Below are 61,371 nucleotides of genomic sequence, written 5' to 3'. Positions count from 1 at the left end.
GAAATGATATAATATTTTTTCATCTCCACAGAAGCTACTATTAACAAATCCCTGTGTTTAAACAGACTCGTGACTATTTTTTAATTTTCATAAAGTCTGTATATGGTCGACTGGGAAAACCGCATTTGTCTGCAGCGGTGACCGAGATGACACAATTGCAACTATTATTTTCAAAAGCAGCTATTTCTGTACCAGAGAAACTAAATCCAGAGAAAGAATAACCGAAAACTGAGAAGAATTAAAGGAAATTAAACCACACAATTAAAATGACTGAATGTCTTATTGCGAAAAATTGTATTTTGTGTTTTTGGACACAATAAAACGGCCTCATGAAAGCCTCTGAAACCCTTTGTTCCTCAGATTGACTTTCCATGAAAGTGCTTTAACATTTTGTACTTCAACCTGAGCAATGGTTGTGTAATTCATCTAGGCCTAAGTGACACAAACACAGTTCTGTTTAGAACAGAACTAGCACCCAAACGTTACATTTTTACCGTAGCTCTTGAAGGCCTTCTGCGACTGTAGCATCCATCATAGAAATCTGTCCTGTGTGTTATTTTGAGGCATCATTCGGTTTCATTTACCTGAAAACCAACCCTGTGCCCGAACAAACCCGTTCAACCACCCAGTGAAAGTTCCCAGAAAGCAGGGTGAGAGACTTGACTGTTTATTTGGTTCGGAGCCCTCAAAATTGGCCAGAGAGATTGAAAGAGAGAGAAGAAAGGGATTACCTTTATTGCCGATATATTAAAGTCCAAACTACTGTAAGTGCTTCAAAGCATTGATAGGATTCTTTTATACAGCATTTATATACAGCGTCTATACAAGAGACATTCATGACTCTCATGAAAGCAGGAGGTGTCCATGTCTGCCGTGTCCCTCACGGTCCTTCCAGACTGAAACACAGACGACCAATAAACACGAAAACAGAGGAAAGAAACACATGTACAAGCTCGCATTTAACACGGCAGTCACCAGAGTAGAAAAAGCATGCGCAGCCTATAGGTTCGGGAGTTGCGTTCATGGTAAAGACAACATAGTTTATTCTACATCTCGAAGCGCTATGTTCACCTGGCTAGAGCTGACGGCATCTGAGGAAACTAATGAACACAAATGCCACCGAAGCATCTGAACTGAGACGGAGGGAATCTTGAACAGTTTTCTCCCATTTCAATTGATTACGAGAGAAACGGCATAACTCTTTTTTATTCTTTCTTTTTTTTTTACTTTTAACAGCACAATCTGAACTAGCGCTACACGGAAAGTAATAACTGAATACATTCTAGCATACAAGCTCTTGTTAATGGCACTGGCTGACGTGTGTTAACCCCTTGCTGCCCGCTCTGCAGGCCAGCGAAGAACATAGAAGAACATGGCTTAGGTCCAGAAGATCCAAAGTGACCTAGATCATTTCATTATCTGGGTGATGTGCGCTATTGTTGGATATTCTAAGTGGTCTTGGCTTGTCTTTCTTTATTTTTCAAAATCATACATTTTCTGTTCTCCTCTGCACTTAATATACAATACTGTACGTTCCATACAATACTGATATGCATTTGGTTATTTGAATATCTGTCCAGTAATCTGCATGTTGAAGATGGGATTGTAGTTTATTTGGGGGTTAACTAAGATATGAGATTTAGACTAAATTATGTGCTTGAAAGGATTAGGTCAGACAGGAAGGGGCGGGATGAAAACAGTGACTGAGCTGTCTGATTGGACGCTCTATTTCTTTCTGTAGTTGCCCAGTTGAATGGCCGAGCGGTCAAAGACGCAGCGGAAGGTGATGGGCTGGACCTCCCAATAGGGCACTGGATTACTGAACAGGCTGATGCCTGAGTACATGGCCTTCTTTGTATTATAGCCGGGTGGGCAGAAGTCCTCTGTTCCCACAGCAGCGATCTTGTTGGCGTGAAGGTAGATCACCTGGAATTGATTGAACGAGAGTGTGACCAAGCGTGACTTAAAGATGTGTGGAACTGGCGTGCCAACTTGTGTGAGATCTCTCACCTGAATATATTTGTGTTCTGGCAGGCCGGACGGGACTGAAGTCAGCATGTTATTGTCCAGGTGAAGTTCCCTCAGGTGAGGCATGTTGGCCAGAGAGCCGTTCTCCACCACGCTGATCTCATTGTGGCTCAGACCCAGCCTGAAAACGCACACCGTGGTATTAGATTTAACAAAAACAACATAAAAATGTGAAGTAAAACAAAAAACCAAAACAGAACTGTTTCTATTTGAATATGTTTTCAAATGCAATTTATTACTGATGATAAAGCTGAATTATCAGCAGTCATTACTCTAGTCTCCAGTGTCACATGAGCAGATCATTGTAATATTCTGATTTGGAGATCAAGAAAAATTTCTATTTTTATTGCATTGGTGCAATTTTCAAAAGCAATTGGTACAAGAACTCTTAGTAGTAATATACAACAGATCATCAAAAGTGCACTTTTAACAAACATTTCAGCATATTTTCAATTGTGTTGAATGCACACAATCACAAGATATCCTTTTCACTACACAAAATATGTTTTTCATCTATATAAATGTTTCATTCACAGTAACTGCCTTTCATAAAGCTTTTACTATGAAACTTTTCATTCATTCAGTTTAATACACTTGTGTATTATTTAATCTAACTCATCTTAATGGTTAATCAGTGAAACATTTGATTCATCTGTAGATATAAATATAGTAAATATTTAGTTTCTATAGAATGTGATTGCAATTTAAGGATAACTAAATGCACCAAATTATTCTTACACTAAAAGTGATTTCGGTGATAAAAGTGGTATCAATGTTGAAAACAGTTGTTCTGCTTATTATTTTTGTAAATACATTTCATTGATGACATTGAAAAGAACGGGATTTATTTGGATCAGAAATTTTTTGTGACAATATTTGAATCATTTATTTAACTTTTGATCAATTAAATGCATCCTTGCTGAATAAAAGTATTAATTTCTTGAAATAAATAAAAGTATTTTAAGACTGCCAATGTTGTTTATTTATAAACAAATAAAAACATAGGCAGCCTTGAAATACTAAAACAAAACTGTGACAACGGACCACAAAACCAGTCATAAGGGTCAATTTTGTATGATTTATACATCAACTGTAAGCTGAATAAATAAGCTTTCTTTGATATATGGTTTGTTAGGATCGGACAATATTTGGATATAATTTTGAGAAAATTACCTTTAAAGCTGTCCAAATGAAGTCCTTAGTAATGCATATTACTAATCAAAATTAAGTTTTGATATATTTACAGGAGGAAATGAACAAAATATCTTAATGGAACATGATTTTTTATTTAATGTCCTGATGATTTTAGGTTTAAAGAAAAAATATTTTGACCCATACAATGTTTTGTTGGCTTTTGCTACAAATATACCTGTGCTATATATGTATACATATAATAAACCTACATTCTCAGTGCTGTTTCACTAAATAAAGAAACATTTCTACATATATTATACATTTCCCTCATCAAATATAATCAGAATGATGAGCCCAACAGCAAAACAATCTTCCAGTGTTCTCATAAAGCAGTCTGTATTCGAGTCAATTCTCGGCTGTGATTCAGTCTCGGCATGTACGCTGGAAAATCTCTGTAATATGAATGTTCTAATTTCTCTGTGCGATCCAAAGCAAACTGATCCATGCAATGATGTCATGGTGTTTGAGTCTCACATGGTCGTTCTCATGCAAATTCAAAACAAACCTAATGAAATCTGAATTATTACTTCCTTTGTAACAAACTCTTTCCCCTCTGAGTCAGATTTTGCTGAGGTTTTCAGCTATACAGAGACATATTTAGATGTTTCTGTTCAGACTCAAGTTTGGCATGAAAGAAAAAGGACTTTTTGTTTGCATAACAAATTCCAAATATATTAACAAGAAAGGTGCATTTACTTGGACAGGTTCTTGAGGCCCTTCAGACTGTCTGCAGTCACTTTGGTGATCTTGTTTCCATCCAAGTGAAGTTCAAAAAGAGAGCTGGGCAGGCCTGAACATTGTTGGAGACATTAATGAAAAAAACTGATATTGTATTGATACAATTCACTGAAGTGAAATTGCCTCGGGGATGATTCTCTGTACCTTTGGGAATGGAAGTGATGTTAGTGTCAGCAATTCGGATGTAAGAAACCCTCTTCAGATCAGCAAAGGCACCATTATCAACTCCGGAGCTACTCAGAGGGTTAGAGCCCAGCTCTGGAATGGGACAGAGTCAAAATATGCACTGGTTCATTTTGCAATATTGTTTCTCTGTTGATTTATTATTTATTATTAATGTACAATTTTCTTTGAGTGCAGAATAAAAATAAGATAAAATAAAAAATAATTGTGACTCAAACCAAAAAAATGTATCAATAACAAATACTACAGTGTTACCACAAAAACTAAAACAAATGCTAAAAACAAAAACATTTTTCATTTAACTGAAAAAAAAAACAAGCAAATGTAAACTTGGAAAACCTGAAACAGTATAAACAAAAACTTCAAAACTAACTAAAATAAAACAACCACATTTTTGTTTAACTTTTTGGTACAATATATAATAAACACATGATTAATTACATTTATAAATGTTTATACATTTGAGTGCAGGTTTAAATAAATAAATAAATATTTAATAACGCAGCTAACCGAAAGTGCGCCAACCCAAAAAAGTCACTTTCACCTATCGTCTTCTAATAAGCACTGAAAAAAATTCCTACCCATGACGATGACATTGGCCATGCCGGCAAAGGAGGACTTCTTTATCTTGTTAATCTGGTTCTCGTGAATGCGCAGCTCCTGCAGGCTTTTCGGTATGTTAGCAGGAACATCCTTCAGGAGATTCTTGGACAGGTAGAGTCTCTCCAAATTGATCAGAGAAGAAAAGGCCTTGGCATGAATGATGGTGATCTTATTGTTGACCAGGATGAGTGTCTGAACAACAACAACAAAAAAGACATTCCTTTAGGAACTTTATGGCAGATGCAAGCTATTGGTATAATTCTTTAGTTATTAAATGCACAAATTAAATGTTTCAGTGATTGTGTTCACCTCTGACACTTGCTACAATCTATACCACATTCCAGTGCATACAAATCTTCATTTTTATGTTCTGATTGCATTTAGATCCAGGCGCTGTGTGGATGTTGGGCTTGGAAAGCGAGAAACAGCAAAGGGGCCTCGACGGGAGGCTGCATATTTATTAAAGTTCAGGAGGCTGGACAATGGATCCGCTCCAAAAGTGAATCATTACACTTGTGCACCTGGGAATGACACATTTCTCACACTGAGAGCTGTTTTCTGGAGATGATGGATTGTTAACACGGAGGATTTCACATGAGTTTGCCTGAAGCTCTGTTTTGCAAAGTTTTTCTGACGATCTCAAGAGACTTTTTTGTAGTGCTTTTGAAAAAATTATAGCAGATATTTGCCTTCAAAGATCGCTGTGGTAGCAACGCATATTTCTAGCACCCAATTCCACATTTGGCAGACAAACAGCGTTGGAGTGTTTTCTCTGGAGAGTTTTGCTGTGCTGCTCAAGCATTTGTTTTTGGGAAAAGAATGACTTTTCTTTTATGTGGAATGAGGTTCACAAATGGTTTTGATTTGGACTTTATGTTCTCTGCATTGAATTGACGCTTTCAAGGTCATAGCAAAAACAAAACGCTGTCACTTCCAGTTATCAGCAGCAAGCAGCCAATTGATCCCAAAACTTATATATCAAAGAGAAATAGGATTTGTCTCATGAGGGCTTCTTGGATTTAAAGGGGGACTGAGAAATGTCATTGCTTCTATGATCCAATTTAGACAATTAAAGAAAAAGCGAGAGAGAGAAAAAAAGAGAGCGAAAGGGACAGAGTGAGTAATTGAATATCTCACTTGGAGACTCTTCAGGCCTTTGAAGTCGTTTTCTTTGATCTCTGAGATCTTGTTGTTCTGCAAATCCAGGAGAGTGGTCTGAAGTGAAATTTTTTCTGGAACGTTCTTCAAACCTGAGAGGCACAAAACCACAAGTAGTAAGAAAAATGACATAGAAGAAATGGGATATGAGCTGATCTGGGCTTTTATGGCTAGAATCTACTTTAAAATCAAATCAGCTTTAGACATATGGATTCTGGTCCAACACCAACACAACACACCCTGATATGAACAAAACAAACAACAAAACAAACAAACAAAAAAAATCCTTGAAGAGTGTATATTGTGGTACTAAATACAGCAGCCACATTCCTAAAAAAAAAAAAAAAAAAAAGTTCAATTGCAGAAAGATTGTGAACTCTTGGTTTTTGATGAGCTCCATCCATCATTGTATAGACAAAACTTTTTATAGAAACATATCTATTAACTTTTATGAGCTACAATTCTACATGCGTAACTAAAAGAATCTCTTTAAAAAAAAAAGAAGGCCAGGGCTAAACAGGGATATAAACAGTTTTTACTGTCAATATCTTATTATAAATCATATCATCGCTTAAGAATTAATTTCTCTTCATCTTTATTCATCTTAAGTACAACTATAAGGCACTTAAAACACTGAAAACAACATCAAAATGAATAGTGAATCAACTCCTTACAAAACCAAGAGGGTTTTATAAGAACTCCATAGACTGAAAAAAAGTCTGAATGTACAGTTGGACACCGGACCAATCCATATCCAAAGTACAACACAGTGAAGAGTTATGATGATGGTTCACGAAAGTTTTAGTGTTTGGAAACAGTTCTGAAAACTAATCATAGACCACTCTTATGCAAGATATCTCACAGTTTTTCTTGGAAGGATTCTAAAAGCTGCACGTCGCTGTCAATTGAAAAAGCTGACATAAGATTTCCACACAAAGGGAATTTGATTTTGCCAACATTGGATGACAATTTAATGTGCTACAGACCAGGTTACATGAATGGAACATATAGTGAAATCAAAAACGTATGGTAACACTTGATTTTAAGGACCAATTCTCACTATTAACTAGTTGCTTATTAGCATGCATGTTACAAGCATATTTATTAGTACTTATAAAGCAATTATTTATGCTTTATACTGAATGACCATATTTTTAGACCTCATACCTAAACTTAACAACTACCTTAACTAGAGAATTGCTCCTCCCATTTGTATGAATGTCTTTGCATATAACAAAAATATACAACCAAGTTGCACACTTTGAATAAAAACAGCACAAACACACTTTGTTTTTTCCATGCGAAACATTTCACAAAGTTTGCTTAGAAGATGTGCATCCTTAACAATGTAATTGTATATATTTTTAAGTGTCCAAAAGCTTTTTGGGGCCACTGTATATCATAGTGCTTGGTTCAAACATAAGAAAAACGTCGGAACAATGAGGTAAACACACATGCACATATATACACATAAATATATCTGCTCTAGCAACTCTAAAAGCTTTTTAGGCAGAACCTTACACAGACATTGTTTGGTTTGGCTTTGCGGTGAGTTTCCTCATCACTGCATTTGTGTAAACAGTTTAAGCATATGTCCCTGTCAATTATATAACCACAGGACAGAGAACACGGAGATCACAGTTGGACGTATCACTGCTGCTGAGATATCTCTCATATGTTCCTTTGGTTTGGCTGTTTAGACTCATTTTCTAGTGGCTACACATCTCGGCCAAAATCACGACAATCAATTTAGGTCAAAATTAGTTTATTATGGAATATATTATCAGCATGTAACCCAAAAAGCACTAACAACATACTCAAAACTATAGTTGTTTGAGTAAATAAGTTGGAATATCAACCCAAATGGTGATCAGATAATCATAAAGTGCAGTCCATTGACAACCAAGTGGAACGAACATTGAACTATTCAAAAAATAAACTGTCCTCTATGGTTAGAAATACTATTTAGCCACTGAAATCAGCAACTGAATCAAAATCAAGAGCGGAGACAAACAAAAAACATTATTAACAGGCTTCTTATACTGGTAAAAACATGGGACGCTGTTTAATTCAAAAGATATTCATTACAGAAATCACACTACACTGTGGTCCATAACTCTCCAAAATGAATATTTTACACTTATCTCACTTGTAACACAAAAAATGCTAACCTCATATCAACTGGTACCTAAAAGAGGGAGTATCTCACACTTACAGCCCATTTGTTAGGAAGTAAAAACACAAGCGGGCCCTTAATCAAACTTTCTTAGACAAACCAATTCATATTTGCCATTAGTTGTTCTTGGGTTGTGGTGCTATTTCCAGACGGTTTTCCCTCCAGCTGCAGAGCTGTATAAACTGGGTCGCATATTTCACTGAAAAGAGGTGAAGTTAGACGGAGAACAGGCCTGTCGGCACACCTATCCCCCCTCCCTCCATTCTTTCCCAGGTCTGCTTCATGCCAAAAGACCTGCGGAGCAGATGAGCACTGGAGGCCTCAAATATTCGCTCTTCTCTTATTTGTCCTCGTTCTCGCTCATTCCCTGGCCACTTTCACTGGGGATGAGTGTTAACATTGCGAAAGAATTACTGTTTTGTCATGTCAACAGTATTTCTTTCCAAACAGACATTCTGTCTATCAAACAGATCTCTAAGTAATTTCCTGTTTATAAAAAGACTAGGCTAACTGAGAAAACATGTAACATCAACTTTACATTACAGGATAAAGCATGCTGGGATATGCTTTAATAACCTTTGTTCACTCTATGTTCTGTAAATTTATAATGCCTGTTAATATTACATAATCATTTCCAATTTTAATATGACCCTCTGACTTAATCAAAAACCTGTAGTCAATTATAATTGAAGAATTAATCTATCTGTAAATTCCATATAATGTTTCTGGTTAGTTTCCAAATACAATATTGTACTGCATTGTTGTTGCTAATTTAAACATAATGGTCACACTTTATTTTAATGTCCAATTCTTACCATTAACAAACTATTAACTACAACTTTTTGCCTCAATAAACTCCTAATTTGCTGCTTATTAATAGTTAGTCAAGTTATTGGGTATTGGGTAGGATTAAGGGATCTAAAATATGGTCATGAAAAATATGTGCTTCATAAGTAAATATAAAAAGCCAATATGTTAATAATAGTCATGCTAATAAGCAACTAGTTAATGTTGAGAATTCGTCCCTTAACTAAAGTGTTACCAACAGAACCACATTCACAGATTTGATGCTAAACATGTTTTGAAAAGATAAAAAGGGATCTTATGTAAGAGAAAGTAAACTTAGTGAAACATCAGGGTTAATGGCAGAACAATTAAGAAGGACTATGTTTTGTTTATGATGTTCTGTGTAGATCACAATGACCCAGCAGACAGGGCAGTTTTAGAGGAAAAGAAGCTGTAATCTTTTGGAAGTAACCCTATAAAAGAACAGACTTCACTTTTTCACTTATTAACAAACACACGCCTGGGGATTCAATTAGGAAAATGAGGCAGCCGTCTGGAGGTTAGTGCCTAGTCGTCTACGGAAGTAAGGGCATTCAACACCATATGAAAGCATTTAAAGTGGTTTTGAAACAGTGACATTGGTAATTCAATGATTACTCAACAATGGGCAGATCAAACAAAGAGAGAGGTTTTGTTCATGGCCGATTGGCCTTGGACAGTTGTATGTCATGAAATAATTGACATCAGGTGTAAACAATGGAAATGCAAAGGAGAACTATGAATCATATTTACCAGCATGAAAAAAACTGGTAACAACAAACTTTGATGTTGGCTTGACAAAGCCTTTTCTGAAAGTTTTACATTTATTTTACAAACTCAATGTCTGAAGGTTTTACAGTCAACAAATAGGATTATTGCAAGGGAGTTCTGGGTGCCGTACTGCAGCCACGGAAGCCAGCAAACCAACTGGGTCAGAGATTGTAGACTCTACCCGACTTAAAAAGCCACTGCACCCATATAAAACCTTATATAGATATGTTTCCATCACCCAGTTTTTATGCAGATTTTGAAATATCAGACAGATAGCTAACAAAATGTTGTTAGTCTGTGGTTTTTCTTTGGAAATTTGACTTGCAAATGCCATCAAGGTTGTTATTGTAATTGATCAGTGCTCACACCCAGCCAGAAACACTAGCTGCGTTTCCACTGTCGGGCCAAAATCGGGTGTGCTAGTGCATGCCAGGGCCACACATTTCCACTGTTACTACCAGGGCTTGATAGTGCTTCGTCGAGGCTTCCTCAGGGCCAATGGCCTGGGTTTTTAGGCCCAACAAAAACCTTGGGCCAAAGCGGGCCAGCTGGGGATAGAGGAGTGGTTATGAACAAAGGCGGAGTTTCTCTGCATCTGGAGAGTGTCAGCGCCATGGATCATTTCATAAAGCTAACCGTGATAACACCAGCATTAAAGACTTTAAAAAAAAAAAAAGTTTAGCTCAAAACTCACTTTCAGTCAGCAGCCAGTGTTTGAAATTACTTGATCCGATGTGGATTATAATCACTAAACGTCATCAAAATATAGCTAATAATGTTTTTTTGTTCTGGAGTGTGACGAGTGGGGTGGGGCAGAGAGCCGTGAAAACAGAGCAAGGCAGGTGGAGTGATTTGGAAATGAGTGACACCTGCGCCACTCATCGATCACCTCCGTTGGACTTGAGACCGGAGAGTGCCGCAGGTGTCACTCATTTCCAAATCACTCCACCGGCCTCGCTCCGTTCTTTCTTTCTAAATGCATGTATATAGGTTATTGTGACTTCAAATAAACAGACTCGACTGAATAACAGACTATATTCATAACATTTTCAATTAATTAATTATGATGCCCCGCCCGGCCCGTTTAAAGCACTGGCTTGCACTGGCCCGACAGTGGAAACCCAGCTACTGACAGTGATTCTTTAAAAAAAAAGTGTTAAATAGGCCTATAGAGATTTCATCAAGCAGTCTAGTCTAGTGTCATGAAGTCGTTACCTAGATCAGAACACTGGGACACTCGCAGATGACACTGGCACCGGAACGGGCAGATATGTTCATCAGGTATCTCGGGTAGCATTGGAGGAGGCGTCTGAACAGGTGGTTTACGAACTGGAGGCATGGGAGAGCCTGAGCCCGGCTCGTCCTCCATCATGAAGTCCATGAAGCCAGACTGACGGAAGGGCAGAGCCCAGCATACGGACACCAAAAGCAGGGAGAGACAGGCCGATTTCATGTTGCTAATGGAGGCCTGGAGGGTAAAATGGAGAAGAGAAGGGGTTAAAGGTGAGAGGCGATATTCTGGGTGGCATCTCAGGACCTGTGATGTTGAAAGGTTAAAAGTCAAAAGACAGATGTTGAGCACATGAATGTGACTGAGCAATGTGGGGGATAACTAGGCAGAGGTCAAGGGTCAAATTTAGGCGTATATTAGATTTTAGACGTCTCTGGTTACTATTGTTGCAGCTTTCCTTGATCTCAGCTTAATACATTTTACTATATTTAATACAACAAGAAAATTTTTTTTTAATGAGGAACAATACAGTACCTTAGTGGCTGCAATAAATTATTTAAAATGAGCTTTAAAACATAATTCCTAAAAGTGCTTCAAACTTTTTCAAAAGATACAATAGATAGCAAACAATCATTAGAAATAAAAACTAAACATTAATAATATTAAATTCTATAAAATTTCTGAAATTAATCTGGAATATCCATGAGGGCCCCTTGAGGTCCCTGGACCCCAATTTGAAAACCCCTGCCATACAGCATCAAAATGATAACCTTGCACACTACATCTGTGAGAATTGATAGTTGATGTTGGGTTTAAACTCCAAAACCGAACTCATTCATGTCCTCATTCAGAAAAAAAAAAAAAAAAAAAACGTCTTCTCTCAAATAGAGTGCACAAAGCTGTCCATGAGCCCATACATAAACATATCCCTGAAGAGCAGCTGGATGTCTCCGGACGACAAATAAATTGTAAAGGAGGCACAGAAACTCCCAGAGCTCAGTTCAACTTTTCAGGGTCATCTCAGGCCCATGTAATCAACATACAGCATAATTACAGTAGTTCAAATCCTCCGGGCAGCCACGTCACTTGGACAGCGAATAACCACTGTGCCTCTGTTGTTAAAAACCCAGAGCTTGACCTTGACAAACTTCTGCAGAAGAGCTTTTCTTAATTCCTCAAGCAAACGAAAACATTGATACATACATTCAATCTTAATGCAGATCTATATTACATCAACTTTGTGATATACTCCATTGAGGAACCGTAAAAGGTCTTCGCAATTTCCTACAGGAAGTGTAGATACAATCATTTCTCTCAAAAGACTAAGAGGTTTTAGAAGAAAACAGAAAAATAGCAAGTGACCTTCAACATCCAATTTCTCGTCACTGTTGATTTGCATCACAGGAGAGCATGTTGAAACAATTTTCCGAGGTTCCTTTGGCTCAACCAGTATCCATGTTTCAAGAAAAACAATGAGAAATTGTAGTTTTATACAACGGCATTTCAAAACAACAACTTGCCGACCTCAATTTAGACATAGTGTTTAATTTAATACTACGTTTTCGGGCCTAGATACAACATCCATCAAATCAGACACCTTTAATTACCTTTGACCCAGTGGGAAATGAGACACTCTGAGCAAACACACTGCAGTATCACTTTGCCCTTTAACATTGAAGTATTTGGTAGATTTACAGTGCATTCAAGTTAATTTTATGCTTGTGCGTTCCTGGGAATTGAACCCATGACCTTGCGCTCTATGGGTTGAGCTGCACAAACCGTTTTTTTGTCTATATGTATTCCCAGCAGGAATGAAGCCACAGTAGGAGTTTAGAGCCTCAGGAGCTGGTCAGCAGTACGAAAAGCCCTCTGAGCATTACAGGCTGTCACCATGAGCGATTCTGTTTGCAGGGGGATCATGGGAAGCTGTTGCTGCATTTGAGTTGCGTCCTGTCAACAAACCACAGGCTGCTATGAGAGCCAAGCAAACAGACAAGACAGATTGACGGTGTCATGGCTTTGTTGGGAAAAAACAGGCAGGGTACAAAATATACATTCACCAATCACAAAACAGGAGTAAAAATTGGCTTTTGAATAAATAAATTGATAACTTTATAAGGCATATAAAGCATAATACTTGTAGATTTTAGCTAAAACCACTCAAATTAATCACAATGTGTGAACATGCAATATATTATAATGGGAGGTATTGGTTCTGGTCAAGTTTGGTTGTAGCACACATACATACATTTTTTATGTGTTTGCATAGACACGGAGTTATAAATTATTAACATTTTATTATACTGACAGCCTCAAAACATTTTGCGAATGAACAACTTCAGAGACCTACAAATATTTATGAATTCTGTTAGATTCTCTGAATATTAGAATATTGAATATTACTGAATATTAATTTAGCTCAGTCAATATGATACTTAATATGATACTTACAATACTTAATGTCATCTGCATCATTATATAACTGTTTATTCTCTGTAATTTCTAATAATCTCTTTTATTTCAAATGATATATCTATGTATTACAAAATTACATAATTAACATAATTGTTATATATATATATATATATATATATATATATATATATATATATATATATATTAAAATATCATATCAAAGGGGAAAGCAGATGGAAACCAACTCAACAGGAGGGATGATGTGTTCCTCTAAGCAGGAACTAATTGACCAGTGTCATATGTCTCAATGTGACAACGATTATAGAACTGAGTTTAAATACATTTTTCACAGACACAGTTCTGTGCATAACTACTAGCTTCTTCCAGGTTGTTCCAGGCCTTCTTCTTCAATTTCTCTCTGTCTGCAGGTTGAGCACAAATCTGATCCAACTGAAGTGTTTCACAGAACCCAAAATCAGCACTAGCCTGTTCCTGGTCTTATAAATGTGGGCTTGTAATGATTAAGAGGAGACAGGAAAATTTCCACTTTTCCTCTCTTTCTCCAATAATGTCTACCTTTCTTTTCACTCTCCCTTCTTGTCTTTCAGGATCTTGAGGTCTGGGTTGTGTCACAGCAGGTCTGATTTGTCTCTGCAGTGAAAAAGGGAGGGTTGATATTTCTAGTTTTCTCTCCCTCCCTCAAACAACCAAATCTTGTCTTGTTGCAAATGTCCTTAAAACAAGATGAATTTAAATACCAAAATACACTGGGACCTATAAAACATCTTATAAAAATATCTTCAGTAATATAGGTAGTGTAGACTATCAAAACACCTAACATAAATCTTTTATATACTCTACACATACACACACTAATTTTAAAGACTGCTCCACCACAGGTGGCTTATGTTACAGAAGTGTAACATTAGTTTGTTCTGTAATTATGGTGTTGTACTACATTATTCAGACTGCATTAACTGAGAAAGGTTGAAATATACAAAAAAGCACTATGAGTGATTTATAGGATAATGTGACAGAAGATGAGGTCATTTGAGCAATTTTGCTATTTTACTTTTTAAGTAGTAGTAGAAAATGTACATGGATAAACATTCAAATTATCTGCTGCAGTTAATTGTATGCAACGTATGAATATCTAAAAAGTCAAAAATCAAGATATGTGTTTACTCATATTGTTATATTTTTTATATTATTGTTAAGTCTTGCTTTCTGGTAAAAAAAAAAGTATCAAAATTTAGTTTTTTCTTAAACCAAGATTTACTGGCATTTGGAATTAAACATTCATTAAAATAATGTAAATACTGAAAACACAATGCAACTCTACTCATCTTACTTTCTACTCTGTTCACACACACACACACACACACACACACACACACACATTCATTGCTCCTTTCAGCAATGACTCACAGAAAGGTATTTACAGGCTACAGGACATTTAAAACGTGTGCTCCCTTCATTTTAAAACATACACATAGACCAGTCTTACCATTGCACCCTGAAACCTGCCTTTAATTTATAAAAGCCTTATTTCACTGAGCACTGAATTCCCCAAACACTGAGAGAATGTTTCAGAAATGTAATTATTTGCCCATTCCAATGTGTCGTGTATCAAAACAAAAGCACAAAAAGATATAATATCCAAAGAGGACTTAATATTGAGCTTAACAAACTGCACTCCTGGACTACACGAGCACACAAGGGCTTCAATCACTCTGGCTTGTGCGGTCAGGCTGGTTCCAGACCACTAAACCAAACTCCAAAGCCACTGCCAGAGCACAATTAGACTTTCTCACAGAAACTCATCAAACAAGGTTGTCTTCAAAAGGACCTACCCGAAAGCCACAAAAAGTTCTTCAGATGTTGAATAAGCAATTGATTGCTGAAGGCCGGCTGATTATTTTGGCCAAAAAATGAATGAATAAAGGTTTGAGCCCATGATCATGACTATAATGTATCTAAGACAATCCCAGTTGCTCACATTTACATTCAAGCACTCTTACACTCATCCTCTCACTTCATTTTTCCAAGGCAACTGCCCATCTTTCCTCAGCAACTACTTTGACTTTGGTCCAAAGCTCCAGTTTATTTTCCCCAAATGGTTAAATGGCAAAATAAAGAGAGGAAAAAGTAGGCAGTGACCAGCATGGCTACCATTTAATGACTCTCTCTTTCTAGCATCAAATAGTTGGAGCCAAATGGAGGCCTTCAGCTTCCGAAGAATACTTATTGCATGGCCCCAGGACAGTGTCTTTGAAGAGAGGAAGAGAGGGACGAGAGTTTCCTGTCATGGTACAAACTGTGTATGTGAGTTCTGTTTGCAATTATTGAACGCTGCAAATGAGACAAATAAGGACAAAAACCCAACCCCAGATCGAACCTCAACCCCAACCCCCAGAAAAGAGAAATACATGACCCAATTAACCCAACTAAAATACCCTGATGAATGTGTCTTAACCCTCGGCTGCCTCCCCCACCCCTCCACTGAATGTTTTGAGTTAGCTGGGAATTTTGTGGTGGGATTACCAGGAAATGCCTTGTCAGACTTGCCTGCGATTGGAAGGAAGCTATATCATTAAATGATTAATGAGACATCCTTAAGAGTGCTGTCATTCTTCAGCTGATATGGCTCAAGGCACTTTGGCTTCCACGCCATGGGTACAGAGTTTAGGATGCGACTTGGAGCGAGTGGGGTCAAGCAGATGCAAAGTGTGCCCAGAGGACGAAATGTCTCTCCAGACAGGTCTATCCAAGAAGAGAAATCCTCTAGTGTTTTCAGGCCTTACATGAACTCTTTCTAAATGCCAAGTGGTGCACAAAAAAGGAAGAAAAACTGGGATTGAAAAGAATGAGCAGAGAGAATAAGGGCACTCGAAAAGTTAATGGCTTTTTCACAACAGTGAGTTTGTGTAGAGGGGTTTCAAAGAGAAAGGATACTTGTCACAATTTGGAAAAGTTCGGAAAAGGTCTTGTCCTCTCCAAATGAACAACAATGAAAATCAACTCTGCGATTTCTTTTTTTCTTTTCTGGCTTGAAATACAGAGGATAATTTTCTCACAGAATGCAACTTTAATCCACATGCAAATCTATTAAACACAGGAGGCTTTAAAATAAATGCATTTGTATCGTCAACACACTCATGTATTCTCTCTTTTGCATTCAAGTTAATCTTTAAATTCAAGCAAATTCACTTAAACTTCCAATGCAAATTCCGCATTTCTGCTCCAAGCCTTAATGAACTGCAAAAACCACCAAACCACAGAATCCCGAAGGGTTATGGCCACATTTCATTAGTGAAAACCATCCGCCTCTCTTTGAGATGGTCAATCTGTTCTCTCAATCGAAATCCCTGCTCTTCATCACTCAGAAGAGGAAAGTGTAGGGTGAGTTGATCTTACCTGCACGTACAGGAGCTTGTAGAGCTGCAGACGAAGATCCACAAATCCAGAGAGGGGCTGGAGCCGATGTGCAGCGCGGCAGGCCGAGGGCTAATCGCTGTGTGGACGCCTGCAGCCAAGATCAGGCAGGTGTGCTCTGTCACGGGGGAGGGGATGGAGAGAAGGACAGAGAAGGAGAGAGAGAGGACGAGTGGAGGGAGGGAGGGAGAGAAGGAGGGAGGGAGGGAAGAAAAGGAGAGAAGGAGGGGTTGATTTCTTCGTCCTTTTCAAATGAGACAATTGGAGAAGAACTTCCCCCGGTCTGGAGCGGTCCAAATGCAGTTGGAACAAGAAAAACGAGGGGGGAAAAAGTTGGGAGACGAGAGGCTGCGACTATACAGGCATTGGCAAGTTCCCATACAGTGTCATCTGGTAGAGATAGGGAATTCTGGAGAGGACAAAAGCGGCTCGGCTCCCTCCCTTTTGTAATCTTTCGGCGGACTTCATGCTGCTTTTTTTGCGTGGTGGAAACATTCCCCTCCTTTCCACCCACCATGCTTTTGTTTCTTTTGAAACAAGAAACTTATTCGGTGACCCGTAACCTCAACCGCACACACACGTACAGCATTTCCAAATCCGTATTAGGCTTGTTTATTTGTACAGAGTAACAGGCATGGAAGAGTATTGAATGTGCAAATGGAGGTACCCAAAACGGGGAGGGAGGAGATGGCTTGAGTTCAGCTAGTTACTGAAATCAGAACCCAGTTTTTCTTCTCTCTCTATCCTTTTTTTTTATTTCGGTTGTTCTACATTTGCCTGACTTTCTCTTCTTTTCTTTCTAAATTGAAAGACTGGGTTGAATTGGTACGATTCAATCCTCCTAAATCAGATTGGGCTTTTAGGATTTTCTGGCACACTTTTTGGAAATGGAAAAGATAAGCTGTCCATTTGAACAGGGGTGATTAGGATTTCTGTCTCAAGCCTCACTCACACTGATGTTATCACACCGCTGGATGTCCTGCATTACTGGTTATTTGAAAAGCTTTTGAAAATCTCATCGCAAATTAGATTTAATTCAAGTGCAAATAACATGCCATTCAACTGTGACAATGAATTAGATTTTTACTGCTACAAAAGAACATTTTGGAGAGGAATGTGTTATATGAAGCGCATCATGTTACAATAATTCATATAATGATAAATTATCTATTACTATGAATAACTATCGATGCAAAAAAATATCATTCAGAATTCAGAATGTATAAATTCAGCCTAATTCCTTTCATAACAATCCTAATTAATACTTAATTTATTTTACTTTATCTAATATATTATATATAAGTTAGTTGTCAAGTTTATGTGTGGTGTAGGATTAAGGGATAAAAAATATGGTCATGCAGAATAAGGAATTAATATGTGCTTCATAGGTACTAATAAATGATTGAAATGCTAGTAACATGCATGCCAATAAGCAACAAGTTATTAGTGAGAATTGGTCCTTAAAATAACATAACTCAATTTACATATGAATACCTACAATCACTAATGAGATCATGCTGATAAATCATAAACATTAAAATTAGCCACATTATTGCAGTAATACAGGATATGGATCATGTGCGCTCCATTGTTTTATTGGAAGTATCTGGAAGTTTCATCTAAATCCAACTGTTTCAAGTCATTGGACATGCCAGTTGTTTCAAGTCACTGGGTAACTGTTACTCATGTAATAATTAATAACTCATTGCAAAGGATTATTTGGGCGGATACTGCTAGATACTCATCAGGACGCCTGAGTAAGGTCAAAAATCCCCTATGACTCTATCACAGTATCAGTTCTATGGTTTTAACAAATTTCATCCTGAACTCATGGTTTCAGAATAACTTCTCACTGACTCCTGAGCCATCAGTCAGCTGTATAAGGTGACTTGGAGACTGCTTCTTTAGCAGAAAGCTGGAGAGGACGAAATGGCGTCAGATCAGCGGAGGATGTAGACGATGACCTGTTCTTCATCTCCTCCCGCTATCTGCCCTGGGCTGAGTTCAGATTCAGAGGATCTGGCCAGTAAACCTGAGGCCACAGCCAAATGTCCACAATAAAACTCAAATACACTTGTGTGACCCACGCCCTCCTATTTACACTCTTCATATTCCATCTCGCCCTTTTCCTCTCGCTCAAAGCACATGAATATAGTCTGGATTTTATGTTCTTTTTTTACTTTGAGTGGTTTTGTTGAGTGGGTTTTCGAGTATAAAGATGTCACACCACCTGTTCATATTGCATTTGGTGAATTTGAGCAGCTGACACATGAATTTGCACCAAGCTTTTGGTTAGACACACTGTTTTTAATGCCGACAAGTGAAGTTCTGAGTGGCGTTTATCGTTTATGTTGCTATACTAACTATTCATGATTATACAGTTGCTAGTTGCATGTTATTTTTGTTGTTTAGCATCATTTCTTTATTTTTTCCAATCAGAACAAACCTTTTTGATTTGGGTCACAACTCACCAGTTGAGAACCCCAGCTCTTAAACACGTTCACCGATGGGAAGTTTTTGCTGGCAAAACCTGAACGAATGACTGTGAATTTCTATTCCATATGACGACTCTCACTTTATTTTCCTATGTCCCTCTTCAAACCTGATTTCTCTTCCTGATCGGTCATTTCCAAAATGGACGAATGGGATCAAAGCGGGTTCCAGCTGTTGCATGAGTTTGTCTTTGACACCACCAGTGCTCCCTAAAAGATAGTTGACACACAAGGGCCCCTGCTGGTGTCAGTGTCTGTTTAGCTGCATGTGCCTGCATACACAAGCTATAAACGCTAATGTGGAAACTATTACACTGAAAGTCAAAAGGAAGAGAGGAAGTTATTAGCTATGCTAGGAAAAAAACACATGACATAGAAGATGTAGATAATGAATGTCTCCATGTTTATGTAGTATATATGTTGTCATTTATTTATTCATTATGGAAAATGATTCAATATTACTTATCTGAGAGTGGCAAAAATATGTGAATTTCTAAGATTAGTAGCAAATTTAAAGGCGAAACTAGAGTCCATCTGTTCAGAAGAGTTCAGAGTGATGGCTATCAGGTGTCTGTGTCTGTTTTATACAAGGAACAGGGTTTGTGGAAGTGAAAATTGTGGAAATCTTGAGTACCACAGGAAAAAAAAAAGTTGTTGCTGCTCATCGGGCTGGAAAAGGTTACAAAACCAGCTCTCTCCACAAATCCACAGTCAGACAGATTGTGTACAAATGGAGGTAATTGAAGACTACTGTTATCCTCTGCACAAGTGCTCCACCAACAAAGATCACTCTAAAAGCAAGACATGTAATATAGTCTGTGAGCTTGAGAGGTAATGTTAAAGTTCATGAGGCCACCATCAGGAGAACACTGAGAGACCATGGTGTGTAGTTGCAAGAATAAAAGCCACTGCTCTCCAAAAAGAACACTGACGAACAAATGGGTTAATGGAGAAAGGTTTAATGGACAGATGAGACCAAAATAGAACTTTTCAGTTTAAATGAGAAGCTTTATGTTTGGAGAACGGAAAACACTGCATACCAGCATAAGAACTTTATCCCATCTGTCAAAACATGGTGATGATAATATCATGGTTTGGGCCTGTTTTGGTGCATCCGGTCCAGGACGACTTGCTATCATTGAAAGAACAATGCATTTTTAATTATATCAGCAAATCTAAAGGGAATTTTTAGGACGTCTATCCAAGAACTGAATCTCAAGAAAAAGATGGGGGTTTCACACAGACCAAAATCACAGAGTTGACGTGGTTCTGTCCTGAGGAATGGGCTAAAACTTCTGCAAGTCGTTGTGCAGGACTGATCAGCAGTCACAAGAAACATTACCTGCAGGTACAGCTGCAAAAAAGGGTCACTCCAGATATTAAAAAAGCAAAGATTTACATACATTTGCCACTACTTCCAGGACTTATGTTTAAATCTGATGACCTGTGAAGTCATTCACTAAAGGGTTCACAAACATTCAAGCCCTACTGTCTGTGTGTTAGTATTACTGTACATATGAACAATATATATATATTTTAAACCCTTCATGAATATATGTATAGAGGTTATGCCGTGTTTTTATGAATTTGAATGTATAATCTACATTTCCATGATGTCCCAAATACAGAAAAACACCATTAATACTTTTTTTTTTTAAATAATAATATATTATATGTTATATATGGTCCTAATTAGTTTCGAAAATATAATTGGAGAAAGTATAAGTGTATATAAGGTCATTATGCTGTACAAATTTCGATGTATAGCAGTCTATAATAATATGAGGTTGTAAAAATGAAATGCATGATATAATCCTAAAATATTAACGGAACCTTTAAAAACATTTTTAGATGCCATAAAGCATGTCACACTGCAAGACATGATCTTTCCAAAAAAGTAGCCTATATAATGTCAGCTACCCATAAATTGGACATCTGAAAACCATGTACACACATTCAAAATTTCCTGTAGACATCCTGACCTGACAAAGGCTTTGAATCATTGTTATAAAAGTGATCTGTGTGAGATTCCACGCCATTCGGTGGTTAGTTGCACAATGCTAAGTGGAATCGGGAACCGATGGCTCAACTTTTGCAAGCAATCTGGATTTAATCTCAGAACTGGTTCAAAAGAGTGGCAAGAATGAAGCGGCTCTGTCTGCCTTATGCTTGGCATGGATACAGATCTGCAGATCCGCCTCCAGACGAGAGACGTGATGCATGCAGCTGAAGAGGGAGCTCAGAGTCTGTTAGAATCATTAGAACCTGCAGAAAGAGTGCAGACCGAACCACGACAGAGCAGCGCGGAGAAACCTGAACCTCTACTGCCTCTGGAACCGCTGAACAGCTGGGACAGGATGAGGAGAAAAACATCTCAAAGAGACTAAAAGATATCAAACTACTATAGGCTTTGCGAGGCAAAAAATATTTTCGAGGGTGTAGACCTGCAATGAAAATGGTGCAAATGTTATTTACACGTCCCCTGAGTGAGTGTGTGTTTCTCCAGTCCTCAACAATCACACCCAGATATTTCCCAGCAGTGTTAGTCACTGACGCACCACACACCACTGACGTAAATACACCGTACAATGTCATTAGTTAAAAGCACTCAATGAAAAGTTTTGGTTTAGGGTTCAGTTGCACTAATGAGGAACACATAAATTTTGTTAATATTAACTTAAAAATTCACACTGTTTCTCCTAATCATTTTGTTATATTGTATGTAAGAAATTTTGATTGTCAGTTAACTTAATGATTTTCTTTAGAAATATCACTACTGCATCAAGAGCTTACCATAATCTATGATCACTTGAAGAGTGTTCTATATGAATACACACACACACACACACACACACATATATACATATATATATATTAGAGCTGTCAAATGATTAATCATGATTAATCGCATTCAAAATAAAAGTTTTTGTTTACATAATATATTATATTTATTATGCATAAATACACACACTTATGGTTTATATTTAGATTTTTTTTACATGTATTTACATGTATTTTTTATAATCATATAATTTATATTATAGAAAAATATATTTCATATATAAACATATTTTGTGTTTATGTTATATATAATTTATTTTTAATTGAATGATTCAATTATTGTATTCATTACAAAAGATACGTTTAAAAAGTAAAAAGTAATTCATACACAAACAATTAATTATGTTTTTAATAGTTCATTATAAAATAGAAAAAAAATGATAAAAAACAATAACAGTTTAACAGTTTAATAAAATAATACCAATTTATGTGAATTATGTATTGATCAAATTAAGTTACTTTCTTATATTTTAGCCACTATTTGTCATAATTCTTTATTTAATTAATTTATTTTTGTTTAAAAGGAGAAAATTAAAAGTAGTTCATGCACACACGTTTAATAGTTGTTTTCAATAGTTCATTATAAACAAATAATAATAATATAAAAACAATAACTTTAATAAGTTTAATTATGTATAAATATATATGTTTTGATTTTGATTTTGATTTGTAAATAACATATTAAAGTTATTGAAGTAATTGATTGGAGAAATAAAATAAATTCGTAACTGACCAGATTTTGTTCACTGATGGTATTTTAACCAGATCTTAAAGGAAACTGTAACTGTTTTAGAAGTTGGTGATTTTATGTACGAATCTTTACAAACAAAAATTGTGATCCGCCCACATAACAGTCACTGAAGTAAACAGATTGTATAAAGACATACAAATGAGTTCATAGGGATTAGTAACTAATTCACCAAAACGTCAAACGGTTACGAATTGTATTGTGTTAATTCATTTATTTTTTTAAACTGGTCTGGTTTTGTGAAACTGATGAATGCTGCCATTAAAAGCTGCTCTGATCTAATCCCTGCATCACCAACCACAATCACCAAAGAGAACACACAGAGCTCACATCTGAATCAAGGTCTTAAGAGAAAACACAGCTGTGGAAGCGTGGGCGGAGGAGGATGTCCTCTCACCTCCGGTCTACACACGTTCTTTCAGATTTAAGTTGTTATTATTTACATGATTATTACAGATTTAATATCTCCACCTATCCTATCCATTTAACAAGCATTCAAAGCTCTGTACAGTTGGATTTTAATTCCTAAGTAACATTGTGTGTTCCAGGATGTGTGTAATCTCTTTGGCATCTTGATTAGTGTGTGTTGTACTAAAAGGGTCAAGATGTGACAGACTGCCTTGCTATTTCAAATGCAGCTAACCACTAAACTTGATCCTCAGTTATTAAACGACAATTTCATGCAATTAATTTCTTAAAATCTGGCATGTTTGGTGGTTGAGTCAAAGTCAGACTGCTTTCCTTCAAGTGGGCTGATCCAGTGTCAGTTTTTCTGGTTCAGTCTGGTTTTGATTTATAGCTTCCATCAGACACCAAGCAGCTTTTACTGCTGGCAACGCAGTCACAAGACCACCAGAGCCCAAAAGAGCCATAAAATGAGCGTCAAACGGGCCAAACCCCTAAAGAACCCAGCAGAACCCCACACAAACCTGCTAATAAAGTCAACAGTCCCCAACTAAAGGAGACGGCGTACAAGACAGAGGCAGCTACAGACCCTTTATACAGTCATTTAAAAAAGCCGGATTAAAAAGTATAACTATGTTGCTTCAGTGAATAAATGCTAAATGAACTAATTTTTTGTGAAATCTATATTTAGTTTCATAAATAGACTTTTGGTTTAAAAAAATATTTATTTATTTGTTTATTAATTATGGGAATATTAATACAGTACCCCTTGCTCACCTGGATTAACTAAAGTGAACTGGAAATCAATTTTACTTTGCGTTACATTACACAAGCTGTTTGATTTGTCAGAGGCGGATTGAAGAGAAATGCTGGAGGAAATTTTCCAACAAGGGGTGAATTTCGTCTAAATGTTTTGAGAGTGTGAGAAAATCAATTGACTTAAACTAATAAGACTCAACTATGTTATCTGAGGAACACAGACTCGTAGGCGCGAGTTTGCATTCGAGTGCACTTATGAGAAAAGTTGCATGGAAAAATCTTGACAGATGGTAGAAGAAAATGTAATTTCTTTAACAGTCACGTCCAGCTTGCAAGCACAGCCTGGAATGTCTGCGGGTTGTTTGTGTGTGAGACAAGAACATTAATTGTGCAAATAAAATAAAATAAAATAAAATAAAGAAAAAATAGTTTTTGATTTAAAGGCAAAAAAGAAAACATTTCAAAATGAATTAGTGATATATTAAGTTAAAATTTGACATAGTGTTTTAAAAATGAATTGTTTCAAGGATGAACATAAGATTCGATTATTATAAAAAAAAAAATGCAGGTAACTACATAGTGACCATTTTTGAGTGGTTTACCTTGTCAGAATTAATTAGGATAATATTTAGTAAATATCCTACTCTCTGTTGCTTCTTAATTAAACTGATCTTGTTTTAAGGACTTAATAATTTTTTTTTCAGGTATCAACATTATCACAGTTTTAAATGATCAGCATTTTTGGATCAGTAAAATACCGGAAAAACAAGCTTTTTTTCTTCTGCAGCTGAAAGGTGGAAGTTTTTAAGAAACCCCTGAGAGCCAAATGTCTGCAGTGCATCTCCGAAAAAATGTCAGTGATAACAAGATAAACAGATGCTTCCACCCCAAACGCACACAAATGAAACAAAAACACACCAATACCCCGAACAACATTCAATATACACACACTCTAGTCTACGATGCTATGCACACACACCCTGACAAGAAAATGTATTAGGCAATACCAGAGGAATGTACAAATTCAGGGGAGATTTAGAGTCTGGCTGGTCAGGAAAGGGCCAGTGGAGGGGGAAAGATTCAGCCTAGAGTCAACAAAATTGCGAAAAAAGAGAAGAAAACATGATACTCCTCCTGGCTTGACAAAAACTTTATCACGTCTTTAGAAAGCACAAGTAAATATTTCCTTCTTCTAACTACGTTTCTCCAAATACTGTGTTTTAAAGTGATGCTTGTTGTGTTTTTTCTCTTTGTGTCTGCTCTCTTCGTTCCCATTGGCTTATTGTTCCCAGACCTCTGTGATCCTGTTGATTTTATCGAGGCCTTGGCGCAGCCTTTCTGTCTAAAGTTTGAATAAACGGTCAAAACCCCCTCCTCTGTCCCAGACATCTTGAACCATTAATCTTTTTTTTTTTTTATCCTTCCCTGGTCTTTCAAAGACATGCCTTATCACACAGCAACAAACCGCTTTGAAGCTCAGAGAAACTAAAGTAGCAGTTTTACCAAGCAAATATGTTGCACAAGTTACTCCAATATCTAACTTGCACAAAAAAAAAAAAATCCTAACAATATCATGAGAGTATTTATCCACCCACCAACCCACCGTGCTTATAAGCTCACAGTCAGCCAGCTGAATGACTGACAGAGAGTTGGGCTGAATAGAAGGACAGCCATCTTTCTTCATCCCTCTTCTGAATGGAGCAATGTGGAGCTTTCAGCTTTCCTCTGTGAATGCCTAGTAACACTGACTGCCAGACGAAACACTTCCTTTGTATATGTCAGGCCTCGGAGCCTGGCCATCACTGCTCCTGTTTTTATCTCCTTCTGTGTTTGTGCATTTGATAGAAGGAGAATATAAAGAGACATATCTGCTTTTTCTCCATCATGGGTGCCAGTTTCTTTCTAAAATCAGATTTTAGAAAAGACAAAAATATCTATCTAATGTCTAAAAGTCTATGCTACATTGTTCCATAAATCCAAAATTACAGATTAAGTGAGGCTGATTATAATTATTTATAACTCATGCAACGATATAAAATGAAAATACATACAATGAATCCAGTGCTAAATAGAATAATTCAATTAAAACATATGAATTTACCCTAAATGTGTGTGGAAGGTTTTTTTTTTTTTTTAATGTGGCTATGCTATCATGTGGCTAATGCTATCGACAAGCTTTACTCATGAATGTTGCTTAAACTATTTCTATGCATATTACAGTCTGCTTGTTAGCTTAGCAACGTGCTAACATTGAAATGAACTGCAAACTGCATTAATCTCGGAAAAAATTATTTACGTAACGGTAAATGGATTGTAGCATGCATATAAATGCTGCTTTAGATGCAGCTTCTGTGCCACTTTTATATTGTATAAACAGATTTTGTTGATACATTTGACTGGAAACACATTGTCTTAGTTTAAGCACTCACAGAAGAAAAGTTTTTTTCTCCACCTGAACGTTTTTGTCTTTCTAGAAGAAAACTGTCTGGATTTTAATCACAGAAGAACTGTTGAATAAAGTTGTTACTTTTGTTTTCTTTGCGCACAAAAAGTATTCTCATAGCTTAATAAGATTACTGTTGAACCACTGATGTCGCATGGACTATTTTAACTGTCTTTACTATCTAGTCCTTAAACATGTCAGTTGTGTTGTGGTCTATGTAGGGTCAGAAAGCTCATGGATTTCATCAAAAATATCGTTATTTGTGTTCTGAAGAAGAGCAAAGGTCTTACTGGTTTGAAACTAAACGAGGGTGAGCAATTAATGACAGAATTTTCATTATCGGGTGAACTGTCCCTTTAAGAATACTGGCTTTTGCACTCTCTTCATGTGTGTACATAATAAGGCTAGGGGTTTGGGAGTCTGCTAATTATTATTACCATCCATCAAGATATTTTCATGTCAATATCACACACACCAAAATTAGTCACCCATAAGTCTGCTTTCACTGTAAAAAAGTCTGTGTGAGATGAATGAAATCTTGAAATCATTGTGAATCCTCTCACGTGGCTTTCTCGCTGTGCCCAGTGGGGCTGATTTCCCATCATCCTCCAGAGAGTATAATAGCAGCCCAGTTTGTTTCTCTTGGACGTGTGTGTGTTTGCTTTACAGTTCGCATATATTCTGTGCTGAATGCTTCACATTTTCATAACTGAGATCAAGTGCCTGTGGCTGGCTTTCTGCTACCACTAAAACGTTTTATAGAGAAATGAGTTATCCACACTCACACAGAGAATGAGGAAAAACCGAGAGAGTCTGAGAAGCAGGGATCAAACCTAACTGCAATAATAACAGATTTTTACATTTTTGAAGTCGCATTTGCTATATGCAAAACTCACCACAACAATTCAAAAGTCACTGATTGCAATGTTTCTAGGGGTCTGTTCAAATCCCTAACTTAAAGTATCAGCTCAAGTAGCCTTCGTGAGTGCTAATAAAGTAATATATCTGCAACAATAATGACTTTTTTGGCATTGTATGTGTTCTTGATACTTTGGGCACCAATATATTTGGCTGTGCTGCAAAGTTGAAGTTGCTGACCTATGGATCATAGATCTGCTGTTTCTGTTCAGTCCGTGTATACGAGAGCATGTGCTCACATGTGTGTGTTTCAGCTCATTCATGCTGGCAGTGTAGCTCACAACTCGACTGATGAGTGTGTGAACTCTGCCCTGCTTAACCATCATGACTCCAGCATCGTGTCTGATGTGACGGACTGCCTGCTTACCTAAACACGCTCCTGGCTCTCCTCTCATCTCCGCTTGGCTCTGGTTCCCGAGGCTGATCTCATATCGACACACAGCACATCTGCTTCTGTTCATTTCTCCATCTGAAACGAATGACTGTTCTGTGCTGCAAAAAAAAGAAAGAAAGAAAGAAAGAAAAACCTTTAACTTTACAATTTAAAATAACTCCTTTCTATTTGAATATATTGTAAAATTTAATTTATTCCTGTGATGGCAAAGGTAAACTTTCAGCAGCCATGAGTTCAGGGTTCAGTGTCACATGATCCTTCAGAAATCATTCTCATTAATATGCTGATTTGCTGTTTAAGAGACTTATTTATCAATGCTGAAGTGAAGTGAAGTTTTGTGGAAATGTACTAGCATTAAAAAAATTAGATATAACCAATATTTTCTCTGAAAAAAAAAAAAGTTTTATATTATGCAATTGCATGTAAGTTATATATTTGAGAACACAAAAATATTGATTAACAAATAAAAATGTATGTTACAGGCAAATTAAGTATTATATTAACACCCATTTAGTGTAAATAATTAACACAAGCTTCAATTCACTATACTTTAATTCAGACACTAGATCCAATGACTTGATCAACTTGAGCTTTATGAGTTTGCATGTTTATATGATCCTAATGAGTGAAAATGGTAAACAGATGTGGCTTCCTTGGAGCTCAATAATAAGCACTGTTTTCACACTGCATGCATATTTTTTATTTTTTATTTTTTTTTATATATGCATGCAGTGTGAAAACAGTGCTTATTATTGAGCTCCAATATGCAGCACTTAAGCAATATTACGGTTTTACTGTATTATGTATCAACTAAATGCATCTTTGGTGAGCAAAAAGTGATTCTTTCAAATAATGTTAATACAATTTTTCCAGTCCTAAACTTTTGAATGGTATATTGCGTTATTTTACGTTGTGCTTTACTCTGCACCTTAGGCTATAGAACTGTTCATTAGTTGAAAAAACATCAGGGTGAGTCAAAGATTCAAGACTGATCATGCTTAGAGGTTTGAAGGCTTGGTGAAAAATTATGAGTTTGCTAAAAAAAAAATCACCTTTAAATGCCAGATGGTATATCAAAGTCTCCATGCATAACCTGTGTCTACACACACACACACACACACACACAATCATTGAAGAGCCCTCCAGGCGGCCTCGATGTGATGAAGAAAACACATTAAAACAACAATTATCTCCTTGAACACATCCTGCTATCTTCTGAGGGCCTCATACTTGCCCAAACAGACACTCATGCAGCTATTGAAACCTTCATTAGTGGCAGCAATAGACTTTGGGATGCACCATTAGAAAAGTGCTGTAAACTCATCACCGCTGATGAGTCCGTGTTTATGAAGTCTCTGATTTCTTGGCTTCATTTTTGAACGGCACATATTGAAAAGCTGAATGTTGCAAAGAGAGATATTAATACTTGTTACCACGTCAAACCTCCTCGCAAGCAAACAGCACAGTAAAGTTTACAACTGGTCTGTCACAGCTGGAGATCACATTACTGAGCGTCTCCAGGCCTAGAAAAAGCTGCGTCATGAACTGCTTACCCAGCTTCCTGGTGGCAAACCCTAAATCATAAGAGTGTTTTCACAAGCATTTCCCCCTCAGTTAATGAAGCTACCGTCCTAATTCCCGTTGACATGTACAAGAGAGTATTAGAAGGAGAAATGACAGAAAAATTGGAGGCCAAGCAACAGCTTTGGAGTGCTTAGGTAATGTCTGCTCGAGGAGGAAACACTGTGTTCTACAATAGTCTTTTTGTCTAGTCAGGGGCGAATCGAGTAGAGAAGAGGGGGAAAGGAAAAACAGGAATTACGCAAGGCTATTTTATAAGTCGATTTTTAGTGCTTGCCCTTGAAAACCCGCCACGATAATGCTAACCAATTGCTAAAATGTTCAGAGTGGTTGTTAGCACACGTTTTGGGTGATTGCTAGTTCTTTGATTGAAAGTCAAAAAATTACTCTCTGCCAAGCTAAAACTTGAAAAGTAAAAACGCCCCTCAATAAGCCATATCATTGGAGGTATAGTTAATGGTCCATGACACTCATTTGTCAAAGTTTAATACTTAAAGGGATAGTTCACCCAAAAAAGAAAATGACTCACCCTCAACCCATCCTCAGCAAACTTGACTTTCCACTTTAAGATGAATAAAATCAGACTAATATCAAAACATGCCCTGGCTCTTGGTAAATAAAGGCCTTCTGAAGTGAATCGGTACATTTTGTGGGAAAAATATATTTTTTTTAAACTTTAAAACCCGTAATCTATAGCTTCCACTTAATATAGTATGTACGTTCATGAGAGAGTGTTCCAGAGGATGGCATAGCATGTAGGCGAGCACGGTAACAAACACAGAAGCATAGAGGAGAGAACAAAACAAGACACAGGTCACAAAGTAGAAAAACCAAATGAAGAAACTGGTTTTCCTTTGCTTTAAATAAAACCTGGTTCTTGAGAAACTGACATGTTCTCCCCCGAGCTTATGCTACACAAAAATGCATTGCTTCACTTCCGAAGGCTTTTATGAAACCCCCCGAAGATGTGTGGTGTACTTTTTATGATGGATGAACGCAGTTTTTGGCCTTCAAAATGTTAAACCCCATTCACTGTCATTATAAAGCTTGGAAGAGCCAGGACATTAACCAGGACATTTTTTAATACAACTCAAATTGAATTTGTCTGGAAGAGTGTGAGTAAATCATGGGGTAATTTTCACTTTTGGGTGAGCTATCCCTTTAAGATTAAGAATGTGCTCGATTTGTCAAATGTAATGGCTTTAATGATGCTTATACCTTATCAAACACCACTAATAACCTCATGTGGTGCATGTTAAATAGTCTCTGTATGAGTTCTTTGGAAGGTGTTGACAGGGGAGAATATCTAAACAAGGAACTGGGACGAAAAATACAAAAGGGGTGAGACAAAAAAAAAAAAAAAAAAAAAAACTCCAGCTCAGACTGATACAGAAAAGAACCTTTTCTTGGTTTTCTTGCTTTTTTCTTCTTTCAAGTGGCATTTTTAGAAAAACATCCTAATAAATACACTGCAGGACGTGGAACTCCTATAAAGACGCTAAAGAGCACACCTGAATGCTCAGGGGACTCGTAATCCAGATAACATTTAGGGATAAAACCAGGGCTGGTGTAAAACTAGCACACTGACCTTTGACCTTTAGCTATAACACAGGCAGTCATATGACCCAATGAGGGCATTTTGTATGGCTCTTTAACCTTGTGAATGTTCCTCAGGCTGGAAAATATCCTTTTGCTTTATCTAAGGATATATAATAAAACTTTAAGGTACGTGATTACACACTGTCAGCAGCTATTGCTTATTTTCTAAACAACAAAATCTTTAATTGCACTGTTTAAATGCTCAGAATGTCCGCGAATCTTTTCAAATTGTAGAAATAACCTGAGATGAACCAAAACAGGATTCTGTATCCTACACACACCGACACTGTGCAGAAGAAAGAAGGCGTGGCAAGACCACATTTGCTTGCATGGAGCTTTCCAGGATTTATATTCATATGTAAACATTTGTGTATGTGATAATGGAGTGAGATAGCATGTGATTCGCTCATCTGAAAAATAGTAAACACAACAGCACTCTTGTGGAGCCTGCACGTGTGTAAATGAGACTCTGCATCTGCAGGTTTGCAGACACCTTGTGTCCACACCAAAGTGTTTGTCTTATTAAGGGTTAAAGGAAATCGAGGGAACAGAGGGAAAAAGTGATGGTGAGAGAGATCAGGGGCTGTAAATGCAAATGCATACATATGTCCATATATAGAAGTGTGGGTGTGGGTATATAGAGGTCCGTCTGGCTCCCATGGTTCGGTCTTCAACTCTTTCTTGCTCGGTTGCCACCTCCCCCTTTCTCTCTCCTCCTTCTTTTCTGTCTGTCTCTCTCCTTCTCCTCTCCACTGACTCAAGCGCCACCTCACTTCAGTTATAGTAATAGCAGAGTCTCTCAGCTTTGAACACTTGTCAACTGTCCCTTTAACCTCGAGGGTCAGGCTACAAATTTGTTCTTTTATATGAAATATGGAGATTGTGTGTAATTATGTGAGCCATTTTATATAACATGATACAGTTTTCTTTTGTTTTCGAGAGATCAGATCACTTTAAGTATGACATTGGATAAATTAACGATCTAGTTTTTCCAGATTAACTGTGAAAGTAGACCTTTTATTCTTGCTAATTAAAGCAAAACATGATCTGATTCCAACATTGTCATTAAAGATATGTTTGTCCAAAGCGACTTCAAAATGAGGACAACCCCAAGCAATTTATCATCCAAAGGCCAAAGATATTAACAGTGCTGCAGTTTCGCAGAAGTGTCAGTGTGGAAAAATAGAAAAGATAATTGAAGGTTGGAAGCACATTCCACCACAAAATAACAGAAAGAGTGATCAAACCAAGTGTTTTTGCTCATTCAGGTTACCCAGAATCCCCATTTCCATGTGACCCACAGGACACAGGTCCTCCAGACAGTGTTGACTTGACTTTCTGTTTATTGACCTGGGTAGACGCTTTGTCTCTATCCATTTATTCCCTTTCCTTTTTTTTCAGGGTGGGGTTTCATTTCCTGGCTTTGTGTTTGCAGACATTCTTCATTGGTAACTAAGTTCAGGCCTTCTGTTCATTAAAGGCCACAGGCTAGACTGAATCCTAATGGAATCACAGATGTTAGCGTTAGCCTTAGAAGAGCAGGCAGGCTTTTGCGGTTACGCTGCTGCTTACAATTTTCCGTATTGCCTTTACTTTTACTTTAATTTATCAACTATCTGCTTCAAGTAACTAAATGTTAACCTCAGGCAATGCAACAGTCAGTGACCTACTCTGCTTTATGAAATGTCTGCAAGACCAGCATCTAATAATTGACTTGTTGTTTGTTCCCTCGCCTAATAGTTTGTTTCTATGCCTCCTAATTAAGAAATAATAATACGATGCCAGGAATATATATATATATAAATAAAGGAAGTCGTACAAGGGAGTGTACTAATATTGTAAAACTGTTAAAATTACAATATAGCCTTCCGAAAATTATGAATATTTAAATTATATGCAAATTTTGACTTTGGAATGGGACTGTGCATCACATTTTTACTTTTTAAATTATGTGGATCATTTTATTTGAAATATAAATTGCAGGTATTTTTTTAAAAATCATTTCTATAGCACTTTCCTTATGTATCAAATGCTTCTTAATAATTTTTTATTACAGAAGAAATCATGACAAATAATGATATCTATCAGCTTTACTTCTACCTCGTTTCTTCTTGCTTGCTGGACATTTTGTCAAACGTGTCACAGCTTACTCACCCTCTCATTTGTGCAGTGTAAAAAACTTTTACATTGCAGAAAGAGAAATGAAACACGCAAAAGAAAAACAGTTAAAAAAATTATATAAGACAAAAAGATAAATTACAGGGGTCAGGGTCCTGCTGGACTGTAGGGAGTTTCTGGAAGAGTCCTTCACCTTCCTAAAATCCTTCTTTTTTTCTGTCTTCCCCTCCTCTCTCTCTCTCTCTCTCTCTCTCTCTCTCTCTCTCTGCAGCTGTCTCCCAGTGCCACGTAGCTTTCCTGCATTATTAGACAGATGGAATTTACCAACCCTACACAAGAAGCTGCTATTTGCTTTCTTTCCATCTCATTTCTCTCTCACTTTATCACCCCCTTCCCCCTCTTCTGCCCTCTTTCATTGTATTCCCCGACTCACTCTCCGCTTCCACGCACTCATATGGTTTACTTAGTCTCACTTAATTGAATGTAAAGACCTCAAGACTTTGGCAGCACCCGGTCAGATTTGGTCATATCCTAGAGCAGGCACATCATTTGCATCTGCTTTCAACAGGTCAGATGAAATTAAACAAGAGCAGACATTTGAGACAAAAAGCAAATAAGCAAATATTCAAGATTGGGGAGATTTCAAATGACTATTAATGACGTCAGAGTGCCAAAGATAAACAAATCGATTTGTGCGTAATAGTTCATCAGTAGATCATGTTATCTTTGCAATTTATTTTAAAATAACCAGGAGAAATATTTAAAAAGCATGATGTAAAGTTATGTATGGCGAAGCATTTTTCAAATATACTCTTCTGCCATCTAGTGGTGAATACAACCAAGCACAAGAGTCGCTCACAAGGTTGTATTTTACACAATTCTGGACTGAATAAACATGAGCAGGGAGACACTCAATAACTTTCATCCAAACATGTTTGTTTGCAGTGGAAAAAACACACATTGGAATTGCTGTAACTGGCGAAGAGTCCCATGTGTGATAGAAAAAAACAGCCAAGTTCACCTCAGCCAAATTCTGAATAATGTGCTTTTCTTCGCTTCAAATCTGGCAGGAATAACCGCGGCCAAGCAGCAAAAGCCACCAAGCATTTACCAAGAAAAATATAACAAGCAATTTTCAGAAAAACTATGAATAATGAAAAACATACTGACAGTATTTTATATACTTGTCATGATGAATTTCTTGCTGAAATCTGTTATAGCATGAAATGAGCTGAAAGGTCATGATGAACCACTTTGACAAACCAATGCTGATATAACACTGGCTCAAGAAAGAGATAGTAGACTGCCAGGTTATGAAAATGGGTGTTTTATTTCCAAAGTAATACACTTAAACGATGAAATACACTTATGAAACATTAGATAAAGACAATGTAATCTCAAAACAACTTTTGTGGATTTCGTCCAAGCAACAATCCTGTTCTCTCTGGTTTTTAGCAACTAGTCACATTTCAGAGCTATGACTTTCAGTTATAAAACATCAACACATCTTGGGGTCAATTAACCCAGGCCTCAAACAGTTAATATTTTGGCTTTTAATAAAATCAGTTAAGCATCAACCGGAAGGAAGGTATAGGGAAAGGGACATTAAGACTCAAATCTATGTCCTCATGAGCACCACTGCTCTTTAAGTACTTCAAAATCCTATTTTGTAAAGTTTGCAAATCAGGGCAAGGACACATATTTGTCTTATTTTGCAGTCAATGTAGTTTCCTCCTCACTACCTGCAAACTTCAGACTTTCGTTCTTCTGAAAGATCACCAATTTTCTGGAAAAAAAAAAACAAGCTGAGACCTGTAAATTCTACTTTGACCCATATATTGACCATTTACATGGTTTCCTAATTGGCTCAGTTTAGTAAAAATGCACCACCTGAAAGCCTCTGAGGCAACGGAAGGCAAACGTGTCCAGGTGGCCCCGATCTACTAAGTTATATTCCAGGTGAACCCTGACTAGGCGGCTGAGAGGAGACTCATTGCCTCGACCCCAACAGAAAGCATCACGTGAAATTACACGGATCTTGTTGTGCGAAAATGTTGCAGAGTGGAGCCATAGCGGGAGCTGCCTTGGTACCTGTTGTAAGGCGTTGTGACTCATGTCTAGCTGATGCAGAAGTGGAAGAACCCGGAAAGCGCCAAGGGCCACTTTAGTGATCTTGTTTCTTGCTAGGCCTAGGTGCTCCAGCTGAGGCATTGAGATAAAAGCATCCTTGCCAATGCTAGAGATGAAGTTTCCCTCCAAGTTAAGAGTCTTTATGCTGCCGGGTAGATGGAGAGGAACCTGCTTCAGTAAATTGCCCTCTAGATTTAAACTCTCAAGGTGACTGACATTCAGTAGTGCTGCCTTACCAAGACCTTTATCGGTCAGTCTATTCGCACTTAGATCCAGGACCTGTAGCTCCGCCTCACCCCAGAACATGTCGCCTTGGAGGCGTTGAATACGGTTGCCTCTGAGATAGAGTTCTCGAAGGCTGAGGGGCAACTGCAGGGGAACAGAGGCAAGCTGATTGTAGGAAAGTGTAAGCGTCCGAAGTTTGGCCAATGGTAGCAGAACTCCTGGAGGGATAGTGGATGATTTGTTCCCCAGGCTGTTGTTGCTCAGGCTGAGGATCAGCAGGTTTGGGCAGCGTCCGAAGGCTGCATCAGACATCACATTTACCTGGTTCCCATCCAGCCGTAGCTCCTCCAGAGTAACGGGCAGGTCATTTGGGATACTTTGGAGAAGGTTCCGCTCTATGTATAGTCTCTTAAGGCTCTTGATCCCTTCAAAGGAACCCTCGATGGTCTCGTCTGATAAATGGTTGTTGCTTAACACCAAGAACTCCATGGAGTCATACTCGGAGAGCAACTTGAGTTGAATGCTATCGATGTGGTTGTTCATTAAGAGAATGTAACGGGAGTTGTAAGGAATTCCATAAGGCATTCTGTGCAGATGTTTGTCGGAACACTGCACAACCCTGGAAAAGAGGAGATCACGTTAAATTACAGCATGTAAACTGAACGTTTTCCAGTGCAATACTCAGCAGCATCAGGACAGTTCTTAAAGGGATAGTTCACCCAAAAAATTTTATTCTGTCATTATTAGTCACCCTCATGTCCTTCCAATCCCCTAAGACCTTTGTTTTCTCCTGAAACACAAATTAAGATATTTTTTATGAAAACCTGAGAGCTTTCTGTCCCTGTATGAACAGCAACGCAACTGACAACTGTTCAAGGCCCAGAAATGTGTTGTTAAAATAGTCCATGTGACATCAGTGGTCTCTGAACACAATAAAAACAAAGACAACAGCTTTATTCTATTAATGATGTCCTTGCTACCTTTCTGGCCTTTAACGTGTCAGTTGCCTTGCTGTCTATGCAGGGTCAGAAAGTTTTCAGATTTAATAAAAAATATCTTCAATTGTGTTCTGTAGATCTAACGGGTTTGGAATGACAGCATTTTCATTTTTGGGTGAACTATAACTTTAAGCATGGTTTAAGGTTTAGTAGACGCATACCTCCCATAGCAGGAACATTCTGAGGGACAGTAGTGATCTTCAAAATAGGGAAAATATGAAGGTGTTGTCGGTTTCAATTTTCTCCCTCGTTTGAACTTTTTCACTTTCTTCGCTTTTTTCATAACTTTGGCCTTCTTTGCCTTTACTGTGAGGACCTTTGCTTTCTTTGCTTTCAGTGTCATATTGTCTTTAGGTGTGTTTTTTGATTCGGCCATAAAAGTACTAAGAGGGGTCTTTGCAGTGGGTCCTGCCCTTGCTTCCATCACTGTGACATCAGCACTCACGTCCTCCAGTGGGTGGAGTTTAGAGCTGTTCATCACATGCAGCTCCACTCTGAGATCATCATTTGTGCTGCTTTCATTTCTTAGTAAGGTGGCTCCGGTCGCCTCAGCAGTTGAATCCACAATATGAAGTTTCATGGTTATGTTAGGCAAGGTTTCAGAAGTTGCTGCTGGTCCTTGTGAAGTGAAGGGGAATGAGGAAAGTACAGTAACTGATTTTGTATGCAAATTCAGGACAGCTTGGGAGGCGGTGGCCATGGTTGGAGAAGATGCATTCTGATTATCAGTAGGAGGTAGATGTTCCTCACCCACAATTTCTCGTGAAAGGCTGGTATTCTGTGCAGTGAGGATGGGTTTGGTTAAGATTACATCTGTCATGTCATGTTCACCCAGATTCTGTCCTTGCTGCTCCTCTTTTTCTACTACTACTTTGCTTTTTACATTAGTTTCTCTTGATTGTCCCACACTTTTTGTTTTCCTCATACCATGGTCTTCAACTGTGTCTGTTTCTTCTTCCACCTCTTGCATTATGACCTCTTCCTCATTTCTTTTCTCCTCTTCAGTGTCGAGAGCCACCATCAAACGATCAAATCTCTGCTCTGCCCAAAGGTCACCTTCTGCTGAAATCTTCTGCTTGACTGTCACATTTACACCTATAAGTGGTAATAAACCTTTGTGAACTTAATGAACACAAAATCACCCTCATAACTGATGATACATTCGCTTTAGGACATTTGGCAACCTAATGCATAGGTTGCATGATTAAAAGACTGCACTGTGAGTTAGGGACATTAAAGACAAGCCACACTTGCTCCATAATACAAATGCATTTACTTATGAATCTAACAGTTTGTGTTTATTTCTTCATCTGAAACATTCTGCACTTAACGTTTAAAGACAGGCTTAAAAATATTAAGTAAAAACAATAATTTAATCAAAAGTAATTAATAATTTAAAGAATTTAAAGAACACTTACTCGGCTGAAGCACAAAAGTGTGTACAGGCACAGCGAAAATCCAAAACAGCAGCATGAGGGGCTTCATCTTTGGCTAAAATCGCTAAAGATAAGAATGCAAATTTTGAAATAATCTGAAAGCAGAATGTTAAAAGTTTATTTGTCTTCTGTAAAAGTCTGTGGCGATCAACCAAGCTCCCGGAGACTGAAATAAAACACTCATGATTTTCTAAATGGCTGACAACCACAATAAAAGGTGTCAGGAAGCATCTGAACCACTTTCCATTTACAAGCCATTAAATGCAGAGATTTTTTTTTTTATTTTTTTTATGATATCGGCCCGCCAGGCACAGCTTACCTGGAATGTGTTCAAGGTGAGGATGTGGCGTCCTTCAGATGTTTAAGTCCTTGTACTTTGCAGTTATGGAAGACACGCTGGCTTCTTGTGTTGCATAGACTGTCTCTACATACGACTGAGACTGATGCACATACACAAACAAATAGATGCGCATCCGGACTGATGGACCCATTTAAAGACTCTCCTTCTCCCTAATGCAAATTCCACATACACACTCTGAAGAATGATACACTCTTGAGTAATACCTCTCTTCAGAGACACTTATCATTACGGGAATTTTCTCACTCACGCACTAGATCCAGAAAAATCTAACGGATCAATTCAGGGGAATGGAGATAGACATAGTGGATAGAAAGGTCAAAGGTCAGGATTCACTTTAGGATTGACACTATTTGCTTTACTTTCACAAATACTTGTGCCGACTCACTGGCACCACAATGACAAGTGTTTCTCTAAAAGGGTCTGTGGCCTTTAACCTTACAACAGATCCGTATTCAAGAATCTGTCATTGTAAAATCTACTTTGTTCCATCACTAGTCACGAATTTCATTGTAACAGATGTAAAACCTTTTCTCAGAACTTTCTTCACTTTTCTAAAGCATTTTTGCAAGCCGCTGCCTAATTCTGACTCAAACTCAAAGGGATATTAAGAATAACCGTCTTTGATCTATAAGACAAATGCTGTTATTCAGTCTCCCATACTGTTGTGCTGACTATTCAAGTCATTTAGGGCAATGACTTGAATAGTCAGCACAACAGTATGGGAGACTGAATAACAGCATTTGTCTTATAGATCAAAGACGGTTATTCTTAATATCCCTTTGAGTTTGAATAAAAACAGCTGCTAATAATGAGGCTTACTCTTAATGGCTACCTTATTATAAAACTAACTGGAAATACTTTAATATATACATATATACACATCACCTAAAACACAGTGAGTATTTTTTTTTTTTTAAATATACACTATATAATATTATATAGACATATATAAAATAATCTAATAAAAGTTATTTTTTAAATATTAGTATTACATTATACATAAAAATAAGCCATTTTCACACCCAAGTGTAAGCATTTTCTTTTAAACAGTCAAAGTTCTAAAATAAACCACCAGGGGACATTAGAGGACCATTTAACATTTCAAATGTTTACCAAAGATGGCCCACTCCATTGTGTTATGTAAGAATTAAGGGTTAAGTGTCTATAGAAGTGCACAAACTTTTCCAGCTATCTGTTTATAAAGTGCTACTGGCATCCGCGCACGTAAATACAAAATACAACACAGAGACACAGAGAAATGAGATTCTTTATCTTCGGTGTCACTACTATTATTCTGGGATCTAGACGGACAGAAAGAGGGAACGACACCAGACTTCAGAAAAGATAGGATAATGTTAGTCTTACTGTCTGCAGGGATGAGGAAAGAAGCCTGACCACCTGTCTGGAAAATGGCAACAGGATGGGAAGTAGGAAAAAAAGGTTATTATTTCATATACAACTATAAGAAGAGCATAGGGCCTAAATATGATGTAAATATATCTGAAAGCTGCATTTCCAGGCCTTAAACCATTATTGGTCCTTATTTAAGATGGTGTCAATGGTACACCCTTTACATTTGTTGAAAGACACCGATGACACAGCTAGACTCAACACTGAAGCTTTTGTTAGCTCTCTTTTGTACATGTGCTCAAGCTGTAATGACGCACACCTGGTCAGGAGACAGCTGAACGGCCAGCTGTCCAATTACATTTGCTCAAAGGACTGTAATTTCAACACGGCTTGTTGTTTGTGAATGCAAATATCCTAAAATTAAAGCTGACAGTCTGTACTTTAACCGAACAACGATGAAGTCAAAGAGAGATAATAGAAACCTCATGGCTGATTTTCCAATTCCAATTTAGACCTGAAACAAAAGCAAATATTTTAGCCTTCAGATGGACTAATTGATTGCACTTCGTGTGAGTGTGTGCAGACATACACACATATGCATCAATCCACTCGATAACCAAACCAGCATTGCAAGGATGTTTCCACTACAGCTTGTGTACCCTGAGGGTTAACCAATCATTTAGATCCATGTAGGGGAATTCACTATAGCCTAATGTATACTTGTCACGAACACTCAGTGTATGCGTACAGCCAAATGCATAAGCCCAAAGTATACTTCAGTTCTAACACGTAGGTGTAGCATTAGCATACAGCTCACTGCATAAGCCTAATGTATGCTTCATTTTTGATAAAAACTTTGAGTGTATGCATACAGACAAACACTTAAAGGGATAGTTCACCCAAAAGAGATTTTGAAGCTAAATAATGTATATCAAACCTCTGGGGGTGAATAAAGGCCTTATGAAGTGAAATTTTGATGCATTTGTGTAAGATAAGTATCCATATTTAAAAGTTTATACACTGTAATCTCTAGCTTCCGCTAATTGTCGTCCGCACATTCATCAGAGAGTGGCATTCCAGCAGATGACGTAAGTGTGGCATAAGCTCTGGTGATATAACTCAGTCTCCTCTTGGTTTATATCGAAATCCTCATAAACCCAAAATATAATTCAGTTTTGACACTTAACGTTTACACAGAGCCAAATGCATAGGCCCAAAGTCTATGTCAGTTTTGATGTGATCACTTAGCGCATACATATAGCCAATTGCACAAGCAAGAAGTTTACGTCAGTTTTTGTTATTGCTTAGCATATGCATTCAGCCAAATGCATAGTATCAAATTATATGTTTTCATGTAGTCTATTCATGCAACCAAATGCATAGGTCCAAAGCCTATTTCATTTAAGTTTTGAGATGAACACTTAGGGTACAGTCAAATGGTTATCCCAAAGTTTACTCAAATTCTGATGCAAATCCATAAAGTATGTGTAAAGCCAACGTATATTTCAGTTCTGGTGCGAGCATTTATCATACGTGTGCAGCCAAATGCAATCCAATGTATACTTCAGTTTTGATGCAAACACTTAGCATATGCGTACAACCAAATGAAAAAACCCTAAAGTATATTTAAATTTTGATGCAAACATTTGGCATACAGACACAGGTGTCTTTTAAAATAGGACAGCATGAATTAGGGAAAAACTAAATGACTATTTTGCTCATTCAAGGTGCACTGATTCAGTGCATCAGTGCTTTATTAAAAGGGTTTTGTGCTTATAACACCATGAACAAACATATCACAACAGTTTACTGAATATAAAGTGATGGACAAAGTCTGATGTCAGAAAGCCCATAAAGCCACCATGATTCCCATTCCAGATCCAGTCGACCTTGGGTGTATCAAAGCTTAGTGGTATTGACCTTACACTGGGTCTCTCACAGAGTAATTTAACCACCAAGGACGTGCTTTCTGGTTTCATACACAGCTTGAATGGAATGTGGTATTATATTCAATGGAAATAGTCAAGTTACTGCTGAAACTTATGATGTTTACACTCAAAACAAAAAGGAGAACCGAAAACCGAGAACAGAGTGAGAACACAATAACATTGACTGGGAATAGGATATCTCCTCCCCTCGACCACAGACCCATCTGTCTGCTGGGGGGTCAGGGATTTGAAAGGTCAGAGGTCGTAGACAGGGATCAATTTGTGTGTGTCACACTCATACAGTACAGAGCGAATGAACTTTATGCTTGTCTTATCTTTATACACATATAAAACCTTATCAATTTTCCAACCGTCTGTCGCTCTGATGCTACTAACTATGGGACAATCTGTCTGCTGCCCACGTCTCTGATAGAAAAGCCTGTGTAAATGTTTAATCACAGCTCACTGCTAATTCTGGCTCGGTCTCACATCCCATAGCCGGTCATAAAAGATATGTAAAGTAGCAAGCTGGACGACCCGATTTTGAGACTTCAATTTCTCCTTATTCCTGGATTTCTGGAAACCGACCACACGCTACAAGTCACACATGTACAAACAGAGACTTTTTTCACTCGAACATCCAAATATTTTTTTGGATCCATCCCTCTTTCATAGGATCTATGAGGCCTGAAGCGAGGCCCCTGTTCTGTTGTCTTAACCCTGCCTAGAATATCCCAGCTTATTTCTGCCCTCTCCATGTTTTCGTTGGACACGCGGATCGTGTAGAGAGGAGCTGGAAGTCTTTGGAAAAGCACTGAGAGCAATAAAAAAGAAGAGAAACATGTGCTGAAAGGAAAAATGAGATACACGCGTCATGTTGTTGACGAAAGGGAAATTTATAACTCAACCTGTAAAAATATTAAAACTGAAAGATCAGAAAACGTCTCGTTTTTAGAATACCATTCATATAGACGTTCATCTATCATTTGGGAATACGGTCCCACTTTATATTAGGTGGCCTTAACTACTATGTACTTACATAAAAAATAAGTACAATGTACTTACTGTCTTCATATTGTATTGTAAAACACTTTTGCTGCTATTGAGGTGGGATAGGGGTAAGGTTAGGGAGAGGGTTGGAGGTATGGGTAAGTTTAGGGGTGGGTCAACAGTGTAATTATAAATGTGATTACAGAAGTTAAATACAGATGTAATTACATGTCGTTTTTTTATATATAAGTACAATGTAAAAACATGTATGTACACAATAAGTACATTGTACTAAATTATTAATTAAAATGTAACTACATAGTAGTTAAGGCCACTTAATATAAAGTGGGTCCGGGAATACTTGTTCAACATTTAAAAACATGCCTTGTTTTATTTGGCTTAGTGAAATTTATGTTTAAAACGAGTGTGTGTGTTTTATATACACATTTGTGTTATTTTTTTAAATGTGTCTTTATATTGCATTATATGTTTTATTGTATGTATTTCTAAAAAAAGAAACTGATCTTAGTTTAAGGATGTTCAAATGTTTTAACCCTATATATAGTATGAAAATATCTAACATCAAAAATTCTATGATTTTATGTGAATATTTATAGTAAAACAAGACTTTCTGCAGGGTGCATTTTCAGGAGCTTCACAATCTTAAGGATTCAGCTATAGGTTTATGAAATATATCTCACCTAAATGACCTCAAATCAAATCAGATGACCATTAAGGTCAGATTTGGGTAAGTTTGTGTGGATGACGGGAAGTTACGTGCTTGACTCCACTTTAAAATGTAAAAATGGGGCTGATGTGAAAGACAGACCAATCTTTGTAATGGAGCTCTTTATCTGTGAGGATTATTAAAGCACACACACAGACAGACTCATATAGGCATTGTATTGATTTGTGCACATATGTAGGACGCTGGAGACTAAAACACAGCTGGTGATCTTCTGATGATAATGCAAAATAGAAAGATAAAGAGAGGGAGACAGATTTCCAGAGCGCTGTTTAAAAGCCTGTCAAGTTATACAGTGATTTTAGGTTTGGCTGTAACCTACTGCATGAATATTCAGATGACCATATGTACTGAGTGTGTGCTTTTGTGTGTGTTTGTATCTGTGTTTGTGTCTTACTTGGACTCAGCTGACAGCAACACCATATGCTTCATGACGCTTGTATCAATGCTGCATTTCCTGATCAATCAAACACATGCACACGCAGAAAGCCAATCAAACAGAGTGCATTTTTTCATTTAAAAACATGAGATGCAGTAGGATGAGGTTGAATGTTTTTTTTTTTTTTTACTTGCATTAATTTTACATGGCTTTCAAACTTGCGGCTCTTTTGTACGAGATGCGAGTGCGACAGTGATAGATGTCCCTCTATGAAATGTGCGAACAGCTTGGTTTCAGTTTTGATGTAAACAAGATCTTCTCCGCATTGATGTTTTGTTTTTCCGCAATCTTTTTAATGAACAAAGCTGGATGGGCTAAAAAAAACGACACATACATCATCATCACATCTCATGCGTCACTAATAAGGCAGTCTCTTTAACGCACACCTAAAATTGGGATTTTTATTTTAAATTCGAACGAATATTCAAAATTCGATTTTTTTTTTACAGCCCTTGTGTGTATACATGAACAGACACAGTCTATATCCAAGAATTGAGATATAAACTTAAATTTTACACATTTACAATATGTTTTATTTAAAATATATTTTAGGTTGTTTATATTATAGCATTATATCACCATAAAAGGTTTGAAATCTCAACCAGCTATTAACATTATAAAATATAAACTTGTACTAAATCAAAACCTTTTGCACACCCCAAACTCTGAACTGTGTTTTTCTAAGGAACCGGGGTAAAGGGCCACCCATGAGCGCATTAGAGGAAAGACATGTGGCAGACTTTTAGCAACATGCTGATTTGTCTCGTGGTGGGATCTAGGCTTAAACCTAGTGTGTATCAGCAGGGGTGGAGGGGTTGGATAGTTTAGGTTGGCGAGACATGCTATTATGTCATGACAGCACTCATTGGCACACTTGTGTTTGTGTGTGTTTTAAGGAGAGTGGGGGGCAGGAGGTTGGCTGTGGGGGGGCTAATAGGTGACGCCAAAGACGGAAAAGACTGCATGACAACAGACCTCTCATTGGCTGCATAGTGGCTCTTTTAACCAATCATGCAGTCCCTTGAGTAGAGAGAAAAAAAAAACAGACGCTTAACATTGTGTGAAAGTGCACTCTCTCAAACTGAGGGGAGACGCTGAGAGAGAGAGGCTTCGAGTTGTCAGAATGAGTTTCATCTTTCTTAACATGCTGTGATGTGTTTCACAAAAGTAGAGATGCAGAAGTTCAGAGATCCCATTTGCATTTTAATATTGCTTGTAATGCACATTTCCAAAAGCAAACTACCTTCACACTTCCACCCTTAAGATTTCCCTTCCTAAGGGTTCATTTTAGAAGCAAACTATGAAAACATTACGTCTGGGTATGGCTTACAGGAGCATGTCTGCCGTAGACAGATGTTCATTTCATAAGCTTGTGTCTCTCTCGCTCGGATGATGATAATATGTTTTTAGGTCAGGCTGAGTAGACACTGTATAAGAGCAAATAAAACTGAATTCAGACGGTTTGGAAAGATCAATGTTAACCCTTTCAGTGTCAAGTTTATGTGTAAACTACTTCCAATATGATTAGGCCAAAGGTAATATCAGTGCTGTTGTTTACTATTAATTCATGCAGAATTAATGTTGCAATGCATACAAATATATATATATATATATATATATATATATATATATATTTATGTATAAACAGTTTAAACAAAATTATATGTCAGTCATGTGTCAGTTCAAACCATCTTAAAATATTAATAAGGATTTGTACACTCACATGTTTTCAAAGAGTAAGGAAAAGTGTTTTGACTTTTTCCTCGATGGTTAAACCACAAGACATTTTGATTTCTTTATTGGAAATCATTTTATGAGGTGATGAGGTCAGTATATACAGCACAGTATTCAGCAAGTAAACAAAGGGCCTTTTCACACACAGCTTGAAATATACACATATTCTCTCAACCCATCAGATGGCTTTCACCCTGAATACAAACTAATAACTGTCAGATCTGACCTGTTGAGAGAATTTCAATAATAACACTGGCAAATTGGTTCCCCCCTTTAACAAAGGCTGTTTTCTCCCCATCCTGAAGGGTGTTGAAATTAGACGGACAGATAAGTCACTGTGTTTCCATGTCAACCTGTCTCCGATCGAACCACCGGCTGACATGTTGATGATTAATGGTGTAGAGCCTTGGCTTGTTTGCTTGCAGCAACAGAAAATGCAGATATGAAATATATATATATATATATATATATATATATATATATATATATATATATATATATAAAAAGATGTAGCCAAATTATTATGTTAAGTGTTGGGCTGCAGCTGTTGCTGTTCCTGACTCGTGCACAGAGATTCAAACAGGTGAATCATTTTGATCTGGCTCATTTACATTTACATTTAGCAGATGCTTTTATTCAAAGTGACTTACAAATGAGGACAATGGAAGCAATCAAAATCATCAAAAGAGCAATGATATACAAGTGCTATAACAAGTCTCAGAGAGCTCAATGCAGTACACGTAATACAAGTAAATTATATAATAAATGGAAAAAAAAAAACAGAATAGAACAAGAATAGAGCAAGCTAGTGTTTTTTAGCTTTTGTTAATTGTATAATAAAGAAAAAGAAAAAAGAAAACAAATAGAATACAAAAAGATTATTGAGTTAGTTTTCTATGATTATTAATGAAAACAAGCAGTTAATAAATAAATAGAGGGATGGGGCAAGTTTTTTTATATAAAGAATAGAATTAGAATAGAGAGTGCTAGAATTAAGGTTTTTACATTTAAATGAACAATCCAAACAAACCAGTTCATACAAACAAGTCATATGCTATGTAAAATTGCTTCTACATGTGCAGCTGCATTGTTGTTTGTGTACAGAGTCTTGACAGAAACTAAGGGGCCAGTCTGTTCTGCTCCAGGAAGCCCAGACAATCCACTTAAAATGAAGAGAGCGCAAGCTGTCCCTTCTCATCATAGTGTGGTAAAGTGAAGACCATGCCCTCAAATCTCCTGTGAGCTGTGCCAGTTTGGGGGAAATATAAATCCAGTGTAATTTTATAATGCACTGGGTATGCACATGAGTGTCTGTGTTTATGTACAGACACAGTAGTAATCCAGTCTTTTGAGTGGATTAAACTGAATTGTCTGGAAACCTTCTTCCTTCTGTCCTCTCTCTCTCTCTCTCACACACACACACACACACACACACACATACTAAGCTATCCAAATAGAGATGATTAGATGTTTATTGTTTTTATATTAAAAAAAAACTATATATAATTTAGATATACATCATTTATAAAGGATGTGGTGTGTATATAAATAAATACATATAGAATATTGAAAAATATAAATCTAAAAAGAACAAATTATTTAAAAACATTTTCTATAACTATACTATACTATATAATTGACAGACCAACTCATTCAAAGAGTTTTCTTTATTTTCATGACTATGAAAATTGTAGAGTCACACTGAAGGCTCCAAGGGTTATTTGACCAAGAAGGAGAATGATGGGGTGCTGCGCCAGATGACCTGGCCTCCACAGTCACCGGACCTGAACCCAATCCAGATGGTTTAGGGGTGAGCTGGACCGCAGACAGAAGGCAAAAGGGCCAACAAGTGCTAAGCATCTCTCGGGGGGGAATTCATAGTTTTTATATACTCACATATTCGCATTTTTTAAAAATATAAAATGTTAATTGTAATATAACAATAGATTCAGTGTGCAGTGTAGAGAGCTTCATTAATGAAAATGGAAGTTTGTGAGATTGCAGATGAGTGAAGAAGACGAGTGACAATCTTTAATGATTATAAAGGGAGTTTGCAAATGTAAAAAATAAGTTATTCAACAATTTCATATATTTTTGATTTTATACAAAAAGTTAATATTAAGTGATTTACATTTTAGGAACACTGTTGTCTGATTTTGTCAACATCGCAGCTGAGCCACTGCACATCTCCAAGCAAACACAGGGCTGTTTCATTTATGAACGAATCTGTGCTTTTGAACTAATTTAGTGAGTCAATGATTCAATAACACATTTCCTAATTCATAAAGAGAGTCACTTCGTTCATTCCTAAAAGAATCAGCCCTCTGAACGAATCGATTGAATTGATGTGATGATGATTCAGTGACAGTGACTTTCTGCCAGTTACTGGCCGTTTCAGTTTCATTTTTAAAGTATAAATTGAGTCATTTAAATAGTTTAATATTTCTATATTAAAAACTTTATATTTAACAAAAATTTCACATGACTTTGTTATTATGAAATGCATTAATGCCACCTCTGAGTCTCTCAAAAAGTCTTTGTAAAAAGTTTACAAATCTAATTTTTTGAAGTAATATTCTGTCCCCTATCATAAATATTTTTGTTTATCCTATACTACTAAATGTAGCTCACAAACAAAAACTATTTTCCTTATGTGGTCCCCACAGTGCAGGTGATATCAGGTTTTATTATATTTCTGTAGACATTTGGTCCCTTCGATTTAGGCAAGACCAGACCCACACTCAGTCTTCCTGTGAGTGCAAGAGCACGTTTTAGTGTGTAGGTGTCATCCAAAGTTTACACACAACACATCATAACACACACGCTTAACCAGATGCAAGATTGCTCAACCAAAGAAATAAACTACACAAACAGGCTTCTGCTACCCATTAATCTCCATACTGCACATTGTAAAGAAATGAATGTAGCTCATTAGATTAAAGTGTGTGTGTGTGTGTGTGTCGTTGGCATCTGTTTGAAATAGTGTGCTTCCTTTATGTGGCTCCGGCCTCCCACATCCTTCATTAGCTCTTTTATCATCCAGCAACTTAAATAAAGTCCCAGCTACACACAACTTCTGACATAAGGAAAGAATCAACACAAAAAGAAGCAGTCACCATTATAGATCATCCTACAAAATACACTGGCAAGTATCATAAATACTTGCCAGAAATTTCCATGTGCTTAGTCTGTCTATCTCTCTCATCCATACTGACTTACACTTACTGGAAGAAATCTCAAGCAGTTATTCTCCTACTTTCCTGTCATAGCCACTAACTGGAAACACTCATTACAGACCAACGCAGTCTTTTCTAATTCCAAAATACCTGGTTAGTTCAATGAGCAACATGTATTATGTGTTAAGTGAACGACTATTATGTGTGTTTTTGCTTCATGTTCTGAATGGAATACTGAAAAATCTCTAAAAATAGTCATTTTGAAAAACAGTCTTAAATACATATAATCATTATAAAAAATATTATCATGTCAAAAATAAACCATAATTTTTGTTTAAAACATCATTTATTTGCATGAAATTGTCTCATTTGATCTGAAATTTTGCATTACATCACTTGCACACCCATTGATCTTCTGTAGTGAATGGGTGCCGTCGGAATAGGAGTTAAAAAATGAGTTGATTAAAACTCTGGACAATTATCTACAAGTAATCCACATGACTCCCTGCCATCATTTAACATTTTGAGGTAAAAAGCTGCATGTTTGTGAGAAATAAATCCATCAAGGTGTTTTAACTTTAAACCGTCCCTTCTGTCCAAAATACGAGGACAGATCTAGCTATAATAATGCTTCCTCTTTCCAACTTGAAGAATAAAGCAAGAAAACAACATTATTAGATAGAGGTCTGTTTTAGTCTAATGCCACAGTTTGAAGCATCTTGATGCATTTGTTAATTTTGCTTCATAAGCCATTGATCGATTGAAGTTATGTTGTGGATTATTGTTATGTATTTATCCACCATTTAGAATCCGACGGCACCCATTCACTGCAGATGATCCATTGATGAGCAAGTGATGTGATGCAGTCATTTCTCAAAATCTGTTCCAGTGAAGAAACAAACTCATGTACATCTTGGATGTCCTGAAGGTGAGTACATTTTCCACAAATTTTCAGATTTGCATGAAGTATTCTTTTAATTAACCCACCTTTTTGTGCACCACAGAACACACATCCGTATAAACAGTCAATGACCATTATCTGCTTTCCATTATCACTGCACTCCTGTTTGCAGCCTTTTAAGTGATTATTGTCAGAGGTTACAGGTTCAACCATTAGTTTATAGTGTTTAGCACTGGTCATCTACTGTCTTCTGTAATGAGACAAATTCAGTCACGTCAGTCATCTGCTGTGTATTGGGCAACATGCTTTTAGAGGATTTGGGGGGGACAGATTTCTGATATGTGTGGGTTGCTAAATAAAGACATAACACACACAACAAAACATCTCACGAATCAGCATCTCAACACCAGCTGGACTGAGCATTACCAACTGACCTAAATACTCATTACACAAATTTACAGAAAGTTGATAAATATGCAAAAGCATCTGATCACTGCATGAGTTACGAACAGCTGAAACGTGTCAGTGTTATATAAGGATTTATAAAAAAAATAAAATAAAACTGTCAACATTACTCACCCTTATGTCGTTCCAAACCATATATTTCTTTCATCTATGGGACGCAAAAGAAGAAATATAAAATAATGGATGCTGTGGTCACTCCATACATTGAAAGTGGTTGAGAAACCAAATTGATAATTTCCAAAACAACACAAAATGTACAATTAATGCTGTATAAAACTAGTCCATAAAACCTATTTGTTGAATTAAGAGGGTTCTGAAGTTCTACAATAGTTTTGTTTGCTGAATCGACCGACACTCTTGCTTTAATTGATTGTAGCTTTTTCTCTAGCAGTCGCATCTCATGCGGGTTTTTGCATATTTAAACTTGCCGTGTGGAGATAGGTCCATTGATTAAAAGTGAATAAACATTATTAATGGCCAATAATGAAATAGGGTACAAACAATATATATAATTAACAATATATTTAATTAAAGGATATTGCACAAATATGTACTTTGCAAAACTAAATTAAATTTAAAGAGAAGGATACTGTGCTGGTCCTTTAATGTTCCCATTTATAAAACCAAGTATATTTAGGCTAGACCTTGATATAACTTCAAAAAAAAGTGACAGATGCCACAGAGGCAACATGTCACATGCCTCTACATGTACAAACCTTAAGAAGTGATCTGCACCTGATTTTTAACATTTTATGTCATACACTCCCTTGAACATGAAAAAGTAGGTGTACACACACACACACACACACAGTAACACACACACCCATACACACAAAAAGCCTTTAATAAGTTGCAGTTCTGTTGGAGTCCGATTGTGCCTTTAATTAAATGTGTTCTACTTAAGCTTTATTTTTCATTAGCGTCTAAAGTCTGGGAAACATAAGACCCTGAAGTCAATTTTTAGCCAGTGAGTAAATGAAAACCCATGGATTGTTTTACCACAGATTTTGCATATGCGAGTATATTTGCATAAGTATAAACATGTGTCTGTGCATATACATTTCAGCAGGTTTTAGTTTGAGAGTGTGTCCTTGTACATGTCAGTGTGTGTGCGTTTGGCCCCCAAAGCCCTTCATTAATGCAGAATTAACATGGACTTGTTCAGAACATCCTGTCCCTCAGCCCCGAGGTCACAGCGTTTGTCTGAATTATTCAGTTCTAGAAAAAACACAAATAGATTACTGTGTGCTGAATGCATCAAAAATGAGGGGGACCAGAAACGACACTGTCCCTGGGGCATCCATTGTGTAGTGTAGCCTTGAAACTATACAGCGGTTCACCCAAAAATGTCAATTCTGTCATATAACGGTCATATCTTTTCCAACCTGTGGGATTTTATTTCTTTTAATAAGAATATAAATATATATAAAAAAAAATCTAAGTGTTTTTGTACATACAAGTCAGTGGGTTAAAAATGTACTCACCGTGAGGCAATCCCATGTGTAGATGAGTTTGTTTCTTCCTCCAAACATGAAATTTTACGTCACTTGCTCACCAACGGATCCTCTGCAGTGAATGGGTGCCGTCAGAATGTGATTTCAAACAGTTGATAAAAATCACAATAATCCACAAGCAATCAACTTGTGTTAGTAATCAAGCCAAGTAGCGACTCCAGCCAGTGGATTTTAATGTTAAAAGACAACAAGGGGTGGTCTTTTTCTACTGGAGGAAGTGTAAATTATTTTTTTTAAATGTTAATGATGTTAATTTATAAACTGGAGTCATGTAAGTTGTAGATTGTTGTAATGTCTTATCAGCTGTTTGAACTCTTATTCTGACGGCACCCATTCACTGCAGAGGATCCATTGGTAGGCAAGTGATTTTTTAAATTTTTCAAAATGTTCTGATGGAGAGCTGAACTCATCTACACTTGGACGACCTGAAGGTGAGGAAATTTTCAGCAAATTTTCAACTATTCCTTTAAGTATTTTTCATTTATCAATGAAAAAAGCAACAGTTCACATGCATTTATTTTCTCTCTCTCCATCCTATCAATCCATCGGTCATTCTTTGACTCTGTCCAGCTGTCTTTCTACACCCACACAGCCCTCCTGCGTGGTATTTAATAAACGCATTCGCCCCTGTCGCTGGTATAACCAGCTGCCCATCTGTCCTCTATTTGCCTGCCTCCCACATACTAGAATATTGATGCGGTCCTGCTTTAGCTGCGTTTGATGTCAGCGTTTGTGCCATTCTTACATCATTTAAAACCAAAGTCTCCACTGCACTGCAAAGAAGAGATTTTGTTATTTAGTATTTTAGTCTTGTTTTCTGGTTCAAATAACATTCCTAAAGCAAAACCTATTTACCTCAAGTAAAATGTGAATCAAACTCAGGAGGCAGGAGGGTTTATTTATAACAGAACATAACAGAAATAGTAAGAATGTCAATTTAGCAGTGTGCAAAATTGGAAAAGTGCATTATGTTATGTAAGGTGTGCTAAAAACCATGATTATACAATTGGTTTAATCATACAGAAACGTTTCTTTGTTATTGACACAGACGAGTTCCCTTCTCCACCCACATATGCATGTATATTTTCCTTTCATGTCAGTTAAGGGCAACCAGTGCCAGGAATGTTACACAACTCACCCAGGATGTGTATGAGGTGAGGCAGTTACACAAACACACACACACAGCGAACACACACACTTTGCACAACTCCAAATTAGGTCAGTACATGACATACACAGAGCACACGGCATCAGGCTGAATATATTTTGACCTTTAAGTGGTTATGGCAGCACAGAAAACAGAAATAATGGCAAAACTGTATTCAGAATGCCTCGCTCTCTTAAATGGGTCACGTTATCCTGTGATTTAGAAAGGTGACGTAACATTCTGCAGTATAGAGACGCTCTCGCTAAATAAACCCAAGCATCTGACTCTGTCCTTGCTGATGCAATTGCTCTCCCACAGCTGCGCACACAAGCAAAACACTCACACAGGCCCAAAAAACGACTGATTAGATAGCATGTATCTATATGCAATTGTAAACAATGCAAGATTATGGCTTTCAAAAATGTAACTAGTCTGCTTTATTTTTTATTGTTGAATGGTGATGTAACAACAGAAAAGGCAACCTCTAAATGGCAGTAAATTCACAACACGATATCTGCCATCCTACATCCCATCTCTTGCATAACTGCATTGAACCGGTTGCCACAGCAGCCGGACTGCCGTCCATGTTTAATGCATCACTGGGTCAGTGAAGGCCCGATTTTTTTACAGTTGCACAATTACACATCAACGTTCTTGAGAAAGGGATGGTTTAAGCGTGATAAGGATACGTTTATATGTTTTATATGTCATAAATACTGAGATCTGTTGTCTATATTAGAGGTTAGTGAACAGATTTGTGGTAATAAAGCTTGTTTGTGCATGTGCACTTCTGTGGTAGATCCCTGCTGATTCTATTTGTGCCATGTGTTTCACAATCGAGTGTGTTGTGTTATCTGTTTTCCTGAGAAAATTGCAGTTTACAACAGTTTCGCCTTTACAGATAAATTCTTAGTAACTGACTTCTCAACCTAATATATATATTTATATGTATAAAGTTAATCAAAGTTGTCCTAAGACAAGAACACATCATGGTTTTAGGACAACTTTGATGAAAGGTTTTGATCGACTTCAGATGTTAAATATAAATTAAATGTATAAATATATAAACACAGTTGTGCTCATACGTTTACATACCCCTAGCAGAATGTGCAAAATGTTAAAATTTATTTAGTAATATTATTAACTATTTAGTACTGTCCTAACTAAGCTATTTCACACAACAGATCTTTACATATACTCCACAAGACATAATAATAACTGAATTTATAAAAATGTACCCAATTAAAAGTTTGCATACCTTACATATCTTAATATAACATTTATAAAATAATTAATACAATTAGAAAATTAATCTTAATTTTCATATTCATACATATTTATTAAAACAATTCAGCTTCTGGATGTCAAAACAAGGGTTAAGTTAACATTTTTTTTTAGCTGCCTACATTTTGACAAGCAAGGGCATGTTCTGATATGATAAACATTAGATTCAGTTGCCATAATCAACACAAGATAACTTTTCAGGTCACATAGAGTAAGAGATTCGCAATATTACGGCCAAGGTCACTGTGATTGTGCATAAGTATTAAACCTGGTTATTTAACCCCTACTTACTTGAAGGAAAACAGGGCTAATGTGGTTTTAGATGTTTAATTCTCCATTGTAGAAACGTCACTTTGCACTATTGTGTAATCAAAGGCCAAGCATCCAGCTAAGAAGGATTTATCAGCTCCTCGTGACTAGAACCAGGGCTATTAAGGTCAAAACCTGAGTACTGTTTCTTAGAGAGAGCAGCAAAGCTACTTTTCCTTACACAATGTTTTTACACAATTCTGGTTATTATTTGTTTAAATTGTGTCCTGTGGTTAACCAAGGAACAATAATTGCATCAGTTGTATTCCGATTAATCTTTACATAACCCACATTAGTTTCTCGGTCTGAATCCTATTCAGATTGTGTTGACAAGATGTGCCAAAATACTGGCATTAGTACAACAACGAACTTTAAAATAGAACTGGAATAAACACAGCAACTCTGTTTCAAACCCTAGTGATCTGCATCGCCGCCTTACAGCTAACATCCCCTTCATCAAGTTTCTTCATTAGTCACTTATTTGAAACACTTTACATAGGCAGCAACTCACAACTTTCCAATGGAGGTTGAGGTTAGCATGTTGCTAAGCTAACAACATAATATAAACACAAACAGTACACACTAACTTTTGTTGAAGAAACATTTGAAACCAGGTTTGTTGATCTTACCTGGTCTCCTCATCTGGTCTATTGGCTGGTTTTAGAGGGTTTTGGGTTTGGGTTCCAGTTTGTCAGACTGGGAGACCAGCTGCACACCCAGATAAACCAGCTAAACACTGGGAGACTTTAAACCATCTATATAACCATCCATTAATAACCAACCTACACCACCTAAGAGCAAACAGCTTAAGGTGGTTTAAGTGAGATCTTTTTTTAAGCAGTGACTGTGTAAAAAAAGTCTATCTATATTCATACTAAACTATTTATAGATACTTCTTAATATGAAATGTGTTTATAATAAACATTCTCTTACTTTCTTCACCATCTTAGATTTGTTTTTTCACCGAGTTTGGTAAACATCAATTTGATGCTATTTTATTTGGATAAAACAAGGCACCATAATTAAGTTGCCTAAATGTGCTGTCATTGTTAACTATACTATTACCAAATATATATATATTTATTTATATATATATAAAATTAAATAATAATAATAAATAAATATATATGAAAATTTTAAGCTTTTTTAATTTGTAAAAATAACAAAAAGCAAATAAAAATTTACTTAAAAACTTAAACTAAAAATTTCAATTATAATATGAAAATAACACCCAATTCAAGATTTTTAATTAAATTTTAATTATACTAAAATAGCATTGTTGCCTACGGTCTTGAACAGAAAAAAACTACTCTCATAGTTGATGAAAAACTAAACTCTACACCCTGAAAATGATTGTCTTGTGAAATCAGGATCCTACGGCCTTGACAGATAAGATGAGGCCAACTGTCTGAAATAACCTGCTACCATGTGCTGACCTTGCTAATCAACAGCTGTGTCTGTCCCGGCTAGTCCAGACCCCCTAAGAAGAGGACAACCCATATAAGGTTTTTCATTCACATCCAATCAGTCGGACAGGCTGATAAACAGACGACACCACCCTCTCAAAACCGTCTTAACATGTAACACAATGAAATGTCATTCAGGATCAAATCTTAATCTTAACTCAAACATCATTCTTAAAGTATACTGTGTACCATGAGCATGTGATGCATTGTTTTTTATCTTACTCAAATGACAAAAAGGGTTCAAGGGAATTAGCTTTGGTTTCTTCCTTCAGGTCAGACCTGTTTGGGACAATGATGTGGGTCCAAAACATGTTAAGATCTCTAGATAAGATTCTTTGCTCTCAGGGCATGTTTGCCTTGTAAATTACCTTTATGTGTGTGTGTTGAAGGAGAAGGTGGGGTAGGGTGGGGTGAAATGATACTGGATTATTTATGGTTGTCAGAAAACTTCTAATCTAATCCGTGGACACTAATTCCTCCCCCAAAGACTGTCCTATACTTAGGCCTGCGAAGAAAGAGCTTATCTTGTAATTTAAGCATCTCTCTCCCTCTCTGTCTTGCTACTTCCCGTCCCAAAAAAGGAACCACAGCTCTAAAGAAAAAAAAAGGAAGGAAAAGAAACAAAATGTGACTCCTATTGCTCAATAGTCTTGATCTCAAATTACATTGATTCCCCCTTGGGGTTTCTGTGAGTTTGGATTTCTACTCCACCTCAGTGTGTTTTGTATGAACAAAGTCAATGAATTTGCTGCTAGACAATTCCAGAGAACAACAGCATATAAAATATAGAGGAGACAGAGAAATGCTTGAAGTTACACCAACTGAAACTACTACCGTGGCTAGCTGTCACACTTTACTATAGGTCTGTTCAACTATTTTATTTTCTGAGAAGGCACAAATCTTAAAATCTTTGCTGCAAAAATCCTATTTCAAAACCATTTGCACCATCATTACCATAAAAAACTACAGTTCATTAAATAAAATACTGGGGTAAGTTGTCATTTATGTAATATGTATTCACAACTGGTCATTAAGAAGAATATTATAGGATTTTCCGCTATATTAAAAACAGTGGAACAATCACAAAACACAATTCTATAAGATATTACGTAAAAGATAAAGTGACAAAAAATGTTTATTAGTAAATGTATTAGTTTTATTAGCTTTATTATTCTAAATGATTAAATGCATTAATTTGAATACACATTAAACATATAAAAAAGTTAATAAAATAAAAATAATTATGAAATATATAAATTTTAATTTAAAGGATACCATTTGCAAAAAATAAATATATAATTTTATTAATAATTCATATTAAAACATAATACAGTTTTGAACTAGGTATTTCAACCCAAAACGTACTATATATATATATATATATATATATATATATATATATATATGTGTGTTCCCCCACCCAAACCAGTTCCTGCGTCTCTGAATAATCTCAGTACAGTTTCTTCTATTTTCATCTACTAATCCTCCATTCCCCACATTCTTGCTGTCAAACTAACCATACACTGACTGCGGATCATGCACACCAAAGGACAAGCCAAGCTAAGCGATTTTTCCATTTCAAAGAGTGTACTTTCCAAGACTGTCTTCCTTGCATCTGCTGTTCTCTAAAATGACATTTTAAAGACCTTACAAAATATAAACTGGGGTTATATGACTTTTACTCCATCTCTGTTAGCTTTAAAGTAATGTATGGATTAGTAGCTGACAAGAGGAACTTTTAGCAGATATTTGCAATCAAAATCAAGTCTTTTTCTGATCGAACAATATTGATGACTCATCCTGAACTGCATTTAGTTTTGTCCAATCAAATGCTTATCAACACACCACCAATACCGCCTGAGACAAACTAACAACAGACAGTAGCTAACAAATACAGTAACAAATCATGTTCATGACTTTCAGAAACTCTCATTCCACTTTTCTGAGAATAAAAGTATTTGCTGTCTCTTTAATCACTTTGCTTTTTAGTTCAAATTGAGTTATTAGAGGTCTCATTTGTAATTTTCTCTCACCTCTGCCTCTTCAACCCTCTCAAATTATCATGTCATTAAATCTAAGCCTTAATTGCTTAAATGTCCTCTCATTAAAGTTGAAGAACGTGTGATTAGCATTAGCCCGCTAACTATTAGGAACTCCAGGAACGATGCGAGGCTTTGTGTAAACAAAGGGGGGAAAAGAAGACGGTTCACATAACGCGCAATAACAAAGGGGATTTTGTTACACATAGGGTGCAAATAATGGATTTTTAAAATTTTAGCAACCCACACTATGATTAATCACAAACAGGCACAAAAACACACACATAACACAACACAAATGTACCTCACTCATCCATGCGCATATAATATGCACAAACATTGTTATTTTTGCCTAGTTTCATTTTATCAACAAAGACTCTGACTAATCAGCCCCTCCACCCAAGCATAAACAAGAGTATGTACTAAGAGCACAATGAGAATGTCACTGAATTCAAGACGAGGGTTGAAGGTTGTGTTTGTATAAGATAAGAAGATTCGGTTTGTTCTTGGGATTGTGAACTGCTGTCGCCCTGTGAGAAAACAACGTCAGTTCAAACTATAAAAAAGCTATAAATGTGATGAATTCACACTTACATTACACAAACTACAAAAGGACTCTCGAAATGTCTCAGATGCTTCTTAATTGGGTGCTGGGGCATGAAGAGGTCACCAAGATGTCCGACCCTGTTCATCACCCATAAAGAAATGGCAAAAAGCATTTCCAGTCCAACATTTCCACATCCTAGCTCAAACAGGCCCATAGTAACCTCTGCCTTCCCCCAACACACACACGGCAGAAGAAAGAGGGTGTCAGACGGGCAGAAAAGACGGAGTCTCTGCAGACAGTGACCTAGTTTTGGTCCAGACACACACAGATAAGTGCTTATAAGTTCAGTAGCTTATTAACAATCACTTACTCACTGAACACTGACAGTTATTAGTGGGGGACAACAGGGAATGAATACAATAAAAGAAAGAAATGAAAATTAAGAATGAAAAATGATGCTGGAAATGTCATGGTTTAGATTTGATTTAAATTTATCAGTGTTTAAAGACCCCAAAAAGCCTGACAAGAGCATTTTTTATGTCTCGTATGTATTTCTTATTAAAGCAGAACGTTTTGGAGGGACAAATCAAAAAGACTGTCCCCCGTCTCTGGGCATTACTCTAAAGAGCATCTGATTGGACAAAAACAGTGTAGTGCAGGATGAGTCATCAATATTTTTTTTCTTGTTTTCCCAAGAGGACAGTTTTAAATTTTTAAACAGAATTTTAGAGAACACTAGCATATAAATGTTCTCAAAAAAAAAAAAAAAAAAGACCACACAATAATAATTTTTACTTCAGGGTGTTTTTTAATACTTAACTAAATATAATAGTTCATATGTTGATTTTCTTGAAAAAGTACCTATAACCCGTGCAAAAATACCACAAATATATCATAATTAAATCCATAATCCTCAAAATTCTCAAAACAAAGAGGCTGAGACTAGCAGAAGAATATTCTCATCCCATTTTCTTTTGACACCCCAAATTGCTTTTATTCTCAATGGAAACCCTAGTCTACAGGGACAGACGTCTATTTAAAACGATCGACAGACTGAATTACAGAACATCAAAGCCTCCAAATGCTGCAGCACAGAAAGACCAGAGACAGAAAATGTGCTTTCTGCTCTGTCTACACAATTTACATTTGTTTAATTAACCAGTACAAGCCTTTGACACAAGGGCCTTTAGTGAACAGAACCAGCTTTAAATTGGCTTAACAAATCACATTTATTGTTATCTTAATGAGGGTGTGCTTCAGAAATGGCTGGACGGGTATTGGTTTGGCACAGATACACCATTTATGTACTGAAGGACACTCTATATGTGTCCATTAATACAAGTACACATAGACACACAAAAGTGCTCTTTTTTTTTGAGAGTATATGCATATGGACACCATATTTGGGCTCTGTTTGCATATAGACAGAAAATCATAAAATCAAATATGTGACAACAATACTCTTTGAAATGTTTGTTGTTGCACAATGCATACATCTCCATCAGCTTCTCTGTTTGTCTGTCTGTGTGTCTGAATGAGTGCATTGGGCCTGTGTTTTGGGTGATGTTCAGTGTATGTCCTGAACAGGCTGCTTGGCTTCTGTTCAGCCTTCTGGGACAATGTGCGGACAAGCGTACTGAATCCATCTGCACTCATCCACTGCTTATCTGTCCCTCTTTCTTTAGGCAGTGTATCTTTATGTAGTATATAAAAGTTTGCTGCATCACACAGCCTCATCACATTGCATGTTTAATTTACAGAATGAGGAGCTATTATGCAATTTAACTGCATTTTTTTGGTGTGTAAAACATTTTTTATATTCGGGAAAGTGCTATTATCTATGCTGTTATAGAATTTATTCATAATTTGAATTAGCTTTTATTTTCATATTTTGAAATTACACACCAAAACTCGGTATAATTGCTCAGAATACATACTACACACTCTGCAGCAACAGTTAAAGCAATCCCAGCAGTCTCTGTCTCTCTCAATCTGTCTGTCTTCCTCCAGGTGGTCCGATCACCTGATGTTGCAGTGGCCACATTCATCGCTACAATCGGTGGGAGAGCCATCCACGACCTTCAGATGTCCTCGCAGTAACCATGGCAGCAAGCGTTTAGTGCGGCTTGCTGCATACATTAGCATTCGCTAATGCTCACCCTCTCATCAAAACATTGATTTTGTGCTGGGGATTAATACAAAACACTCTCCATTAGACGCCAAGCCCTCTGCCCCAACAAACAGCCTTTGAAATAGAGCCACTTTGGTGGGAGGGAATGGAAAAAAACAAGCAAACACGTCCATTTTTGATAAGATACAAATGAACAGTAGTTACAGAAGGGTCTGTGACTGCAGACGCATTAGTTTAACCCTCCAGTTGCAGTCCTGCTAGGGTAATTTACATGAAAGCATACAATTTAACATGATGTACTGTTGTTGATGATGCTTTGTCAAGAGTGCTTATTTGTACTGATGAGAGATTAGCTGAGTGGGGAGTCTAGGATCAGGCAGCTAACGGAAACTAGCAATCAGATAGAACTCTCAAAATCTACAAAAGTGCGCAACTGTGCAACACACGTCAAAACACTTGAATGTTGCTCTTGTTTCTATAAATGTGTAGCACAACTGCATTCATGGGAAAGTCAACCATCAGAGCAAGATGATTAAAAGAAGGGAAAATTGCATCATAATGCATCATCCCAAGATGGTTTTAATGAGACAGTTCAATCAGAAATCAATATTTAGTCAACATATGCATGTTTTTGTTCTCTGGAACAAAGAAGTTGTACAAACTCATATCAAAATAATCAAATGTTGCTTCTCTTTCTGTAAATATATAATTTAGGTGCATCCACAGGAAAGTCAAATAGAGATGAAAAGTGCAAATTGCATGATGAACTACAGTATTCATTCAAGTTGGTCAGTTCACCCAAAAACAAAGAGTTTTGCCATTAATTACGCATCTTGTTTTCTTTTTAATCTGTGGAACACAAAAGACTATTTAAATAAATATTTAAAAAAAAATTGTTCAAAACTGAATGTTTTGTCAAGACAGTGGGGTCATTAAATAATAAATAAACATTAAATAATTTGTAAATGACAATATAAAAATTCTAAATGTTTCTGTGAGGA

General features: G+C 36.8%; 2 protein-coding genes across 3 annotated transcripts; both read right to left on the bottom strand.

Moving 5' to 3' along the window:
• Positions 1-710: 710 nt before the first annotated feature.
• Positions 711-17,165, bottom strand: dcn (decorin). 2 transcript variants are annotated; one of them, XM_052554633.1, is made up of 8 exons: positions 16,740-17,165; positions 10,892-11,144; positions 5,884-5,996; positions 4,725-4,938; positions 4,105-4,218; positions 3,919-4,012; positions 2,011-2,149; positions 711-1,926 (listed from the first exon to the last, which is right to left on the bottom strand). In XM_052554633.1, the coding sequence occupies exons 2-8, from the start codon at positions 11,127-11,129 to the stop codon at positions 1,726-1,728; spliced, it is 1,113 nt and encodes a 370-aa protein (XP_052410593.1). In that variant the 5' UTR covers positions 11,130-11,144; positions 16,740-17,165; the 3' UTR covers positions 711-1,725. The 2 variants fall into 2 exon arrangements, with proteins under 2 accessions (XP_052410593.1, XP_052410594.1); XM_052554634.1 differs by having other exon boundaries at positions 16,750-16,970.
• A 17,183-nt stretch (positions 17,166-34,348) lies between these two features.
• LOC127956302 (podocan-like protein 1) lies at positions 34,349-38,818 on the bottom strand. Its single transcript, XM_052554143.1, has 4 exons — positions 38,164-38,818; positions 37,827-37,908; positions 36,570-37,503; positions 34,349-36,029 (listed from the first exon to the last, which is right to left on the bottom strand). The coding sequence occupies exons 2-4, from the start codon at positions 37,891-37,893 to the stop codon at positions 34,928-34,930; spliced, it is 2,103 nt and encodes a 700-aa protein (XP_052410103.1). The 5' UTR covers positions 37,894-37,908; positions 38,164-38,818; the 3' UTR covers positions 34,349-34,927.
• Between the last annotated feature and the right edge of the window lie 22,553 nt (positions 38,819-61,371).

This window comes from Carassius gibelio, chromosome B4 (genome assembly GCF_023724105.1).
Source record: "Carassius gibelio isolate Cgi1373 ecotype wild population from Czech Republic chromosome B4, carGib1.2-hapl.c, whole genome shotgun sequence".
Lineage (NCBI taxonomy): Eukaryota > Metazoa > Chordata > Actinopteri > Cypriniformes > Cyprinidae > Carassius > Carassius gibelio.
This window is presented reverse-complemented; position numbering and strand designations above follow the sequence as displayed.

Excerpts from the sequence above, each read along its gene's own strand:
- LOC127956302 (XM_052554143.1), bottom strand. The coding sequence starts at position 37,893 with ATGAAGCCCCTCATGCTGCTGTTTTGGATTTTCGCTGTGCCTGTACAC. Across the intron at positions 37,504-37,826 it reads CACTTTTGTGCTTCAGCCGA|GTGTAAATGTGACAGTCAAG; the intron begins GTAAGTGTTCTT and ends TACCACTTATAG. Across the intron at positions 36,030-36,569 it reads GAATGTTCCTGCTATGGGAG|GGTTGTGCAGTGTTCCGACA; the intron begins GTATGCGTCTAC and ends CCTCTTTTCCAG.
- dcn (XM_052554633.1), bottom strand. The coding sequence starts at position 11,129 with ATGAAATCGGCCTGTCTCTCCCTGCTTTTGGTGTCCGTATGCTGGGCT. Across the intron at positions 4,013-4,104 it reads CATCACTTCCATTCCCAAAG|GCCTGCCCAGCTCTCTTTTT; the intron begins GTACAGAGAATC and ends AACAATGTTCAG. Across the intron at positions 2,150-3,918 it reads GGCCTCAAGAACCTGTCCAA|GCTGGGTCTGAGCCACAATG; the intron begins GTAAATGCACCT and ends GTGCGTTTTCAG.